This window comes from Balearica regulorum, chromosome 12 (genome assembly GCF_011004875.1).
Source record: "Balearica regulorum gibbericeps isolate bBalReg1 chromosome 12, bBalReg1.pri, whole genome shotgun sequence".
NCBI classification, from domain to species: Eukaryota; Metazoa; Chordata; class Aves; order Gruiformes; family Gruidae; genus Balearica; species Balearica regulorum.
In genome coordinates, this window is record NC_046195.1 from 14,680,181 (window position 1) to 14,752,269 (window position 72,089).

The window sequence follows — 72,089 nt, forward strand, 5'->3', positions numbered from 1 at the left end:
CCACAGGCTTCTTTTGTGCCAACTCCCTGAAAATAAACCACTTCTTACATTCATGGGTAGGAGTGCTCAGTGAGTACAGAATTTGGGCTGTCTGTACTGTGGGGTGCATCATTATCCTGCCACCCACACCGCGGATACCAGGTTGTGGAGGGAAATAACCATCCACCCCCTACTCGGGTAATTGCTCTCCCTACAAGAAGCAGAAGTCTAGCTCCTTCCCCCACGGGCAGCAGATGGTCCAGCTGCCCCAGAGAGCTGGAGGACACGTGCTGGGCAAGCTGCAGTCTGGTGCAGGCTCTGCCCTCCCAGAACAGGGAGGCAGACCGACATGTCAAGAGTACATCTCTGGTTGCTCCTGAGGCAGCCCAACGGGCTCCTCTCTCTTCTTATCCAGCCAGCAGCCATTTCTCCATGGTAATGACAGAAAGCTGATGATGGCATTGATGCTATAAAACAGTGTCATACTTCTTGGCCAGGCAAAGCACATGAAATTAGCCAAATACATGAACTGCCCACGCAGAATACAGAACGGGGCAGTTGCAGCAAGCGAGGTGCAAGCAGACTAAGGGGATGGTATAGGACTTCTAATAACCAAAGCAGGAGCTTGTAAATGCAAAGAGAAACAAAAGATAAAAATCAGCAAGTAAGCAAATCACTGTCAACAGTGTTTCCTAAGGATGGCTTTAACCATCCCAGGAAGTTAAGGCAACATCAGAAGAGGATATGCACGAACACAAAGATCTGAATTTCTGTTCCCCTCAAGTGCCCTATTGCTGGCTTTAGGACTGACAGTACATACACTCAGAAGCTGCAGCTGATCCAGCATGTAATGCCACAGCTGCTGACTTGTACAGGCTGGGAAAGCATATTCTGTCCTGTCCTGTTCAGCACACATTTCCTGGCACAGGCAATTCATATCCTGACTCTGTGCCCTAGAGCAGCAGCACAAGTAGCAAAAGTGGAAGATTTTATTTATTTTTTAGAATTAAAATTTTCTTGCCTATTTCATGGAATCAAAGGGCTGGAAAGGAACTCAGCAATTTACTTTCTCTACTCCCTTCCCCTGTGAAAGCTCAACCATGGCTATGTCACTCAATAAATATTTATCCAGCCTCTGCTTGAAGACCTCCAGCTGTGGAGTCCCAAAGACCGCCCCAGGAAACCCTCATCCTTGCCATTAAAAGGTTTTTCCTCCTATTTAGTCTGAATCTTCCTTGCTGAAGTTTAAGCCATTACTCTATCCTGGAGAGAAAAAAAGATTATTCTCTTCCTCTTCACAGCAACCTTTGTAAGTCTCTCATGTTAAGTAGGAGATCAGGGAGACGCTGCACAGGCTGAGGCCCTGAAGCTGTTTCTGCCCATTTTGGCAGTTCTCCTCACTGAAGGTAATTAAGTGTAAAGAGGTACTTTCTCCCAGTGCAACAGGCATGTTGCTAACATGTACGTAGGCTTTGTGCCATCTGAACAGATGCATATGCATGTAGACAAGAAAAGGCCATGTTTGAGCATCAGGCGTGAAAATGCAGTTGAAATTCAGACAGAAACAGTCAGGCTATTTCTAATAATAGCCAGAGATAAATAAAAACCAGAGATAAGCAGAAATTAAATGTGGCTACAACATCTTATCAAAACCGTGATAGTTCCTTCCCCCCCCCGCATTATTCATCCTTTTGAAATCAGAGTTCAGTAAGTCGTTACCAGCACCCAGAAACCAGAGCTGGAGATGCGGCATGGAGTGGCACCAGTATTCCTGCAGCAGGTGGGAAGTGCCCACCTCCAGGCCCACCAGGCAGTGACAAAGCCCCCAAAACCTGAATCACCAGCTGACAGTAACTTCTTCCAGAGAATCAAAGCAGACATGCCGTGCCTAGAGCTATTTACTCCATTTGCTGTAAGCTCACAAACCACAGCCAGCCTGTAACCCACACTGGTGCAACGCTTTGCTCTTCAACTGACATGCATCAGTGCCCACATCTCTGGCTGACTTCTTCAGGAAGAGGAAATGATATCCCACTATTATCAGGTCCCTCCATCCTTTCTTGCTCCCAGAAGCAACTGTCCAGCCAAATGCCAAGAGCTGCATGGAGCTAACAAGAACCACAGGGGCAGCAGGTGGTTCCAGCTGAGTTCATCACATCTTTGCCCAAAATAATCTGCTGGCCAGTTTTGAGGATGAGAATCTTATCTGGCTGTGAATCAGTGTAAGCAGGGGACATCAGGTGTGGAGTCAGGCAGAGAGGCTGTCATGGATTATTTATTGTTCTTACTGGATGGACAACTTTCCTAAGTTAATAACCTTGTAGTCAGTGTTTTTTTGTGGTGCTTCAAGAGCAACAAAGCACATCTGGTCTCACTTCTTAGGCCGGCAAGTATTGGATTGCTAGGGAGATAGCATTCGTGATGCTAAGAGGACTTTTTATCTTATTTTGCAGTATACACCAACATAATCAAGAGGCAGCACTGGGGAAAGAGTCCCACGTAGTTTGTCTCTGCCAGAGATTTCCATATTATGAAGCTCTGAGGACGCTCCTCTCCGCAGGCCTTTGCAGGAAGGCAATTGCTGTCTTAGGCTACAAGAGCTGCAGGTTCCTGTCAGACCAGGACTACAGAGGGCAGAGAGCAATTCTGATGAAAACATTTTTACGTGCTGTCACACACATGGCTTTTCTTTGTGTCAACCCAGCTTCCTGAGGTGGTTGCCCACCTTTCAGTGTTTTCCTTGGGAGTCTCTTTACAGAGTGGATCTTTAGCCTGAATCACTCCTGAAAATAATTCTTATTCCTAAACTGCAGGAGGAGAGAAAGGAGATTGCAAGCTTTAAAATCACTCCCAAGGGTCACAGCCAAAGTATTAAGGCTTCCCAGAGTATGGTTTGTTGGTTGGATGGAGTGCCCAGCAATTATCTACTATGTTGGATAAGCTGTTCGTATCACGTATCATTTCTGTGCATTAAGCTGATCTATGTTGACATAAGTGGGATATTGGGGAGTACATACCGGGACTCCTGATACTTTACACAATGCAGACATGGATAATTGAAAAATATGTTCCCTTCCACAAAGCACTGCAGGCCACCTCATCATCCTTCTCTTTCTGTTCCTCCTTTATGGGTAAATTGAAAGCGAATGCACTGCTTGCCTCCCGCTGCTCTTCCCTCGGTCTCTCTTTTGTGCTACTGGTGGCAGAGCTAAATGTTGATGGATAATCAAACGGGAGGTGCGCGTTACGCTTCTGCTCAGGCCACGTCACAGTGGTGGGAGGCAGGTGGTCAAACCTGTCCTCAGAATAAAACCCAGACAATGACCACTAGGAATCGCATCTTGTTCCTAAAGGCAAGATCTGGATCCAGCTTCCCTTCTTTCTGCCTTCTAAATGCTTGGAGGGTTGCATTCGCATCAAACAGTTCTCATTGCACACAACCACTTAAGAAAGCAATCCCAAAAATCCCAGGCCAATGGTCAGGGATGCAGGATGAGAACGAAGACTCCTGTGGGGTAGTCACTCCACTGGACCAGCCTCACACCCCCACTCATTCCAGTCTGCTCAGTGACCAGAGCAACTATGCTGAAACAGAGGGAGAGACACGCAGAAATTAACTGCTCAGCACCAAGCTGCTCCCACCCAGGCTCGGGGAGAACCAGGGGAGATGCTGCGTTGCTTGGCAGCGGGATTTCCCAGGGATGCTGTGAAGCTGGTACCATTTATGTGCCATAATCTACAGCATCAGCCCAGCCTTGGCTCTGCCCGGCCCCTATCGATCTGCGGTCTGGGCTCGAGGGAGCTGCAGCTTTCTTCCAAGATGGTTCTGTGCTGCGTATTTTGACTGGAAGGTATGATTAAGTCTGAATGTCAAAATGTACTGAGGGGTTGAGGAATAAACTCAAGGGAGATGAATGTAGTGAGACATGCTATTATTTAAAAATACCCTGGATGATTTATGCACCTTCTGCAGCCCTCATGCACCCCCTCACTAATGCTTATGCATTTATGGACTTTAGTTTGCAGCTGGCAGCGAGGTGTTTCTGCCTTGAGGAGGAGATAAAGATTCCTGACACTGAACTGAGGCTCATAACCCTCTATAAACCCAGCACTGCACGCTCCTGGCCTTCTTCCACGCTTCAAGAACGAGGAGGTACCCAGCAAAATGATCAGGCCACAGGTTTACAATAAAGGGGAGAAATATTTTCCCCCTCCATGCATAACTGAGTGTGTCTCTGTCTTGGGATTACAGAGACTGAAAGGATACATAAATCCTTGGAACGATTAGACAAACTTATGGAAGACAGGACCAAGCCGTGGCTATTAAATGGGATGATCGAGATGCGATTTCTGCTTAGGAAGTCACCAAATTCTGATTGCTCTAAACTACAGCAAAAAGAGGAAGAGGAGCTGGATGCTTAAGGAAGGACTGCTCTGGATGCTCCCCCAGTTCATACTCTTGTTTAAGCATCTGTTAATTGCCATTGCCAAAGGCAGAAACTGGGGATGGAGGGATGACTGGTCTGATTCAGAACGGCTATATTTATGTTCCTACCCCAGCCTGGTCATCTCCCCTCAGGCACCCACATCACGAGCCAGTCCTGACTGACTCAGCCAAAATGTGTGGCTTGAACAGCAGTGAAGTCACCCAGCATCAGTGTCAGGGCATGCATCACTACCAGAGAAAGACTGTTCGGCAGCAGTGAGCATTAACTTTGCGAGGAAAATAAATTATAGAATTCATTTTGGGGGGTTATAAAACCAGTTCATTCTGTAGATATAAACATTATAAAATAAAACATAAAATAAATCATTAAAAATGGGAACACAGCAGGAGAAGAAAGGAAGTAAGGAGAAAGGAGAGGAGAGGTAATGAATCTGGAAGGACAGATAAGCAGCTGGAAGATGAAAGAGGAAAATAAAATTAGAAAACAGACCTGCAGTGGAAGGAGAGTGTCACAGAAATACACATTTGAGAGGCAAGTTCATTTGGTGACTAAAGTCAGTGGATTTAATGTTGCCTGCAGATTTTTCAGCTTCAACTTTCAAGGAAGTAAACTTCTGAGTGATTACAATGTCATCTAACCTTCCAGAGTTATCACCAAGTGCCTAACATTTATATATACACACACTATATAATTTTACTTATGTGTACACACATATGCATATACTCTTTTTAATGCACACACATTATACATAATTTTACTTATGTATACACACACACATTTTTTTTTTAATACATGCACACATATATATAATTTTCTAGGACTCCAGAAGGGGGGGGGGGGGGGAGCTTTTTGCGAAAGTGTCAATGTTTGCTGTTGTCAAAGAGGGAGAGCTACATACATCTCATCTGCTGTTATTTCCTAGCTGTGCCAGAGGTGTGTCGCCAACAAGATGTTACCCAACAAAGCTTGGGAATATGACAACTTTGAGTGAAAGCTTTGCGAAAACAGAGACCAAAAGATTTGTAAATGAATCTGAAATGAGACAAGTATGTCAAAAAAAAACATCCAACAGCACCACAGATTTTAAAATTCAATGCTATGTCACCAGTGATGGCAGTTTCTTGAAAGGTGCAATCGCGTGGGGAAGGTGCCACAGCCCCAGTTCCCTGCACGCAGCTTCTGCCTGCAGCTGGGCTGGGGCTCCGCGTAGAGAGAGGAAATTCTTGTGCATGCACACACGCACACTCTGCAAGTGCACAAGCCATTACTCTATAGCAGCAAGGCTTTCTCTGACCTTTAGATATTGCATATCAGAAAACGGCACCTCATTATGCAGCTGCAAGAAGTTGGAGTAAATAGGTTTTTTCCGCTGTAAAAACCAGAACAAAAATAAAACCCCCCAAACAAATAAACAAACAAGTCCAAACCTGTCCTACAGCCAAGATGCATTTGAGTTCTCTCCTTGGTTCAAATCCTTCAGTGTGGACTAATACAGCTCAGTAAATAAAAACATGCCCCTACTTCCTAATTCACTCCAAAGTAGAGATGATTAAAAGTAACCATTTATCACGGTCCCCTCTGCACAGGGCCAACCGCTCTGAGCTGCAAGGAGAAGGTGTAGTATTGCTTAGCAAGGAAATTCCAACAAGGACATGGCACACTTTCTTAGGACCAAATCCAATTAAAACATTTCCATTTTCATCTCCTGACCACCCAAAGTAAAGCACAGCACATCTAGCTCCAGAGCACTTCAAAGCACTGTTTAATTGTATGAATATTTTAAATGTAACACAAGAGAGAGAGATCCTCTGCTTCTCTCAATTAGCACAGCTTCACAAAGTCAGAGCGATGCACACCAGTGAGGAGTCTGGCCCCAAATGGGGTTTAAAAAAAACCTAAAACACAATAGCACAGTATTGAAATTCAGCTTTTGCAGAACATTTCTAGTGTTGCTCCTCCAAGTGATGCTCTGCATAATGCACAAATGCACAAAGGTTTGATTTTAGCTATCATCCCTGTCTGGCAGGGCTAACCTTGCTTGTACCTGGTGGGGATGCAGCCTAAACACCCGAGTCCTGCAGAGCTGAGAGCTCCTGCTGCCGAGTATCCACATGTCCTGCCTTAGATTCCCTGAATGTACAGGAATCTGGATCCCCAGTGACATGAGATTAACCATTTCTGAAAGTCTTAATTCTCCAGGCTTTAGCAGAAAAGATAATTTAAATACCGCTCAAAATGTGATATTGAGTACTCGGTGTTGGAAGGCAGCCTCACGTCGTGTATCGCTGAGGCTCTGTGCAGTGGTTTGGTACAGTGGCTCTTGGAGTGGTCTCACTTAAGGAAATAAAACAAAATATACACTGAGAGCAGCCTCCTGCTACTGAGCCCAGCATTCAGAGCATTTTGAATCTGAAAGGGCCAAGGAGATTATGAAACGAATACTCATGTTTCCTTTTACGTGGAAAACTGCAGAATTTCAGGATCTCAACAGGAAAAGATACACTTTACAGGAACACATTCAGTAGAGTTTAACAGATTTACATTATCACAAGAGATATATTTTGGATGGCTAAAACCCCCACAGACAGAGTCCAATTCTCCAGGTTTTTTCAAATCATTTCGGTGGAAGCCCCTTAAATTTTTACAGAGCCCTGGAAATTCCCTCTCTGGTGGATCCTCCGAGGTTTTGTCATTACAGCAATTCCTGGAAGAGCGCTCTGCTGTTAGAGGAAGAGGGAAACAAAGCGAGCGCTGCATTCCCAAAGAGCCAAGATACACACAGAGCAAATTCACAGGGGCTGCAACAAGCAACCTGAAACTGTAAAAGCCGATGGCACCGTATTACTGCGTTGCTCTTTAGAGAACTTTGCAAAGTGTCATGCTTGTTCCGGTGATACTGAAAGCGATTAGCACAGTATGATTAAACTTCCCCCTAGGACTTTTTTTTTTTTTTTTTTTAAAATAAAAGATTGGAAGTTGGAATTATCCTCTTCTGTAATGACTTTTGGATTATACTGTCTGAACTGTATGGTTTTACTTGGTATAAAAATATTAACCCATGAGAGAAGCCACAGAAATTGGTAGTGTTATCAAGACTTCAGAACCTATTAACTCCCCTTCATCACTTTTTTTTTATTCTTATAGGTCTTTAAAGCAATAAATAAATCTTAATTTCATGTGTTTCTTAATCTCAAGATATTTAAAGCACTGTCCAGTGCAACTGGCCTCACCTCAGCAAGCTCCAGCGCCCTCAAGTCCCAGAAAATGTTGCTGAATTAATCAGAGAATGGAAGGAAGAGAAGCTCATATTTTAAACAAGAAAACCCACCACAATAAAAAACCCACACAACCACCTCAATGCTGAATAACAGCTTTCTCAAGATGAAAATCATGACCCTTGGACTGGCCACTTCACCACATGTGAAAGAGCTGCACAGGGGGGTCTGGAGCCCCCACACCACGCCATGGAAGGGGGCTCTGGGGTCGGGCTTGGCAGCTCCCAGCGAAGAGGGTGTTCTGCCCAAAACCCTCACAGCTAAGGGAGGAGAAGGGTTTCTAGGACAAATCCTTCTCCAGCATCAGGCTGGCAGCCTCTGAAGATCTGCAGGAGCCCACAGGGCACTCGGCTCCCACCTAAGAGGGTTTCTACCCACGCAGCCTCGCTGCCTTCTGAAAGAGCTACTCGGCAGCCACAGCTACCCGTCTCGCTGCTATAGGGCTTTACACATTCATCTTTCTAATAGTTTCACATGTCACTGACAGAGTGGCCTATTTAGCTTCAAGGCCTTTGGAGAATTAGTGTGCACCAGACCCACGGCGATAAACAGACTCTCTGAAAGTTAATATATGCAGTTTCACACCCGTTAAGTGCGGGGAAAATTGATCTGATGTCAGATGGAAGAAGTTTTTCCACAGACCCTTTTTGGGCAAATAGCTAGAAGGAAGGCATCTCCCATTTCAGATCTGGTGGATCAGCCTTACGACCCAGAGCAAAGCTGGGACCTGCAGACCCAGGTTGTACCAAGGGATTTGCTCAGTCCGCTCTGTCCCAGAGCGGGATCCTACACAGAAGACCTCCTTTCAGAGTGTTATCTTACATCCTAAAATAATTTTTCTCCAGACAAGAAAAATGAGTAAGTAGATACATAGTACATGGTTGCACTTCTCCAGATGCATTTCCATGGCCAGGAAGGAGATGTAATACTGGCCTTCTGCAACACTTCCCCATGGGCTGAGGTACCAGATGTTTCGCAACAGCCACCTGTGACTTCTCTGCCATCTCCTGCCAGCCTTAGCCTCACCGCTGAATCCTTGTGCACGTCTCCATAAACAAAGAGATGGGGGAAAAAGGTTTGTTCTTCTCTGTGGTCACCCTTTGCATGTGCTAGTACAGCATGTAAAACAACAGTAACCCAAACCTCCACAATTAATTCTTCTGTCTGCTAAGGGATGGGACGCTGTGAGCAAAGCTCGCTGTGCTGATGTGCGGGAAGCTGCCCTGACTCAGCCCAGGGAGGCAGGGATGTTGCTGGAACATCCCTGCCGTGATGCGGAAAAAAGGAGGAGGGGGGAAAAAAAAAAAAGTATGAGAAGAGCCAGAACAGAGTGTGAGACTTGGGGCTGAACGTACTTGACTTTAATGGCTTAATGACTCACAGGGTTTGGCTGTGCTGGGGCAGACTGCAGGATTTCTAAATCCTCGCCTCCCCAGCACTGCTCCGTGCCCCGGAATGAGACTGCAGCAGGCCAGAGCACAGCAACTGCATCCCGCTGATAGACCTACTGTGCGTGTATGTCTTTCCATCTCAGACAAATTTCCTATGTATTATCTTTCCAGGATATATACGTTTACTTATTATTTTTTTTTTAGTATCCTGATCACAACATTATTTACTGTCCAATTAAATTTCTGCCAAATTTCAGAACCAAGTAGACTTTAAAAAAAAGTTTAAAAGTTTCCCGTGTCTAACTCTTCTCCGCATCTTTGATATTATGATCTGATCCGCTTACTTTTCCATTGAGTTTTAAGACACAAAACCTGGGGGACAGGATCCAATATTTGCTACTCAAGAAAGGGAGAAGTTCGTGTATCTTGCTGGATAAATGCTGTCTCTGGGTTTGAAAACAAGTGATGTATTCCCTAAATATTTGTGTAAAGGTCTACCAGTGTGAAAATATTCTTTAGACATCACACTTCCATAATATTGTTTCTAAGAATTCAACTTCTCTTTACTGTTATTCATCAAATCTCCTACTTTCTCCTCTCTTGACTTGCACTGCACAAATGCCTCTCCTAGGAGGCAATTATAAATGTTTTTTTAATATCCTTAAATGTTACAAACAAAACAGTTGTCAGATCTTTTACAAAAATCTAAGGGGTTGCTGTTTTTCTTGGAGTGCCTTTGCTTATAATAAATCAGATTAACAAGACTAACTAAGCGCAGTTTAACTCTTCCCACTGTGACTCGAGACTTTCTCGAACTACATGCGCTGCATTTTTCAAGCTGTGCCAGCTCTTTTTACCCATTAACCGAAAATGAATTAGGGGAGAAGTTCTCCGTAACATACTTTATTTTTCAAATCAGTGTCAGGGATGAGCACGGTATATGGAAGTCACCTCAATGCACACCCCTTCCCTTCTTATACAAAAGGGGTCAAGAGCCCACAGTGTGTGTGAGTGGGGGGGGGAGTTTGGGAGCCACTCTCAATAAACACACTTTTGATAGCAAATTCCTTACATACCCTATGTTTTGCTCCTGCATTAGCTGCAGGCTGCTAGCATCCCGGTAACGATGCAGAAACATCCCTCTCCAGCGTTTCCTATGGGCTCGTCTGGGCAGGTCTCTGGCAGGCTGGGGACCCCTCTCAGGGGAATCCCTCCTCAATCATCCTCAGCCCACTGCTGTGCGTAAGGGGAGCTGCAGCTCCTGCACCAAGGATCCCAGGTTGTGCACAGCAACCTTATCGGCCCAGCAATTAAGGCTAAATTTGGCCAGCCCTTAGCCAAGAAAGCATATTCACCACTTGCACACAGTGCCCGGGGTATTTAACATTCCTTGACCACTGCATAGCTCAATTAACTTGTACCACTGACTACCTGAGTTTATAAAAATTGTAAATAAATCAATATACAGCTATCACTTCTCATCCGTGAAAATGAGCAGCAACATCACTGCATTTAATGTCCTGAGATGGAAAAGAACAGAGAAACAGATCTCAGAAAACATGCCATAGACACATTACCATCATAATAGCCTGGAGAGTGGCCAGTGGAAATAAAGAGTTAACAGAAAGACTCTCATTGACTTGAAAGGGGCTAAGATTTCACGCTGCCAGTTTCAGAGCATGGAGCTCACAAGAGGAGCAACATACCTGCAAGAACACCTCTCCAGAGAAGCACTAGCTTTTTATACACGTAAAAACGTGCATTCATAAGGAGGAAGATGTACCAAACTTAGAGCTACTGTTTTCCAAACAAGCCATCTTATTGAGATCCGTAATGGATTTGCGTCCCCATGTATTCTCTCAAAAAGCATGACAGTGTCAGCAGGGGAGTGACTGGGAGGAGAATGCACAGTCTGTATCTTAAATCAGAAGGATCTCAGAAAATGAGGTGGCCAAGGAACAGCACAAGAGAAATGGGGCATATGATGAAAACACATAAATCTGACCTCCAGCAACCTTGAATGTCACGATTTCTAGACCCCCTCTAAGAGGCCTGGACCTCTGGTTTCCACTTCTTTTTCGTAGGTAATTCTAATTCATGAAGTGCATTGAAAATTTCAGCCAAACTCATACCACCACACACAGCCTCAAATATTCATAGGGCTTTTCCACTATGAATCTCTGTGCTGACTGGTGTGTCCACAGGCAGCTCAGCCACCTTGGGCCACTCTGGCTCTGGAGGTCATCTCATGGAGATGCTCAGGTGATGCAGAAGTCAGAAAGTTCCTATGCAGAAAATCTCTCCCATTCTATTAACCCCTCTGACATGCAGAATAGTCATTTTAAGACTGGGCAATCCAAATAGCAGACACAGTTATACCAGATCCAGACCCAAGTGGAACTCACCTCGACCTTCACAAGTTCACGGCCCTGTGACATCTCCTGTGCTCAGGTGGGAGATGCTGCAGACCCCCAGGGCACTGCATCAGCTCAGTGAAACACACTTTTCCAAAATAAAACTCAGTGGCTTATCTAAAACTTTCAGAGAAACTTGCACTAGCTGCAAAGTCTGTTCCTTCAAGCACAGAAACCCAGTGAAAAGTTAACTAGAAAATTCTCACTGTACTACATAAGCTTCCAAGGCCTTTCCTGTGTTGTGTGTCTCTCACCTAGGCTATTTCCTACTAATAGTTTAATAACAGTTCAGCCACCAGTGCCGTAACTAGTGCCATGCTTCCATAGACGCTCCGAGCTGAGTCTGGCCATGAGGAAGCTCACTGAGAACAGGAGTTAGACCAGCTGTTCATTTGACCTATAGTGCTTTGTGGGTTTTTTTAAATATGCAATTGCAAATCTTATCTTTTCTGCACATATGGCTCCTCTACAGAAAATGCTCTTTCCACTAAGGGGACCTCCAGGGGCGTAGCATTAGCTGCAAGCAAGTGATGCAAATACCAAAATGCTTTATCACCATAACAGAGTCCAAAGGCAAAAGCAATATTTGACCCAGAGATATTTTTCAATTTATTTAAAAAGACAAACAAACAAACCCCAAACAAACAGATTACTAAAGGCTTCTGTAGGTACATCCAAATAACAAACAGTACAATTTAAATTGCCACTGCTTACTGACAAACTACAGCCAATGAGGCACAGTCCTCAAACTCAATCGCAAGTTGTGGCAATTTACCATATTTTCACATTTTCCCTTTACCATGCGTATTCAGATAACCTGCACCCATGAAGTAGGGCAGGCAGAAATCAAAGACAGGGGAGAAGTGAGGCAGGTTTGCCTGGGACAGAGAAAGGATGCCACAGAAGAGTGGAGGCAGGAAGCTTTTGGGGGATAAACGTCCTGTTGTGTTACTTGCACATATCAGTGTAGAAAAACAACTGTTCAAGGAAAGGTAAGTTTTATACAGGAACACAAAGCTACTCATATAGCTTTTCCTCTGGAGAGTAAATTATTGCACTGCTAGGGTAAAAATGGATCAAGCTTAGTGCAAGCTAAGGAACTTCACAGAGCAGTTTGGAGCAGGAAGCAGCTACTGCAGCGACGTGGACTGCCGAAAGCCAGAGGCAAACACAGGGGCAGGGGATGCACTAGCTGGATCATGTCAAAAGTACCGTGAGATATTTAACAGTTTCCTCTGGACAGCCATACAAGATGACACTTCAACACTTCTCATGAGAATTTTTTTATTGGGTTTTGGGCTGCAATGTGAATTCCCAGTAGGTGTTTCATGATAAGCTTCTGAGTTCATATATATGATGATTTGATTGAACCCAGAAACTCAGCCGAAACTGCTGAGCTTCATCCAATTATGAGGTAAACCAACGTAAAATCCAAACAGTGTCTGGGCAGCTGAGTCAAAGGTCAGAATTTGTAAAAGAGAGCAAACCCAAGGGAGTTTCCTGCGGTTTCAGGTCTCTTTGTTTCTGACACTGCAGAGATAAGTTTTGATCTATTCTTATAAATCCACAACTTTTAAAAAAAAAAAAAAAAAGTCCTTAACATCCCTGAGTACTTTAGCACTTTTCGGTAGCTGCTATTACCCATCTAGTTTTGCAGAAGACACTGCTGGGTCTTTTTGGAGTCTGCATCCAGTTGGGTTTATGTGAACTTGGCCTCACACTGGGTGAAGTCTGCCAGCTCAGTGGTCATCACGAGCACTGCTGCCTTGTCATTTTTGGCTGCTTTTGTCCCAGCTGGAATATAGGACTTTCACTGCGTGCAGTTATTGAGAATTAACCATGTATTGATCGCACCATTTAGACACCCAGGATTAACCAAAGAAAGGCAAGTTATCCATTCACAGGTTAGCAAACATACCGCAAGCCTTTATGGAGTGAAACTTTTTTCTTCTACTGCACATACTCATTATTTTCCCTCTCAATTTACATTTTTTTTCCCCCACATCTGAAACATAACACTGATCTTGCCAAGTCTCACTTTCTAGGACTAACCTTGCTTATCAGACACCCTTTCCTGAGCGCTGGGATTATTACTGCTCACTTCCCAGGTGCTCTCCTTTCATTGCAGCTGTCATTACGTGCATGGGAGAAGTCCATAAACCTCAGAAAGAATTGTCTTATGCTGAGGGCTCCATGTGGCTCAGGATGCTGCCTAAGCAAATCTGTTCTCTTCAGTACATCTATATTTATTTTTCTAAACCACCGAGGAGACTCCAACAAAATGCAAAACCCTCACAAGTGATTTTCTAAGTCAAGCAAGCTGTCAGCTTTGCTGTTAACATCAGTTTTGACGATCTCAGGTACAGGCTGAGCTTTTACTCTGCTTTTAGATTATTTCTGAAATCCATGAGCAGCCTGCCAGTGAGTGAGCTTGACTTTGATAGCTAGTAAGCTTGGGTCATCTTACTGGCAAGTTTTCACTTGGGTATCATTTCTAGGATGCAACGTCACTATCATATGAGAAATGAAACTTCTTCAATTATTACTGTTATTGGCTGACTTGGTACCATCAGAGAAACAACTGAGAGTGCAAGCTACCTCTCCTTTTCACTACTGGGGAGAGCAACAGGAAGATTCATGCTCTTGTCAGCTTTTTTACAATCTGCAGAAACAACACCAAGCCATTTGCTGAGACATACGTTGCAGAAATCCCATTGCTCACAGTAACAACTGCACCATCACTGAGGCTATGGGTTTTTTTTTTTATAATTAGCCCTAGCAGGTCACAGGAACCCTGAGAAAGTTACAGCGAGCAGGTGGAGAGTTGTTCATGCAAACCGCTTTAGTAATTTTTTTTTTTTTTCCATTTTTGTATCCTGGTGCCATAGTGAAAGTTGTGGGAAGGCACAGAAAACTAGCACAGAACTGAAATCAGAGCCAGCTGGAAGCTGCGAATACCAGACTAGGTTAGAGTTAGGGCAGGTCCATAGGCAGGAGGTGAAAGGGTCTGCATATAGACACACCAAAAATCCAGAACTGTTCCCAGGTGTTGCTAAATGCATTGAGCAAATTCTAAGTAATATGTTTCTGCTCTCTCAAAATTTACAGGGTTAAAATATTACCACTTTTCATGTGAGCTAATCTCTTATTGGAGATCAGTTAAAAAAATGAGGGTGTGGAGCTATGTTGTTGGTGTGTAAGCTGTCAGGCCTTATCAAGATTGATGCTGAAGGTGAACTTCAACCAAATGGGACAGAGAAGAGCCAAACAGGTAGAAAACATGGGGGAGATGGGGCCAGGTCAAGCTGGGAACACAGAGCACTTTAGCGCGTACGCAGCCAAAAAAAAGATGTGTTCCTGCAAGAATGTGGTTGTTCATGTTAGTGTTATTTTAATTTTTTTGATGGCTATTTGTGCATCTTCAGAGGCAAACAAGCCACAATTTTGCATACTGCATAGCTGAATTTTGAGCAAGTCACATACAAGTGTGAGAACTATTCAACTTCATTTTTTCTGTAAATGCTCCCAGAAAGCTTGCTCTCCCTTCTACCCACATGCTCCAGCTACCAGACAGATCCATAAATGATACATGAGATAAATGCTTCTGGGAGTGTTTATGTGATTTGGGTTGCTCTGGTACTTCTGAAAACATTGCTCATCAGGAATCCAGTGTCTGCATAGGACCCTTTAAAACAATCCTTGATTATTTTGTTCCTCTCCTACTCTTTCTGTTTCATAGTGTTTTTCAACATGTTCTACATTTTGACTGTGATCATCTGGGTACACTGAGAAATCCTTTAAATGCTTTGATGGATTTCAGAAATTCACATGTTCTTTCTTTTTACAACCCGCTATTTATCCCAACTGTTGGAGTTACCTCTAAAATCTGCACAAATACAGATAATTATCACTCCATTCTTGGAAAGCACACTAACCCAAGCTTCCTCTTGTAGTTACCAGAGGACAGTAAAGTCCTCAGGATCTGTAAGGAGCACTTGGAGGCAGCACCAGGGCGGTGATGTTAAGAGAAAGCCACAAGCCACATGGCAGCTGGAGAATTATCAGTACTCCATCAATTTTACTCAATAGTACTGATTTACACAAAATGGAAAAAAAAAAAAAAAAAAGGTAGCTTTACAATCTAAGACACAGGGTACTTGATTTAGCTGGAAGAAAAACCTACGGTGCTTCCACCCTGCCATTATAGCTATGGGAAAACATCTGAGCTGTATTTTGGCATCTTGTCTTGATTCTTCCTGCTGAGAAGGACACCAAAGGCAAGAACCTCAGCAGAAAGGTCACATCTTCCCTTGGACACACCACATATCAAAAACACCAATGCTTCTGAACTGACCTCGCCGTTGTGCTGGCCCCCACTGCACTGATGGGAGCATTCCTGCAAATCACCAAACACTTCTTTCTTTCTCCTGTACTTACAAACTCCACTGCACTTCCACGATACTGCAAAAACTGAAAACAAGCCAGCCACCTCATTTCCACCAAGTTTGGTCCTAATGGGAAAAGTTTCTACTCAGCTCCCTGACCAGACAACTGTCTCATTCCTGGAGGGGCAACAAGAAAGCTGCAACCCCCAAACAAGTCTACGCAAACAGGAACAAGGGATCTGCTCACATCTTTCCAGACAAGAAGAGAAAAAAAAACCCTAAATCCCTGGCTAGAGCAGGGCCTTACCTTGCAGCCACAGCAGGAAGGATCCCCAGGAGCACTGCTGCTATCCACCTCCCTCCCACCTTGCAGGGGCAAGCAGGCTCAGCTGCTGCACATCAGCACATCACAGAGGGCATAGCTTGGGGCTACCTGCTGGGAGAGGGGCCCTGCATGTGTTTTCACTTATAAAACAGCATTTTGATCAGGATGCCCTGCCCAAACCAGTGCTCTGCTCCAGCCCAGACCAGCTGGTGACTCCCTGTCCTTAAATCTCTTCCAACCTCAACTTTCCCAATGCCTTGCTTGTGCCTTTCTTGTTATACACCTTCCTGTTGGACCCTCCCCTCTCTTTTAGGTCCTCCTATTCCACCACTCTCCCTCCCTCATCCTGGGCAAATTAACAGAAAAGCACAGCTGACCCCATTAAGGTAGTAGAAAGCATTTTGAAGTTCATATCTTAAATAAAAATGCTATTAAATGAGTAATTTCTTGCTTAAACTCCTTGTGGGAGCAGGAGGTGAGAACATTGTTGATGCTGCCTCGCTCTCAAAAGAAGAAAATTCTGGTCTGTATATGTATGTCTGGTCAGACATGTGTGCATCAGGGAGAAAATATCAACCAAATAAATAATGATGCTAATATTTTTATTAGCATTTTAAAACTTGTAAAAGCTGTGTATATCTTCAGGGAATACTTAAAGCAAGATCTTACAGTGTGGTACATCTGGAGACCAGCTGTAATACACCATGATGCTGCGAGGTGCCAAAGGAAAAAAGCAACAGCTCCGAGCTGGGAGTCCGGAGCGTATCATCGGCTCTGCAGAGCCTGCAACACCTCGGTAGCAGCAGGGAGCAGATGTAGGCAAGGGCCTGCAGTCTGGATATTATTTATATTTTGCAGACTGAAGGTTATTCCCTCTGTGCCCTCTGCTCCCCAGGTCCCATGGGGAGAGGCAGGGAGGTGTCCTCTGCAGCAGTGATGCTGTCCTGTTCCCATGAGAAAGATGTGGCTGTTCCTCTTCTGGGTTACAAATCATGTAGGCACTATTTGTTTGTCTAAGGTTTTCCAGGAAACCTCAAGGAAGTACTAAAACTGAATCTAAAGCCAAATGATTGATTTCAACCCTGAACTGAAAGTGCTGAGCAAAGCACAAAGCCAGCAGGACCCCATCTTCAACTGCTGAAGAGGGTGGTGGGTGATTTCCTGACTCTCCTGATGTTATCGGTAAAAAGTCCCTGGTGACTCCAGGATTTCACTTTCCAAGCTTTGCAGGGAGTTTCACGCTAACTAGCCGGGCTGTTGGTCCTGGTGCCGTGCCACACAGCAACTTCTGGTTGAGGGAAAAGCCCATACCCTTCATCTGAGCCGCTCTGCAGCGCTGCTCTGCAAGAGGGGCATGCAGGCAGGACACCAGCTTCTTTCTGGCTTTGTGCAGGACTTGGGATAATGAGATACCTCTCAGAAGAGCAAAATGTAATGCATTTAGCAAAAAACAACAGCAAATGTGTACACGGGTAAGCAATAGCTCTTAAAGTGCCTAAGTGTTAACAGAGGGCAGCAAATTAGATATAAGCAAAGCCAATGTGAGAAACAAAGCTGTTTTCAATTACGCAAACAGTCCTGTCCCACCTGAAGAGCACTGTGGTGGCTTGACCTTGGCTGGAGGCCAGGTGTCCATTCCCCTCCTCAGCAGGACAGCGGGGGAGAAAATAAGATGGAAAAAACCCCTCGTGGGTCAAGATAAAGGCAGTTTAATAAAGCAAAAGCCTGCAGAAGCAAAGGAAAAACAGAAGATTTATTGTCTACTTCCCATCAGCAGGTGATGTCCAGCCACTTCCCAGGAAGCAGGGCTTCAGTATGCGTAGTGGTTGCTCCAGAACACAAACATTGCAAAAACAATCACACACACACACCCCCTTTGTCCTCCTTTCTCTTAGCTTTTATTGCTGAACAGACATCATATGGTATGGAATATGCCTTCGGTTAGTTTGGGTCAGCTGTCCTGGCTGTGCGCCCTCCCAAGATCTTGCCTATTGGTGGTGGTGGTGGTGGTGGGGAATGTTGGAGGAACAACTGCTGCTCAGCAGCAGCCAAAACCCTGGTGTGTTATCAACACCTTGTTCGCTACCAATACTCAGCACAGCACTGTGAGGGCTGCTATGGGGAAAATTAACTCCATCTCAGCCAGACCCAATACAAGCACAGAGGGAGACGCTTCTCCCCTGGGAGACACAAGTATAAACCCTCTGGGAATATGGAGATAATCCAGAAGAGACTCATTAGAAAAGCAGCAAGAGAAATCAGCAGCTCCCCTATCTGAGGGAAAGAATTGTTGCAAAGTAAGAAAAATAAAGTTGAATACACACATGGCAGAAGACTGAGGGAAACAGTATGTAGAAAATATCCCCTTCTCCACTTTCTCTTTTCTGGTTGCTTGATAGCATTGGCTGAAAAACAAACTTGAGGGCTTTGGGCAAAGCTCTTTGGGGTCTTTGGGTTCAATGAGAACTTTGACCTTTAGTGAAAACTGGTGTGTTACTGAAGAGGAGTCCTAAGGAATTCAGGAAGCTTTTAACCACAAATAGTGAAGGGCAGGACTCTCATGTGCTTCCTAGGTGGGAGAGGAGGACCCTGAGGAAGCTGTGCAGGGGAGGACAGGTGATCCCCATCACACCAGATTTCCCTCCCCGGGGAGGGGATTGAGGTGGTTATGAACAGCCACGTAGAAATGAAGTAGCGGGGGAAGGAGAAAAGAGTGTGGACAAACAGATCTAGCATGGCAAAGAGGACCACAAACTCCCCAAAATCACAGCCCCCACAGCCTCACACAACCATGTGGCAGTTTGCAGTGTTAGCACAGGGGCAGTCCTGCTGCCCGTAACTACCACATCCCTTGCATTTATAACCCTTTTCTAGGTGAGTTGGATTCACCTGCTGTGGACAGCAATGAAACTGTCAAAAGCCATTTCCAGCAGCTACCGACTGCACCGAGTGCTCGTTAGCGCTCTGCAAGCGCAAGTGGTCTGTGCAGCGCCCTTTGACGAAGGCGGCTGTAAGCAGCAAGCAAAGCAAAGATAAAAATTATCAGTGGAGGGAATTAGTGGAAGTTTCTCCGTCTTCTAGCATGACAAAAGCAAGCACCTTCCGCGATTAAGAAACACATTTCCTGATTGTAATCACACGAGTCAGAAGTTCATAAGCTTTTATTAACTGCTCAGACAGGAAATCTGAAGTACGCGATTAGCAAAAGCTACAAAGTCAAATAGGAAATGTCCTATCTTTCCAACAACGCGTAAGCACATAAAGCTAAATCAACTGTTTGGTGATTTTGGAAGTACAATGGGTTGAAACATATTTCAAAGGAATTAACATGCATCATAATGTGTTAGGGCAATGAATTGTATGGCTAGAGAGCAAAGAGTGAGGGTTTAGCTCAAAGGGAACCAATGTCTCAGTTACTCCTGCTGTGCTCCACAAATCCTCTTATTTAAACACAGGGCTAGTTAAGATTACTATTTGTAATTTCTGTTCCTAGCTACTTGGGTCGGGGCACTTTTCCCTTCACAGTGCAGCCTGTGAATCGCGCTGCATATTAGAACACCTGTAAAGAGCAAAAAGTAGTTATTCAGTGATTTAGTCATGACCATTTGAGAAAAAAAGTTTGGTCTCTTGTCTCTCCTCCCTTTTAACCTCCAGATGTGGGCGGAAGGAAGATTCATTTGGGAAATGCAACAGCTCTTTGTGTTATGAACTGTTTGAAATAAACCTTACCTGCCTTTGGATATGTTTGCAGTTTAAAATGGCTCTGTATTTACACTAAATGAAATATTTACCAAAATGATTATGAACATTTTTCATTTGCATAAGTCAATGAATTATATCTTTAACACTGTTTAAAGGATTGGTGCATTTTTGCAATGAAAAATAATGTTTTGGCAATATTAATTTTTCACATAGTTAAAAAATTGGCTATTTTTGGCAGAACAATTAGTATCACAGCTATTCAAAGTGGTTCTGACTTTCTCATTATCGATAAATACTAGAGTTTCAGATTTTAAGACCTTTGGCAATTATTAATAAACTCCAGCATTCAGCTCTGCATCATTAAATCTCAGTCCCCCCCTTCTGATGCAGTGGGGAAAACAAATCCCTGAGAGAAACCTGTTGCTGTCAAGAGAGACAGAAGAGGAGAGGAGAAAGGGGAGGAGGACAAAGAAATTTAGAAACCGGAAGATCTGCATCAAAGCCAACCTCTCAACTAAGTATAATTTGCTGTACGTCTGAAGCCAGTGGAGCATCATCACGTCCCAGCAGCTGAGGGTTTGCCCACACTGCTGTGCTTATGGCTATGCAGCAAAACATTGGCTTCCCCACTCTACGCATAGTATTTCTTCTCTGGCAGCTACTCCATCTGTTGTGATGTTACAGCATCTGAATTTGCTGGTGTACTGCCAGAAAGGATGTTTTCTTCTCTATTTGGAGGAACAGTCATCTTCCAGCTGATCCTTGATTTACTGAGGGTTAGGAAGCCACGCTGAGGAGCCCTGCAAAGACAGAAACCCCCTGGGAGAGAGTTTTGCCAGCCTTTGAATAGGTGGTTCAAACTCCCAGGTGGTTCAAAATCCAGCTTCGGGCAGCAGCTTTTGCCCCCAAACCTTCCGTTCTTGTGCTCCTTTGAATGTGAGCCTCACAGGGAGACCCTGTATATTTACACTGTCCAAGTGTTGTCCTTTGCTGTGGGAATTTATGGTGGTAATAGCACCACAAGTGCTTTTTCCCCAGCACTGTTTATTACACATTATTGTCGGACTCCCTGCCTTAGCCTTCTAAAGGGAAGAGGTGCTTTACAGTACAACAGCAGCGTGGTGGCATTAGGGATGCTGGAATAATCTTTCTAATTGATCTTGGAAGGGGTGGGCAGTGATTTCCTTTCAGTGATTTTCATTAACTGGGCTCTTTGTTATTGCTTGGGTGTGGGTTATGAATACAACAGTTTTCACATGAGTCTACCTTCAGTTCAAACACAGTTCAAACACAATATAATCCGCTTCAATAAAGAGGTGGAAGAATGCAGTTTTCAGTAGCATTTTTATTAAGCACTGGCAAACCCTTATGCATGTTAATGCTTGATAAAAATACAGCTGACCCAGATGCAAAACACTGTGGTGAGTTAAGGCGTATGACAGGTGAAGCAAAATATATCCAGTACTGCATGACACCCACCATCCCTGTAAATTCAGTTCACAAGCACAGGGAAACAGGAGGGGAGCCTGTACTCCTCAACGTGTTAAATTTTGACCATCCACTTTTTAAAAATGGTTGTTTCACCCCAGGAAGGCTATCTAAAACAACCCACAGAATAACTGGATTAGACATTTGCAAGTGGATTGCATCTTGTACTGTTGTTGAAGTTATTCTGTGGGAACACATTGATAATGGCTCATTTATTTCATATTCACATTTACAAACCCAGCCAGAAGAATGGAAAATTAGATGCTCTTATAGCTTATATATGCTAAAAACCACAATTGTGACTTGGCAGTATACAAGTTCTTGCTATTTGACACACCAGTTTTCTTTATTCACTCTTGCTTATACATGTCACCTATACAAAAATGAGCTTAGGAAAACACTCGGTTAAGTGACCAAACAGTTGTAGGTGTGTCCTTGACCACGAGCAGCGGAGAACACTAGCAATCACCTATCTCATATGACAGTCCTGTGATCACTTTAAATCGATGTAAGCTGGCTCTGCCACCAAAACAGCCATTCCTGCCCTGCCCTATCCTGTCCTATCACTTCATTTCAGCTCAAGCATCTCTACAGCTGCATAGCAAAGCAGAGCAAGGGATCTGATCCAGATTCAAACTAACCTGATGAAAACCTACAATTGTGGCTTATGGTGATGGTGGCCCTAAGGCATCGAGAAAGGCGTTATCCTATCTTGAAACAAAATTTTACAGGATCTTCCCAAATTTACGGTAGTGAAGCATTCTCCATGCCTGTGAGAATAAGATATTTCTATTTAAGCAGTAAATACTACTACTTCTGCAAAACCACCTCTAGTTCCCAATTGTCGTTGTTATAAATTTCATATCACTGTGCTCATTTCGGAGTGCTGGGACAAATCTGATTTGGTGTGAATGAGTGCAGCTCCCCAGGTTCACACTGCTGGTGCTGGTTTCACTGGGGATGTGTAATCACACGGCAGCTGGCACACAAACGTGAGACTCTGCCCATCATCCACGGCACTCACTTGCAACTGCAGCCACCCTGTGATAAAATCCATGGATTTCAGGAGGTTACACCAATAAATGCCCTTCAGCCCTGGAGCTGAATGACAATACAAGTAGCCTGAGTTGCAAGAACAAACAGAATTGTTGAGCAGTTCAAAGATGCTCTTTCATACAATTATTTTTGCTACATTACCTCATTGCCATTTTTCTTCTCCATTGGACTGTGCTGTTACAACCCTCTAATATAGGGTCATTTCAGGTCTGCATGGTGTAGCGTTGGAAGAGGAAGGAGGGATATTTTTATGTCTACTGTAGGAAGACATGAGTAAGCAGAGATGTTTAAAGTGAGGCTAAAGAATGGTACAAGGAGGAAACATGAAAATAAGAATGTATTCCCACACATCTCCCCTCCTTGCACTTACCACCAGTAATAGCAAATCCAGATCAGGTAGGAAGAGCTGAGAGCTAGGATGGACTTGAGTCTAACTCCACCACACGTAACTCGCTTTGCCGGACATGGCTGCTTTTGACTGCTGCAGCCAGCGATGCTGCCACCCTCCCAGAAGGGTTACATCAAACAAGAACCTTCTGCAGAAGATGGTTGAGTACCATGTTATTCATCCTATTGTACTGAAATGAAGCTAACATTTGCCATTTGACTTCAGCCTGTAGAAGAGAGTCATTGAATGAGACAATCACTAGCACCCCTAACAGTCACTAGCAATTAGTTACACAGGTTGGGACGTTATTCTGCCTCTAATCCATACCTTTGTGAACACAACTAATTTTTATACCCTCGGTGGTAGATCTGTTAAAGTCACTACTCCCTACACCCACTTTCTCACCCATTTGCTCCTTCTCTCTCCACCCTCGACTGATTACTCCCGCAGTGCCGACCGCACTGCGAGAGCTGCCCTATGCTACACTAGATGGATGGGTCAAACAACCAAGCTCGGTAAAAACTCTTTGGGATTATTTGTGTGTGTGTGTGTGTTAGTCCTAACATATTCTAATCTGTAGAAATCTGAAGGCAGCCACAGACACCCACCAGCATCACTGAGGGAGCGGGGATGTCTGGTAGGGCAGGCCTGACTTACATCAGCTCTCCAGTTGAGGCTAATGTGGACCTGTGCCCTGATTTAATCCAAACTCCCTCTCCTGCACAGCGAGTCCATAGGAAAATCACTGCCAGGTCAACATCTATCCTAACGCTACTACAAATTACACACTCTGCTCACGATACAGCAGTGTTGAGAGAGCGCATGTTTTGTTTGGGGCAGTAAACGAGCCAGTGCACATCGTTTCTTGCTTCTGTGTCAAGTTTTCACTATGCTGCTTGATCAGTACTGCTTTATATTGCTGCAAGCAGGGAATGTGGGTTGTGCTAGTGCTTTTGCTGCATTCCTGCTGCAGGGATATTGTGCTGGTAATACGCAAAACGCTGTTCCCCACAATGACAGCAAGAAACAGGGATTTTAATGCTTGATGGTATTTTCCCAATGCCACTGAGAGAATGTGCAAGAGCAAAAGCAGCTCTGTTCAATTTGTGTTATTTAGGAACTACTTGAAACACTGCTAAAGGACTAGGCAATGTAATTAGGCATAAGGTCAGAAGAGCTCCCAATACAATAAATAAATTCGTTTTGAAAACGTCTTTTCCTGTTCATTAGGAAAAGCAAGTGTTAAGCAAGTGATCTGTCTCTTCAGTGCAATTTCAACACAACATATGTCATGACTTGTCTTACGAAATGAATTACAGGGCTTTCTGATAAGGCTTCATTTTACTAATAGTAAAGTGGCTCCATACACCCAATAGGGCTTTGTTAAGATGGAAGCATATTGTAGCACTAATGAAGCATGAGTTCAGCCTAATTAACAGGATGGCAACAGCAATCATACTGCCTTTTCATTCACTTTTATACATTCTGTCAGAGTAACAACGTTGCGTTCGACACTGCTGGAACCCTCTGGCTTTGCTCCCTATTTCCACGCCTGCTAATCCCGCTTCTTTGTTCAAACGGGCCCGGATCCAGCCTAAAGGCTAAGCCCGTATAATCATAGATAATAAGGCAGGGCCCCTGAGCAACAGCACCGCTCATCCACCCACCTGCCAGCTCCCACTCCTCATATTTAACTTCAAGCACAAGAGCCGATCCCTTGCAATCAGCAGGGCCACTCACAAATTCCCAGTTAAGCACATACTAAAGTGCTTTACTGGATTAGGGCCATGGTTTCTATTGTAAGAGGAAGAGTCACAGGCAGAATTTATTTGCCTGAATAACCTATTTTACCCGTGTTGGAAAACAATAGCATTTTCATTACCCACTTCACAGCTCACCTGAATGAATGGGAAAGTCCTCTTGCCTCCAGCTGCTCTTTCATTTGGGCTTCTAAGCTCAGCCTTTGCAGGGCAGTCCAGGGAAAACCATACTGGTGAGTTATTTGTGTCTGATGTGGGCATGATGGAGGAGATGTCCAGACAGAAACTAAGTTTGTTTCATTAATTTCAACGTGTTCCGTGCAATCTCCCATTTGAAGTGCTGAAAATAAGCCTGCAGATGGGGAGCCGCAGATCCTCTTCCTTGGCCCGGCTCCAGCTAGGGTAATTACATGCTGTCTGGCTGAATCCCCTCATATGGCTTCAAATGGAAAAGTCATTCTCCACTTTTCCTCCTGAAATACTGCAATGTAGCGCGGCAGTTGCAGAACGGCAACTGAGCAGTACCTGCGGTTCAGCAGTGGTTGGAATCATCTCTGATGGATCATCTCTAAAGAACGGCTGAATTCCTTCAGTAACCACCACAGCTCCCCCAGAGAAGACTGTCCTGCTTCAGGGTATGGCTCCTGGCCCATAAAAGCTTCCAGATGGCTCAAAATGTAAGTGTGCAGACAGGGCTGGTGGGAGGGTTAGCGCACAGATACACATTATACCATACAATTTTGGGGAAAGTTCATCTTCAATTCTGAAATAATGAAACCTGACTGCAGAAGGTCACCTTTCCACTTCCGTATAGTCAGTGACTAGCACAACGATGTTCTCTGGTGTGGCCCTGCTGTCAGTCACTTGGCACATCCTCTACACGGCAACCGCTCCAAAACCGTTCAAGATACACACATGACTCAAGCCTGGAGATTGGCCATCTCCTGCCATCAGAATGAATTCATATCTCCTTGGTTAAAGTAAATCATACACTACATTTTGACACAGAGCAACTTTGTAAGCAACATGAAAAGAGATGAAGGAAGCTGTGATCAAAGTCTCTGGTAAGACTACAGTCATTGAGGGCATCTAACAAGTTGCCAGATTTTGTTTGTGTTCTAAAATGTTCTTCAGAAGCTGCGTTTTTGTTTGATCACACATTTAAGTACAATGGATCATTGCAGCAGAACTTATTCTTGAAGAATTTTATTCACTTCTACCACTTACAAACTATGGCAAACTGATAGGAGTAAAAAAGATAACCCAGTATTATTGGGGGAAACTTGAATAAAACAAAATTCAGACAGGAAGGCTGGACAGCTTCATAGACCAATAACATATCAGGAAATCTCTCTCTTGATTAATGTATTTCAAGTCTCACAGCGACTACGATTTTTGACTACAAGGAGGCTAGGTCAAGAGAAGACAAGAGGTGGGACACTTTGGTGACATCTGTCAAGTCCTGTCCTTTACTGGAGTGGCTCTTGCTTCAGCATTGACATGTTGCTCCAGAACACAAAAATTGGAGCCTCTTGCTGCTTTGCGGTGTTTCCAAATACAGATTTTATCAGCACCATTTCTGAGATAGAGTTGATTCCTGTAGCCTTGGCACTTTATATGCTTCAAGAGTCTTGGCAATATCACCTCAGCTTCCTGCAAATATCAACATCATAAACTCATCTCTTCCCATTGGTCTCAGCAGACAAGCCAAACACTGAATAAAACTTGGCACTAGATTACCCTCTTATTCCTAAAGATTTGTAGAGGAATTCTTCCAGATTAGAGATACATGATGATAAAATAATACATGTAATGCTGTCCTTTACTTGCCCTAAACATAGCTCTTCAGTCCCCAGGATGTTCCTTCCTTTCCATGATTACAGTTCACCTAAAAAAGATACAGATCATTTGTACATAGTGAAAAATAATTCTTTTGCACTACTTTATCATAGAATAAGATGAAAATCTCATTCTCTGGTGATTTTTTTCATTACTTTGATGTACAGCAGAAATGCCTGCAGTGAAAGTAAGATGAACACCTCCAAAAAATACTACTCACTTAAAGGGTCAAAACCACGTGAAGAACCATTGCTTTCCAAGTGTTTCAGTTCATAGTAATCTTCCTGGAAAGGAGCATGACAAGCTTTTGCTGAGTATGGCATGAAAGGAGAGCTCAGGAACGCTCAGGACATTTTCAGTAGTGGGTCCTGATACAACATACATCTTTATTTGCAGGTATCTTCTCCCACTTCTGGCTGATAAAGGAGTATGAGGGGAGATCCTGAGAACAGAAAAAACCCTATGTGGAAACAGAATATCCCGATACATTAGAATGAAGCCTTTTACAAATGGATGTCAAACCATTTTTGTTGGTCTGAGAAAAATATTCAGGATAGGAAGTCTCATTAGAATTTAGAAACTTTGAGACAAAATGTGTGCAAGCTCAAGACACAGACACGTAGTTACAATATGATTTTATTATCCCAAGGAACATAGCACCATCAGCAACAAATATGCTGCTTGTCTATATTTATATTCCAAACAGTGATGTTTCCTGTAAATCATTGGTTCTACATTTGCCTGGGTTTTCTTCTTCCTTTTCTGAAATAAATCATATCCATTAACACATAATGGCATGGGACATGTTCCCATGCATAGGCAAAAGTGTTCCTTCCAAATCTTTCTAGATACCCCAACTCCCTGGACATTTGCAGTGACATCCTCACAGCATCATTATCAACTCAAATGCAAAGTAACTGTTTCTCTCAACAAACGCTGCCTGTGCAGATGGAGCTAGCAGGTAAGCACATGGCTGTGTAAGGAAATAGTAGGATTACTGGGAGCTGGACCTGAGGACAGTCTCCTCCACCTGAATGCTAGTCCCCATGACATTGAGTGCAGGTGCCCCACAGGGTGTTTTGGGTGAAATACTGTCCCTTCAGAAGTTTGGGGAAGTTGGACTTCAATGGCACCAGGATTTCACCCTTGGCCAGGGAGGTTTAAAAGGCATTGTTTTTCCTGTTTTACATATTTCTTCTGGGGGAAAAAAAAAACCAAAAACATACACACCAAAACACCAGTTGCTCTGTCTATATATATACTTATCTGGAAAAAGATACAGGGAAAAAATAAGTAATACTGAAAATACTATTAGAAAAATACTGGTAAGAGCAGTGGGAAAGGTTCATCAATTAATATTTTAATAAAAAGACCTCCTGCTCTAGACACATGTTTACAGCTCAGCACATGTTAAAATACTCTGCAATTCACCAATCCTTCTTTAGTCCAAAGTAACCAAGCTGGGACAGGTAACCCCAGGCTCCCCATGCTCAGGAGCATTCCTCCACCCAAGCAAGTCTTCTGCTGAACTCTTCTCCTGCCTTACACTGACTCAGCTCCACCAGAGCAGGTGGACCACCAAGAGCAGCAGATGGACAGCCTTCTTCAAAACTGTTGGTTGCTATCTCAGCTATTTCACTTCGAAACCAGATTTCAAGCAGGAAGCAGCCAGGGCAGGCAGAAATGGGGGACAGGTACTGCAAGGACAAAACCCTGCTGCAGTGGGTGGGATGGAGCAATCTGACCCACCCCATCTCTCACCAGCAGCATGACTGTGAGCTTCTGCAAGGAAAATAACAGGGGGAAAGGCATTCAAGCTCTTTTAAAAAAAGATATTCCATTTTTCTGAATTTAACAGCCCTCTCTCTTTGGTTTTTGCTCTCCTCCGTTTCAGACAGCTGATCAAGGGGTTTTCCCCTTCACCCACAGCTGGAAATGAGAAACCAACAAGAAAACCCTTGTTGCCAGCAAACGGCTCAAAGACTTCTCCAGCTGGGAACCAGCCAGGGCAGGGGGATTACAGTAACCAGCATCAACATATTTGCATATTCAAAGATTGTAATTGAGGAATAAGCAGTAATGCCACTATGCTAATCCCCGGGTCATGAGTGGCCGAAGCCAGAGCTCCACATACGGCATCCTTACTGAAACAAACCCATGCCAAGGATGAGGCAGTGCAGGGGCGAGCAAAAACCAGGGAGCAGGAATCACTGAACGGGAGGAAAAGGCATCATAATTCATCAGTAACTAACTGTGCTCAGCCCTGAACTCCAGCGGTTTGAACACCTCCTTCCCACTTCACTACTAGATATATTTTAGTTCACAGTGCTTTTGTGGGTCCATGGTGAGTTAGATAGCAAAATTACTGCCTGCAACTAAACAAAAGCCATAGAAGTATATCAATAAAACAACATCCTTTCATGTGCTAGCAATGAGCTAAGCAGCTATTATCATGGTTCCTTTCTTATTTTTTTCTTAACCCTTTTCAACCTCCTCATCAGCAGAATTGAATTCAAGGAGGCATATTTCATCTGGCGGATAATTCTTCATCAACTCGGCTAGTGAACTCATGCTTCAAGGTCAACAAAGGTTACGGAGAAATGAGGAGTTCAATTGGCGCATTTAAAAGCAATCAGTAATTACAGCAACATTTTTTGCTTAAAATACCTGAAACACAGCCATGCTTTCAGAGGGATTCTGTTCAAGTCTGTCTGAGAGTATTTTCCACAATATATGGCTGACTCTGCACCAGCAACTCAGTTCACCTAGATTCATGAATAACTATCCCTCACTTCCTACTGTAAATTCTAAACATATGGGAGAGAATTTATAGTGAATTAGGGTTGTACATTATCGCCGTGATTAGCTGCATTTGTTACCCAGCAGATGTCTGGGTAGTAAAAATCCCCCATGAGTACAGTATCCTGGAGTTTCCCAGTTCCTTGATAACTGGTCCAAGAATTTCTCATTCCTGCTGTGCTCTGATCCTGGTGGCCCAGAGCAGATGCTCGTGGTCTGCCCATCTCTTGCAGCACTAATCCTGCTCTCCCCATGCTGCAGTCCCAGCAGAGCATCATGCTTCCTCTGCTTTTCTCTCTCCTCTTCTTTTCTCTCTTCTCTTATCCTCCCCAAAAAGCTTTCCTGGTGACATTTGTCATTCTCACAATACCAAAACACTTTGACAAGCTGAGCTAAATACCTCCCAGGTGTTGTATCACTGATTACCACCAGAGTTACAAATTCAATGACTGATCTGGCTGTAACTATTTATGATATTGGTAATGTCATTATAATCATCAAGACAATGCTTGTAAGATGTCTCAGCCCATGTCTGGCCCCTCTTTTCCTGGGCACTTCACAACCACAGGGCTCTGTTCCAAGAAGAATCCTGAAGAGAGACATGGTGAATAACTGGCACAAAACTAAAGCCCACAGAGATCAAGCAACTGGTCCCAAAACATGGAAGACAGACGGTACTGCCTTGAGAGCTTTCACATGAGATTATCTTTCTCCCCGCACGGGTTTCTTCTCCATCCCAGGGATGCCTCACTTTTGTCAGCTCATGTCTTCCAGCAAAGAGAAAACAAATGTCACTGCCCCCACGAAGGCTCTTCCTCCTAGAAGCTAAGATAGCGAAGATGCTCCGATACAATTTGGTCATTTAGTGAACTCTTATTGTTCACTCACTTCCAATCAGCACGGGGTATAACTCGCAGGGTAACACTAACATCCAGTTCAGCCTCTCCAGACCAGAGTCAGGATTAAGAGGCACATTTTTAATCCATTGCATTTAGAGACATCTGAACTAAACTAAATGCCATGCAAAGGAGCTGAAACTCAACTGAACCAGGTCACAAGGCCAAGAATTTCAAGACTTTAACTGAATAAACAAAAATGTATAAAAATACATACCAATGTGTTGTGCATGTACCCTTTTTAACAGTTACTTGGCAAACTCTTCAAGACAGGGCTGTTTCAAGGAATTAAGTGCCATAAGGTGAGCAAAGCATGAGCCCTGCTTTATTGAACACCCATTAGCCATACTAGAAACTGCACCATAACATTAATTTTGCAGCTACAAGACGTTGGCCTTGAACAGAATTAATGCATGTGCACACATTTGCTGCACAGTCATAAATTTTAGTAATGCAATTTTACGAGCCTCTTAAAAGGTAACCATTGGAAAAAAAAAAAAAATTAGTAACAGGAAAGGCATGGTAAAGTTCAACAGCAATATTTCATTACCAAGACAAGGAAAAAAGACAAATGTGTCAGTCTCCTTGGTTCTTCGTTCTTCCTTCTCCCCCCACCATTACTTGGGGAAAAACACAGAGCACAACACAGATATGTTTTATTGCAGTAAGTGTGTCATCCCGGCAGGACGGCAGATCAGGAGGATTTTTCAATACAAGCAGAGATTCCTCTGTCACTGAAGCACGAGTTTACAGCAAAGCTTTTCAATGGGGACCAGACTCCCCATCGCTTCCAAGGCCAGGCAGAATAATAAGCATTTCCATAATCTCTCTCCCAGGTAGGGCTGGTTTACCACACATCATTCCCTCTTTTCCCCACTTCCAGGAGGGACACCCACCGTTGTGGACACGGGCTGGAGCCACCACGTGCTGGGGGACAATGTGCAGACAGCACAAGAGGCTCCAAATAAGCACAGAAAAGAGAGCAATTTTGTTGTGAATAGCAGGATTTGACATTTTTCTTAAAGCACCAGCAATCAGAACTGCATGTTCTTACCTGAGGAGTTCACCCATTTATTTTCATCTTTAATAAATGAAATCAGTTTTCAACTCTCTGGTTGCAGAGACTGGCCTGGAAATGTGACTTCCACAAAGCCCAACATGAAAGCAAATGGGAGTCACCTTCATAACCTTGCCATCTCCAAGGTGGTCTTGTGATGTTTTGGGGATGGGTGAGAGGACCACAGGGGACTTTTAGCTGAGGACAAAACATCGATGTCTGGCAGAAAATTCCCTCTATCCACTGAGGAAATCTGGTTAATTTTGAGAATAGGCAAGACCTGAGCCTGCACTGTATGCCCAGAGACCTCCTTAGTGCCTCAGAGGAATATCCCAAAATCCACAGATTTGGGATGTGGGAGAGCAGAGAGAAGCAGGATTGGGGATAGGTAAGAAGCTGCCACAGAACTCCTTAACTTCTAAAAGCCTCCAGCCTCAGCAGCAACTGTGTCTTCAGACACCTTTCTCTCCACCATTTGGTTGGACTTGATGATCTTAAAGGTCTTTTCCAACCTAAACGATTCTATGACTCTATTTTTCCTCATCCCTAAACTGCATTAAGTCTCACAGCTTCCCTCGTCCAACAGAGAACTTTGCACCTCTCCTCATCACACCCACTGCTGGTCCACCAGGACCAGCAATGCCCAGTGGTACCACACACAGTTGCTTTCTTGTGCTGGGCTCATCCAGGACCATTAACTAGTCTTCCTTGAAAATCTCAGTCTATTGCTCTTGGGAAGGATTTGATGTACTGTTGCTTTTGGAAGAATTTCGTGGCTCTCCTACACGTAGTTTGTGCTATATTACAGAAAATAAATAAAAAACAAATGGAACTTACTTATGGAAGGAGCTTGGCTGCTGGCAGCCCACTTCCTTTTTTGGAGATTTTTTTCCAGTTTCTAAGTGGACTGTGAAGATCAGCGTAACAACCTGCAAGAGATCGAGCGGTCCATCATCCCAGAAGTCATCCGAAGTGACCAAGCTTGCTGGAGAACTAATAGCAGAACAGCACTTTATAAGATATAATGCTCTTTCCTAAAAAGATAACAAAGAAAAAAATAAGATGAAAGAAAGTACCTCATCTTTATAATTACTTCCACAGGCACCTGCCTTTTCCCAACATGCACACCAACACAACTGACCTTTTCTTTCAATAGGACCACACTGCTACGGGCAGGCTACGGGCTACTTTCTCTTCTTCCATGTGCAGATTAAATGGAATGGAGTCACAGGAGCACCTCAGAGGGCAGAATATGGCCCCGAGATCCAATATTTTGCTTGTGACTCTTTTGTGCATCAGGCAGAGCCATTCATCAAAGCTATATCTGAAATAAAGAATTTATTCAACCAGTGCAATTAACTGCTATGAGCAATACATTCAAAGAAGCACAGAGAGCATGGGGCTACATCTTAGTTGCTGATACAGCATTGCATGTAGGAGCTTTCTTCTACCTTAAGACTCAGTGAGTCTACCCAGCTGCTACTGTAGAAACCTGGCAGTTGCCCCATTTTCCAGCACAGCGATGACCCAGATGAGGTCTACATATCCTATGTATCCAGCTTCTTGGCTGAGGAATGCTGTGCCAGGATTTTTTGGCACAAGTGTGGTCACACTTAGCATTTTTATGGAAGTTTCTGCACCTGGATTCATGCCGTAAAATAAAAATCCAGAGGGCACTTCTACTTTTAAGCTTCTGGACTCCATGGGTACAACAAAAAACCTGAAACTGATGCAAATCCATGCTACCATCTCCAAAAATGAAACCAGTGCTAAATTGTGAATCACAGTCCCTCTCAAGGGGACCTGTGATGGTTTGCAGCCTGACTGACGACACGTGAACACCTGAGGGTCAAGCTGGTGTCCCGGACCCACAGGGAGCACTTGGCAGTCCCCATCCTGACCAGGATTGCTGAAGCAATGCATTAAAGGTGCTTATGCAGTAGAGATGAGGAAATCAAGATCTTACATTACTACATTTTCATGTCATTGTTCATTATTTATATATGCCCTCTTTTCTGCGGCTCCCCTTTGCAACCTCTGATCCTGGATTACCGTCAGTGGAGGGCTCAGGTCTATCTTTGTTTCAACACCTGGAATTTGAAGACAAGGTGGTTTTGCAATTAACAAGTCAAAAGCAGCAAATTAAATTCATATAGAGATCCTAAGCAAACTGATTACCTGCTGATAGGTGATTATAAATAGTTATCTATAGTACTGACTTAAAAGGGACAGTGGTTGCATAAACATGTAAGTGAAATAGATACCAAAATATTAGTCATGACCTTGTTAAAAGAGTTGATCTGGCAAAAATGAGTCATGAAATAACCTATAAAATGAAATATTATGATTAGTGTCAAGAGCTAATCTCCCAGAAGCCCACACAATGTGATGCAAAGGAGCTTTTAAAAGAAACCCAACAAACTCATTTTTCATTATCTTCTGCCATCTTATTATTTCACAAGTGAGAAATCCATTAGCAATTCTGCCAAGAACTAGATAGGCTGCTTAGTTATTTAACACTGAGACACTCACATCCCATGGCTATCTTGATGTCCCTGGAAAAAAAAAAAAAAGAGGAAAAGCAATGGAGTAATAAATTATTATAACTGTTTCATTAAAACTTAGGACACTGTAATTTTCAAGTTTATTTGTTATTATATTTAAATGAACCAAAAGGCAACATTGTACAGTAACTTTATAAAATAAAATGATTACATAGTACATTAACCAAAGCCCCATTAAAAAAAAAATCCTAAAAAGTCATTTGGGGACAGATCCTGCTCTTGCTCTTCTGCACATATGATTTATTGAGCTGATTTCAAGCAGCACTCTTGTTTTAGGAAAAGCAAATGGGATTTGCCCCCAAAATGGAGTATCTTTTTTATAATTCTTGCAGTTTCATTTTATCATGTGTGATATATCAAGTTTATAAGGCATAAATACGAAAAACAGTTCAATATGCTCATTATTTTAATTATGTACTACAATCTAGGTCACTTTTTTCAATCACACCAAGGATTACACTGTACCTATAGCTTTAATTTTTTTATTTTATTTTTTTTATACAAAAGTCTATCATATAGTATACAGTATATACTAGTTGATTACTGGTTCACGAGGTTGATCACAATATTCTTGCAGGTTAATATTCTCAGGATTTCACCTAGCTTGCATACTCTGTGCAGAACCGCAGGGCCCCTCCTTCCCTCCTCCGGCGGCAGCATCCCACCGCTCCATCTCCTTACCTATGTTAAGCGAAGAGCTCAGTGCCAGATGTAAAACCCGCTGGGAACGGCTAGGGATGCACATCCCAGTGGTGCCGAGGAGCTGCCAGAGGCAGCCGGGGAGCGGAGGAGACGGCGAGGCAGCGGCTCCCGGAGGTATTTGTGGAGCGGGGAGGCAGGGAGCCGGGCTCTGCTTTCTCCGCTCCCCTCGGGCTCCTGGCACCATGGAGATGCTCCCAGAGGTTGCGGGAGCCAAACCAAGCCCTGAGAGGGAGATCTGTGATGAACCATGGTCTGGCGTGTAGGGAAACCACTGCCTCGATGGAGGTGGGTGCCACTGCCTGCTTGTGCAAAGTAAGGATGGGCAAAAGCACCTCGATAAACTAAGAGCAGCATGGATGCTTGGGATGCTGAGTGCTTGGGTTGGGCCAGCTCCATGTCACCCATGGCTCCACAACCTGCCAAATCCTTCCCAGAATTTTGGGTCTCTCTAATGCAAAGCTTCATCTGGTCCCAGCTGGACGAGTCTTGCACAGACAATAAAAATCCCTGCACAGACAAAACAGGGGTCCTCACATCTCCTCTAATGCATCAGTGCCAGCACAGCCCCAGCCCGCCCCTGTAATCAATAACATCTCCTGCACCCTTCTCACATCTCCACTCAGCTATTCAGGTATTTTCTAAAATCAGATTACTGAAATGCAGCGGAGGAAGTGCTGCTGATTTCGGGTTGGGGGCCAGCAGGGTCAGACTACTCGTGCTAGTGGAGAGGGGGTTGGTGAAGGCGGGGGGTCTGCCCAGTGTCCGTCCCACACTCATCCTGCCCCTCTGAGGGACTCGTCACCGCCGGCGTGGGCAGACGGGGGACTGACGCTGTGCCACCACGGGCCACACTGCTCTTCCCGACAGCGCCTTGTGCTTGCTATCACCAGGCCAAGGAGGGGTGTAAAAAGGCTTTCTGACGTTACCTGGAACCAGGAATAGGTTTTTTTACATATACAATCAACCTAAATTGTGCATAAGGTAAACCGCAGAGCAATGCCCTCCAGAGCGTATTCACATGTCTAATATTAGATATCTTGCTGGCGGCTCCGAATCGTCCCCGGAGGTTTCTCTACCTGTCTATATTTACTACGTACAGATCCTGAGCTCCTAAACTCAGGTGCTCTGAATCACACCATAACTGAAGGCAGCCTAAAATAGACAGTGTGAATTGCTCCCTCCCTGCTGTGACTCCATCCTGCAGCATCTGGGAGGAAAGAGAAATAATCTTGGTATTAGGAATGGACCAAAGCTGCAGAATTTCAGTCAGGATTCAGGCCAGGCAAGTGCAGATTTTGGTCTAGGGGCTTATCCTTGTTCTGTATTTGCTGATGGGACACCCGACCCTGTGCTTACACTTGTTTTACTGATGGATCAACGGTCCCAGGGATCACCTATCCCTAAATAAAATAGAGCACACGAGCAGCACATATACAGCTCTCCAGCTGCAGGAAAGAACTGTCACACATCTAAAGTCACAACAAAGCCTTCGCCTCCCACGCACCCTTTCCTTGCTACTTTTTTTAAACCAGCCAGAAACAAACAGCGAGTGTGGCACATCCCAGAGAGCTGGAGGAACGAGCATCCGATGCTTTCCTAGCTGCTGTGTCATCGTGTAGGGAGGCTGCTTCTGAAGAAACCAAATTACCCTACATAAAGAGCATTCACTAAAAGAATCTCCTTTCCCTTAGAGGACCAGCAAGATCACATTATTTCCTGAAAATATTTTTTTTAATATTTTTTTTTTCATCTATACTTGACAGAAGAGTAATACTGTCTGGGTATTTGCTTTCACTAACCATGGCATGTAATTTCTGTCATAACTTGAGTATTCCTTTGAACCTGCTATTTGCATTTGGGATAACTCATCGAATGGACATCTCCCATGGGATACAGACTGCTTGCTGTCCGGTAGAGTCAACCATCATTCTTAAATACATTAGCAAGAGGGAAGCAAAAAGATCTCCCCGTGCGAATGCATTGCATTAACAGCAAGTTTCCACTAGTGTTGAAAAACTGTGCCCTTAATATAAGTGCTCAGTAACCACCAGCCCTGCTGTTTGAGGAGCACTCTGAGCTATATAGAAGGCTTGCGGGAAAAGAACCTCCATTAGTACCCATTATGCTGTGATTTATGTTATGGGCTTAAAATAGCAAAATTAAACAGTTCTATTTAATCTACAGTCTAAAAAAAGGCACAAAGACTTTGTGAAGAAAAAAACCCAAATGTTCAGATTACATTTCCAAGAACTTTAACAGAGGGTTGCTTTGATTTGCCAGCTTTGCTTGCTGGCAGGAGTGAAATTGAGATAATTTCACTGTCTGCGGAGGTAAAGAATACCCTTTTGGCAAGGCAAGTTTGCCAGCTCTATGCAAATGTTATTCAACAGAAGCAACTAAAACCTCTTGTGATTGCTTTAAAACATAATCTTTTTGGTCTGCAGCACATTGCACTTATCTAAGCACTCAGTAATGACAGAGTGGGTCTTAGGGCAAGACCAAATACAAAGAGCCCTTTTTAATCTGAACATAGGAATGAACTCCGTTCATGGCTACACAGTCTGCTTTCAATCAAATGATCATGAAATACATAAATACTATTAAATAAATACAATACATTCAGAGTTTTCTACATTGTAGAGAGCTTTAAGACTTTCCTAGCTCCTCGATGTAATGCATATAGAACATTCCTTTCTATACAATGCTACCTCCATGTACCCATACCTCCGTTAAATGCAACACAGCTCAGACAACCTTCCTCTTTTGCCTGGATTCTCATCAGTCTCTGATTCTGTAAAACATTATATTGTTTCTTTAGGAAAAAAAAAATTGCACTTTTAAAAATGCATAAAAATTGAACCAAGTTCCCATTAACTCTGCCACACAGTCTGTTATTTAAAATTATACTTTAAAAAAAAAAAAAAAATGTTTCTCTGGTTGTTTTGTGTTTTGCCTACATTTACAGCATTCTCCATCAGGATACCCTCAGAACATTCTTCCTTAGCAAATTCCTTACAGTTTTGCCATCAGACGTTTGAAACACAGCATGAGCTATCTGAGATACACACGGCTGGGAGTCACGCGTCTGTCCGCAGGTTCAGGATTTCATTGTACAAATGGGAACTACAATGACCAGAATAACCGTACAAGCTGCCGCTGCTATCAGGGCAGCTATCTTGCAAACCTTTGCTCTTCTGAACTCAGCTTCTTTGCGTTTTAATAAGGAATCATAGCCAGGAGTATAAATGTCTTCCATCCAGTATTCTAAGTTGTTTGGGTTTAAAGATTCTTGAGTCTAAAAATTAAAAGGAAACAGTTGTTAATTGTCTGGGATCTGTCATTAATAACATAAATAAAGCAAGCAGATGTGCCTGAAGGCCTCCCAACTGCATCTGGGTCTGCTGTCAGGATAAAGTGGGTTATTGCCGCTTCTCACATCCCTTCAACTCCTGGTCCCAGTTCCATAAGGCTGACAAAAGTTGCAACAGAATACTGCAAAAAATAAACTCCTGCAACAGTATAATTCTGCTGTAAAATCCCTCACGTACCTCTGATTTGCCAGAAACTTTGTCATCTTGGATGGCATTTAAATAAAATCTCTTTAATCTGCTAGACAGCAGAGATGTCAGCAACTACTGGTCTGTTACTGCTTTTTAAATTATTAAAGCCCAGCTGATGGGAAGGGTTCTTCACATATACTCCTCATGCACTACATTTTCTAAAGCTAACCCTAACTTGCTTGCAGGGTGCGATTGCCCAGCCCCATCCAGCACCCCATCCCTCTGGATGGGCAATTTGCAGACCCCTTCTGGAACGGCAATGCCTGGGGACACCAGCCCTTCGTTTCAGCATGGGAATACACAAGCGCAGGCAGCGGGTGCTGAACACCCCGTGGAGGGGCTGATAGTGGCTTTCCACAAAATCACCCAGGACAAGGTGACCCTCAGCTTCTAGCTCTCCCTCCAGCTTCTTCTTTTGAAAATCACCTGGGTGCATGATGCTGTCTCAGTTTTAGAGGCGAGAAAGGGAACTGGACACCTGGCATACCATTTGATACTGCACGTTACTCTGGACCGTCTCCACAGATGAGACCATTTAACCCCAGTGGCACAATCCATATTTCCACAGGAAGCAATACTCTGCTCATTGCCAAAGTCTGAGTCTCCCTGGGCTGGAAGTGATTTTCAGAGTATGCTTAAGAAATGGAAGACACTGCCCTCCCATTCCACACAGCTAAACAAACAAACAAAAAAAACCCAACCCCCCAAAAAACAACAAAAAAGGCAACCTGGGGAACTCTATCAGTGTCTCCATCTGAATGTTTTATTTCCCTCTTTTTTATATTTTAGTTTTTTCTTCTTTAGAATTTGTGAGCTCTTCAGGCTTTGCATTTCCACCTTGCTTGTATTTTTCCCTTCATCATTCCTGTTAGGGAAAATTGGGAGGAAATGGGGAAAACCCAAATATTATATGTGCATTATATTGCACTTACCAGCAGAAAGGAACAAAGCAGAAAGAACATTTTGAAAAATGACAGCTTTTCCTCAAAGCTGTCTCCTGTGTCTGGGGCTCCAAAAGGCCATTTCTTTACAAAATGAAAAAGAGTCCACATAAAAATGTTCCAGTGAGAATACCCTAACACAGACCATATCTGGGCTTGTAACGGACCTGATCCAAAGCTCGTTGGACTCCGCACAAAGAAACTCCAGCTGACTTGAGAGGGATTTGGGTAAGCCTTTAATTGGCTAATTCAGATTTTGTGGGCACGAGCTACTGGCTGAAACCTTGCTTTGCCCAAAAGCAGCGTTTGCTTTATGTACAGAACAACTACAAGAAGTGATTTTATAGCTACCCCAGAAATAAACAATTAAAATTGATCAAGAGTTTCATGATCATTTAAGGGAGATCTCTATGATAGCACTAGTATGCCAAAACAGAGACCATCAGCTGAGTCTGAGATTGTACCGTTCGGGCTCTGAATGACCTATTCCAGCCTTCCGGAAAAAATGAGCAACCTCATCTCTAAAGGCATCAGAAAATAGCCTGACAAAGTTTTGTCCCAGTGGATCATCATACAGAGAGCGAAGCGATGAGATCTCACACAGACCCCACACCTGGGACAAACTTTAGCCTGACTCTAGTTTTGCAGTTTCTTTTTTTTTGAAGGAAAACCCAGCAGACTTGTCAAGTGCCAGGAGAAATTTTAAATAAACAAAGGTAGAAAAACTCCAAAGATAGTCAATGCTACGCTTCAAGGAAATTACAGTTTTGGACCTCTCTGCCTTGGTATTGACCTTTTAACTACTTCAGAAGGAAGATGCATTATTAAAAAGGCCCATTACTGTTAATCAGCTTCCTTTCTCATTTCATTGCCAGACGTAGGAATGTTCATTAAAGCATAATGTATTTACTTTCAGTTCTAATAAACTTAATCACTGGGAAAAAAACCCACTCATCAGTCTGTGTCTATTTTTTAAGTTTGTCAGTAAGCTCTATTATAACGTCTAGACATGGGCTTTGCAGAGTAGATGCAATTCTGACAGTCCTTTTGGAGGGAGAGAATCAAACCAGTAAAGTTTTATCACCTTTATCCTAAAGATAAATGATGGCAATAAGCCGATTTCTCTGGTTTGCTCACAGTCACGCAGAGCTGCTTACAGGGAACGGAACGGCCCTATGAGGAGCAGATGGAGAACACTTCTCCCAGGGGAGCTTTGCCTCCAAATATCACCTCCCTTGTTGCCTCCGCGCAGCAGGTAGGGGATGCTTCGCGACTGCCTGCTGCAGAGGAACTTCTTTCAGCCTATCCCTACTCTAGCATACAGTCTGCAATGCCAGGGTGAGGAATTTAGTAAGCCCTCTAAAGCTATTAAAACCTAAAAAAGCAGCAGGTAGCTGATGCAAGATGTAGCCTAGTCCCTGTGCTACCTGGCTTCTCTCTGAGTGCCCTTTAGCCACAGCAAGGAGCAGGGGCTGGTGAGGACAGGGAAGTTTGCATGCACCGAGCCAGGAGGTAAGCTTGTTATGCACAAATTCCTGCACAAACACTCGTGGGAGCTGCACTACAGCAACAGTGTGAGTGATGGTTTTAATTCCAAACCAGCTGACATGGGGTCATGAGGCATGGCAGTTCTCCTTGGGCTAACCAAGTCTTTCTCATAGTACCTTGATGGTCTCCTAGGGCTTAGTCTGATGGGTTTGGAGCTGGGTTAGGTACCTCAGCAGTGAGCCATCAAGAGCTGATGTGGAACTGCAAGTCTCAGGCTCTTGCATGCCACCTTCCCTGGCAAACAAGCTTTGGAGACAAGCAGACTCCCTGCTTGAGTATGGCTGCACCCCACAGACCGGCGATCACAGAGCTGTGTTAGTGTGGTGGTGGTCAGTGTACCCCAACTGCTGCCAAGCCCGTAGCTAGCTGAGGCAGCTTCCTCTGCTCTGGGGTGTGCACACACATGCAAGGAGCCCAAAATGCCTGAGGTCAGCACCAGTCTCCCTGCTGGCTCTGCATCCTGCTGTAGAAATGCATATAAATGATACACAGTGATCTGTACATCAGCGTGGATTTCATTATGTGATGCATTTTGTGTTTCATGACCAAATACTGCAACATTTGTTTGGTCTTTACACATTTTGGATGTTATTCTTCATGCTTCCTCTTTAATCCTGTGTTCAGATATCTTCCTTCCTAGAAGACGTCTTGCGTTTATCAGGCTAGACAGGGCATCCAACGTGGTCACTCAGTCCTGGGTATGGGCAGCCCATGATATATCAGGATTGTGATTTCAAATACAGCACAGTTTGGGAAAATTTAAATAAAAAATTTGGATTTGTCTGCCAGTAACTTGCTCTGCTCTGCTTGTTGCAGAAGAGCCTGCACACTTCCAAGCTGAACTAAAATGCAAACAAGTTTCATGTCCCTAGCAAAATGGAAAAAGCCCTAACATTTAAATTCTCTGTGAACAATTCAGATAGAACACAGGTGAAAGAAAAAGCAGCAATGCCAGCTCCTGTATCACTCTGCCTTGCTTCAGTTAGGGACTGGTTCATTTCTGCACCCCTTTACCCCTAAACTCATCTTCAGAGCTACTAACACCGCAATGGCTTAGCAGACATGACTCCATTGCAGAATAAGCTGGGGATACCAACCAGTCAAGGATCACCATTCAGCAATCAAACATCTAAATTTTTCTTTGTCCCTGGCCAGGATGGATAGGGATCAGCAAGATTAGAGGCTCAACACCGCATAGCTCCTTCCTGAGCTATCCAAATCCCTTCTTAAACGCATATTCTGGCAATACCCATTCGTAATCAAGCCATTCAAATTAAACAAACAGGACTCACTTGTAGATCCAGTGCTGCAATCTTGCCTTTATCCCCCGAATTCCTCGTGTATTCCTCTATGGTCCAAGACGGCTGGGCGCGTTTCACTTCAGCCAGCTCGGTCAACCTCATGTCTGTGTACAGCGGGTTGCTTTTCATGTGTGACTTGAGTGATGCAGGGTAGGGATGAGGACTAAAGACTTGTTCAATCAAGAAAGCATCTTTTGGTTGTTTAGGGAGTCTATGTGGCTGTGGGATTTCATATTGCCTGTCTGCCTGCAGTAGGGTTCAAAAGAATTTGAGAGAAGAAACAAGACTATGAGGGGGTTAAACACAAAGGACAGAGATATTCCTTTCAGAATCACCATGATAAAAAAAGTACCAGATAGGACAAAGGTTTTGGATGGCCTTAATCCATTTCCCCACCTTCTCCTCACAACCAGACCAAAGAGATATTTTACAGACACAACTCCATGTTCACAATAACATGAACACAAAGCTGATGCAGCAGAGGAAATTTAGGTTTTGTACTGTTTACAGATTATAAAACTATTCTGAAAATTACCCCGACATCCAGAAAAGCCTAGCTGATCTGGAAAAGCTGACACACCCATGCAGACTTCTAGATTTCTGTTTCCAGATCAAATCTTAACAGGAAAACGTCTAGAGGGAAGCCCCTAGGTAGCACCCCCTTGACACCGCACCATCCACGGTAGCAATCCAGTGTCAGCCACGGTCTACTGCAGAAGTGAGGAAGGGACTTTGAAAGTCAGCATTTCATCCTGGTCAGATCAATGCACAGAAAAGCCAAGGTTTGGGTTTACTAAGGGTAACTTTCTTCCCCTTCTATAACCTACTAATAACCCATGGTTAATGGTTTTTTGTTCACCCAACTACACTTATTTCCATCAAATCTCTTTCTCTCTTTTCTCAATCCTTCTCTGCCCTCACTCCCCATCATAAGGAGGTGCAGCATGCCCATCACGTGGTCCTGATTGACGACGGAGCCGAAGGACACCCACCCTCTCCACTGTCCATAAAACAGACACAACTGCTCACACCATGCGCAGTTTCAACTGAGCAGCAACCAGAGCCCAGCGCAAGGACAGCCACAAGAGCTGTGCAATCCGTGAAGACAGCAGCGGGCTGTTGGGAGGGATGGGCAGAGTTTTTATAAGTGACCAAAACAAGACCACAGCTATGCTGCATTTCCTCAATGGGAGGTTTAAGAGTCATGTAAATGGCTGTGAAAGCCAGATATAGAGAACATAACTACAGTTTGCATCCCACAGGACACGTACAAGGATTCTTTTCTTGAGGGATTTGAATCCATGAATCTTTTTTGTTGCCTTTTAAATATGTACATACTTCTCTCATAAAAGCCATCACAATGCAATTTCAAAATATCCCTTCTAAAACATCCACTAGAGAATTTCAATTTTCCTCACACCCTTTTCACCAAGTTAATTACCCAGCTTCCTTATGTCGCCGCTGATGATGAAGAATACCATCATCTTCCAAAGATCTCACCCACGTGACTCCCCCTCCCTTTTCAAACAAGCAAAGTGCTTCTAAGGAACAACTTGACCATATTGCAGCTGCCAAGCAAGAATGTATAGGTACAAAATCACTCAATTATGATAACAATAAAGACAGGCATAATATGGCATGGCAAAGTATTGTCATACTCTGAGGCTTGTGATGACTGTGGAAGACATTCATAACTAGATTATTTTTAAGTGCTTATTATGCGAGTTAAAGTGGAAATTACCTCTTTAGATTTCCTGTGCCAGTCCTTATTCTCTCCTCCATCTCTCTCTTTCATCTCCTCTTCCGTAATGCCAACTTGGTTGGTGTAAGTAATAGCTCTCCAGTCTCGGGGAGAGTTTGAAATACTTGCTATTTTGGATTCAGTTGCACTATTTTCCTCTGTTAATGATCTTGATGACCTCCTAGTAAATAAACTTTTTTTTAAGGCTTTTACTCGAAGACTCTCGCTATTACTTCCACTGGCGTCTGAACAGCACCATTCTGGATTATTCTCTAGTTTGCCTCCATGAGGAGTATTGTGGCACTGAAATATCTGCGGGGAGTTACTCTCATCTGATGCAGCATCACTTGTCAAAGAATTGAGATCTATTTGTACGCTGACCTTCTCTGGCTGCTGAATTTTTTGATCCAACTTGCTCAATTTTCCCAGGACTTGGGAGATTTCTTCTCGAACGCCAGACAGAGATTCCAGTTTCTTCTCTATTTCGCCAATCCTCAAAACTAATTTGCAGACGCTCGTTTTCAGTTCATCATCTGTATTACTGACGTCTGCCCGGACCACTTTATCCAATTTGTTACAGGCACTCCCGTTGGAGATTTTAGTCAAATTGTGCTCAGGTGAGCTCTCACAGTCTGATTTATGCACCTGAGACAAGGAACCAGTACTGTTGTAGCATGAAGACTGCATCACTCCCGTCGACCCGCTGATACTCATGTCATCCAAAAACCGGAAAATGTCACTGATGTCATCGCTCACAATTTCAGAGTCATCATCCGACTGCTTAAGAGAGTGTCGCTCTCCGTACTTGGCTTGGCCCGCCGCACACAAATCCTTGCATTTCTTGTGGTCCAGAACTTGCTGCTCTGTTTGTGTCCCAACACTCGTGGTCCTGTCAATGCTTAAAATCTGAACAGAAGAACAATTAATGCTTTTATCTTTAAACTTTTTGACTGGCTCATGCTTCTCCACGTCTAGAATGGAAGGAATTTCCTTGGGTTTATGCCCATTTGGTTTCACAGCATAGTTTGCCTGCATAATTGGTTGCTGATCTTTTGTGTTTAGGTAGGACTGATGCCTGTCAGCTGAAGGAAAGTTTGGAGATGGGTTGTTTGAACTCTGGTATCGCGGCTTCTCTTCAGACTGCTTCCTATTAAAAAATGATCGTTCAAAGTCAGGTACCTCCTCAGTATTTAAACTCCAGCTTTTAGCTGGCCATGCAGTTTGCTTGGTTGGCTTTCCAGTCCACTTTTTGGTGTCCTGGGGCCCGAGAATAGTAGTTGGGCCAAAATACGTTGAAGCTTGAAGATCATCTAAACTTTCGTGCTTCACTCGTCTTTTGTCTGGTATAGGAGAATAAACTGGATTCAAGTACTGGCTGCTGTATGGCATTTCAAAGCTGTGGTTGAAGAAAGCCTGCTTAGAGCTTTCTTTCCTGTTCTGAGGCTCTCTGTGTCCATCTTCTGTTTTTTTGTTGGATGGTATTAAGTTGGGAGATATTGTAATCAGATTATGAAAATCTTCTTTGAATATATTTCTTTTCTGGACACACGACTGCATCACAAATGGCTCGTCATTTGAAATGAAGGTTTCTTTTATGCCTGCACTTATAGGCAAGGAGTCCTGGTCTGAAATAGATTCATTTTCAATGTTCATGGGGAAGTACGTACTCTGCATCTCGCATGGTGGAGACGTGGCGATGGAGTAGGACGCCAGCGCCTGTAGCCTGTCCAGAGAGGCAGCCCGGCCCTTCATCTCCTTATTAACACCAAGCAAAAAGTTGGGTTCTGACGAGGGGACAAACTGTTGACAGTCTTTGCAGTCCATCTTTCTGCATTTTGAAGACCTTCTCACTGGAAAGCCCCGGTTAAACTCCTGGTCATTCAGCTCGCAGTTGGGCACGCAGTCTGCCATATTGCAGATTTCCGTGTCAGATCTACAGGACTCGAACGACTCTTTCTTCTTCACTTTCTGCCTTGCAACTGGAAGTTTCTCCTTGGCCACTCCCCCATTCATTTGTATGAGGTTGAATATTGTTACTATATCTGCTGCAACCATGATTTTCTTTGATTGCTGATTGTTTACAGTGCATCTCATTTTGTCTTTGAACAAAGTCGCTGGGAAATTAGGATCCAGGCAAGCGGTGTAAAACAGCACACTTCTGAGCTTGGCCAACTGGGATAAATCAAACCTTGCACACAGGGACTTGCAGAGGTCCTGGTAAGAAACTGTATTTTGCTTCGTATCCAGCTCCTCCAAGATCTTCACTAGGAAAAGTGAGGATTCCTGGTTGGACTCCATGGCTTAAGTGTATTTTTTTTTTGTTTAGCCTGGAAACTGCTTTCCACTTCTACAGCAACACACAACAGCAAACAAAAAAGACTGTAAGTCATCCAGAGATAATATTCAGAACCTTGTAATTCAGCCACAGATGGGACCTGACTCCCCAGCCATGCAGGCAAGGGCTTGCTTGTGTAACCCATTCTCATGTTTTTGAACTCCAGGCTGTAATCCTAGCATTGATGAAATCAATACTGAAATGGAATCAGGATTTCATCCAAGGAGACTCATTTATGTCAGTGTCTACTAAAGGGAGCAAGTGAATAAACAGCAGAAGCTTTGGAGGGGCTGAACTAATGGCAGATATACAATCCCAGCCTGATTGCTACAGGGCTTTCACAGAATTTCTTACCAACTTGTGAGAGGTTGAAAGTACAGACATGTCAAATTGTTTGGCAATAATTCTAGCCCTAGCCTAACCAGAGATGATCTACCACACCATGACAAGCCCAGCTGTTTTCATATCTGACTGCAAATGGCTCTCAGGAAGATTTTGTGAGAATAAACTTCTGACATGTTTTTAGAAGTTATGTGAGCACATAATTACCATCTTGCTTATTTATTTATTATTTTCTCCTCTACTTTGAATTATCTCCTCTGGATACCATGACACTTTTTCCAGAAATACCTTTTCCTGAGTTTACGATTCAGGAACAGAAAAGCTGCCCAGTCCCATGTAAAAAGTCTCTGTGAGCCCCATTTCAGCTACAAAGTGCAAGATTTAGAAAAGAGCAGAGAGAGATAAACAAAACACACAAAAAAATATCCCACTAAATCTTGAAATCATTCCAGCAGATGCAAGAGGGCTGGCTGCCAATCAGGGTGAATTTGAAGACTGTGAAATATCAAGGACAGAAAACATCCTCTTCAGCGATGTGCTCCCAGAGATACTGGGGGAGTGCAGCTCCATTCACCAGCCCAAAATGACAGGGCAGAGGTAGAGAGCGAAGGCTGCACAGTTATGTGGATAACAAGACTAGCTCAAGCAAGCACAGCTAACACTAGCAAACATCTTGGGAAGGATATAAACCCCTGCGCTTTCAGAGTTGAAACCAACCTCTAGCTATTATGGATTAGGAAAGGATGTTGATGGGGGGCAGATTATTTTTCATCTGCCTACTGTGAGTATCCTTGTCAGTGTCTCTGCTGCTGGCTACTAGGAGAGAGCACAGGATGATGCAGTCTGCCAATTCCTATGTTTGGTCACTTTATCTTTGTTATTCTTACTGATAGGAATGACAAAAATATTTTGCCTTCCCCAAAAAGCTATGTTATCTTACCCATTCACTCCCACCCTTAGATTACCCCTGGAACTAGCCTCTCCACCTGCATCAAGCACAGAATATTCACCCAAATGGCAAAGCACAAAAATCGGGCTTGCAAGGTTTATTATTACTCATTTAAAAAGTCACCTCCCAGCCAAAAATCTCAGGACTCCTGAGCACCACTCCAGGAATACAGGGCTCCTGTTCCCTTTCTTGTAGCCTTTCATCTTGCCCTGACATTACACACTGGCGATCGTTCTCAGCACCAGAAGCCAACACACATCGGCTTTCATAGCAAACACCACAGTAACATCTTCCAGAGGGAAAAAAGAAAACCACCAGGTTGCCCATAAGAATATGAAAAAAGTCTTCATACCAACTTGGCTGTTTATTTAAGTAGCATCTTTCTGCTGCGTATGATCAGAAGCTGAGCAGCAGCAACGTGAATGTATTTCTGTGATTGTAAATACTACTCTCAGAAACCAATGGCTACAGGGATTTTCCAACACCTCCGCTGCACGCATGTTTGCTTTTAAAGCTCGTGTATTATGCATAGAAGCATAACTCTTCTGCTAACTGACAAAAGAGCAAAAATGTTACATTGCTCAGTGCTTGGCTGCAGAAAGTAAGGCTAAAAGCTGGAGGAGGATGCTTGTATTCCCTTTCTCTTTATCAACAGTGTATGCTCGGAGGCACAGCCCTTTTAACAGCCAGCTTTTGTATCTCACTGACATGTCATCATTAGAAAATTAAGCTCCCAAGCTAGGTCCAAACTGCTCTGTCTGCCACCAAAGCCACCAAGCACTCTCAGAGTAAACTTCACATGCGGGGCTCAGAGACTTTCCCAGCTGCCAGGGGACTGGCATTGCAAGTCAATTTTCTGCATGTTATAAATCTACCATTTGGGGCAAGAGTGGAAATCTGTCTTTTTGTCACCTCCAGGCTGAATACCAGCAAAAGCAACTATCTCCTCCCATTTATAACTTCACAGCTTCTTGCAAAACCCTCACCTGGCTATGCATTGTCACAATCTGACATACACTCTATTCTGTCTGCACGGACCTCCCAGCACCCCACCTTCTCCTCACTCACACTCCTGCTGAAATACAAAAGTAGCCAGTTTGCAATACCATATTTCTTAAAACTGTCAATCCATTTTGTTCCCTACCTTTCTGTCTTTATTCTGTGAGGATATCCTAGGTACAGCTTCTTGACATTTTTTGTTTTGTAGCAAGCCATTCTTAGCATGCCCCTCTCATCAGAGGTTTTAACTTCAATTCAGGTTTCTAAATTCTATGAATCTAGTAAAACTTAGGTGCAGCCTGATTTTCAAAAGGTGCTGAATGCTGACAAGTTTGGTAAGTTCAGTGGAAACCCTGCATACCCCCAAACTTCACATTATTTAGCACCAAGAAGGAGCCTTGGTTTGGGAACGCCAACCCATACCCAAGCAGTAAGGCACCGGCACTGACACACGGATCCCAAGCAAAGGAGCTCTGCTAGACCTGGTTTAGCTCAGCCTGGGACCCTGTGCTCCCAGAGCCAAGCCCGAGAGATGGCGGTCAGCTGTAAAGCAGTGAGGGGATGGGGAGGTGACAGAGGCTTTAAGATGAGGGCGACCGGGAGAAAGCTGAGCCTGCTGAGGTGGGAATTCGGCCAATTCGCTCAGTTGAGGCTCAGCTATGGGAGGTGGGAATTGCAAAGGCAGGTTGCAATATCAGATGTAGACCTTGAAGAAAACCAAGCTAGCTAGGAGTTGGAATAATTTCCTCTTCACCCCTTGGCTATTCAAAAACAGCTTTCTGGTGCGAAAGGTACCTTTGGTCTTCAGCCTGGACACAGAAATGGGTGCTCCTTTGTGCCAGAGCATCAGAAACATTGCTAGTGGAGCATGCAACAGATTCAGGCTGTGAAGAATAGGATGTATTACCCCATAAGGACAATATAAAAGGGCCTTGAAATCTTGTTTCCTGGGTCAGGGATGTAAAAAAACGGTGCCAAGTTTTTCAGTGGCACATTAAGCTCCCCTGTCTGTTGTCAAACCTCCTAACAGCCTGCGACAGAGACAGGTGCCTCTTGGCAAGTAACCCCGGGAGCTGCCACATCCAGGTGCCAACCACTTGGCCATGCACCATCTCAGCTGTTATGTCCACATTCATTCGTTATCTCTCAAAGCAGGACCAGAATAAACCTGGACGTGGCACATAAATGCAAAGCTCCAAAATAAGCACAGGAAGACCTTTTAGAGAGGGTACGGGGTCATGAATCAGTCAAAAGCAGAAAAGTGAATGAAAGCGCCCACAGCAAGAGCAGCAGCATGGGGCCTCCTCGGATGGCCTCAATTCCACCAACATCCTCGTACCTTACCTTCAATACCAGCAGCCACACGCACCCTCCAAACCACCCCAAAACTGACTTTGGTCTCCAGAGACATGGAGCTAACCAGACACAGGGACAGGATCTAGCTTATTTATCTTCAGCAAGACAGTCTCCGACCAAAGGAGCCACTTAACATTTTGTCTTTAATGATTTTTGTTATATTGACACCGAGAGGTTCGCTTTGACTCAGCTTCCTAAGATTCGACATTCACTGCTCTCACAGCACAATTATATCCCAGCATGGACTTGTACAGCATCATATTGCACGGCCAGTCGATGGGGTCTGACTCTCCTTGCACACAGATGAGCTCCAACCTTACCACAAATCAATGTCTTCTTGCCCAGCACCAAGAGCAATGAACTGAGCTCTCTTCTTACCATTAACCCACTATCTCAGCCTCTGGAGGAGAAGACCAAGAATATTACGATTGCAACCTCCATCCCTAGTGGTGCTTTCTGCTGCACAAAGGGAATATACTGTTCTATTTTCTGGTGTCTTTAGGAATCAATCCTCCGTACAACCTCTCCCCTGTGGTCCTCCACACTAGGGGAAGCCGTGTACTCTTTCGTGCAGCTTGCTTCACCGCAGAAACGCCAGAATGCACTTTCTCTCCTCACCACTTCCCAAATCAGTGCCAGGGTGGGGAGGTCCCCCTCACCTCCTAACTACCCTATAAATTCACCATCCACAGGAATTAATGAAATAAGTAAACTGCTCTCCAGTTGCCCTGCCCGCTTTCTCCTGTGGCACCTTCAGCCCAAACCCTGCCCTACTGCATGGGCTAAGGGCAGCGTACATCAGGGCAGGTAAATCCCAGCACGAGATTCAAGAGAAAGTCCCACCACTAGACTTCCCTGAGCAGCTGCAGGGTGGCAAGACGCCTTGCATGAGCCTGAATCGTGGCCACTGGCAGACAGACGTTATCTTCCTCTATTATTTCCTCCTTCATTTCCTTCCCTGCTCTTTGTGCCTCTGACATTTGCTCTCCCCATTTCCCAATATCCACAGCAGGTGCAGCTAATACACGGATGCGGTTGCTGGAGTCATCATTTCCCCTCTCCCTTTGATTTGCCAGCCGAGAGGGAAACAGCATCCTTGTTTTGCTTCCCCCCACGGTGACTAACGGGCCACCCTATAATACCATTACGGCGACGACAGACAGAGCAAGTGATCCTTGCATAAATTCCCCCAGAAAGAGCCAGCTACTTCAGCGCAGAAGAACATTAATATACAGCCTGTAATACGCTGTTTTACTATTAACTTGAGCTCATAAATCTTTCAGCCTGTCTTGCCAGCGCCAGATACTATAAAACAAGGCAGGCAACTCACGCCTTGCATGAAACATGTAACCTATTGAGATGGAATTCAGTTCTTGTTTTCTCCCATACTCACAAATCCATTTCTCTGTCAAAACATTAAGAAATTTCTGACAAACGAATGGACATCTCGAGCCCCATCTGGCTTCCACCATGCACACAGGAGCCGGCACTTGGGGAAACAATGCTGGTTTCCGCACACCTTCTTCCTCCTCCTCCTCCCCCTGCCTTCTGCTGCTCATTAAAAAGAAAACTAAAAAGCGCACTTTGGAGCCCTGCCCGCGCAACGGCAATCGCTTCTCTCCAGCTTTCATTGAAGAGGAAAACCCTCCCGAACAGCCCGACTCCTCCGGACCGTTCCCTCAGCTGTCCGGGAGCAGGGTGAGCAGGTAGGAGATGTGTGCTGGCTCCCTGCCTCGCTGGTGTGATTTTTATTCACTCCTCCAGAGCCGAAGGGGACAAACGCCTGCAGCCTGGGAGCTCACAGGGCTTGTGCACCCGCACTTGCCAGCGGCTCGCTGCTGTTCTGCACAGGAACACCCTCTGCACGCTTTGCACCCTCCCAGGCATCCCACCGCTAACCTCATCTGCGGTTCACCGGGGGGTTCGGTGGGAACTAGCACTGGAAGAAGTTGCTATTTTCTGGCTCTTATCTTGTGTGAACAAGCCTTGGAAAACCACGCTTTATAAACCCAGCTCCTTAACAGAGGGAGGCTCTGCACAACACTTCAGCCCCCCACCAGAATTCAGCAGTTTTTAAAGGCTCCCAGTGCATAAATTAATGGGGAACTTGTGGATAAAGGCAGCATACCCTCACAGCCGTGTCAGGGCTCAAGTCAAACAAGGTTTGCCATTGATTTTTCTTGCACAATAATATTAGGCAGATTATTCGCATTGTTCAGTTATGCAATCCAGGTTAAGGTGTCTATATGATCTGGAAAAGTGCAAACAATCATTCTAAAACTGTGCAATAAATTACTTGAATTATTACTGCATCATATGCTCTTGGTTATTCTTTGCCAACTATTGGCCCATACAAACACACATAAATACTGTCCTCTCGATACAATATTAGAGCACATCCAAGCCACATTTTTCCCGAAAATTTTTGCATAAGGAGACACCATTGCAAACACTGACAGATAGACACAAAAAGGTCTAATCGAGTTAAATGTGAGCAATTTATTCCATCTGTGGGCAACCTGGATTTTTGCATGGCAAACCTGTAACAACCCCACTGCCACCCCGGACCTGACTCCGCACAGACCAGCTTCCTCACCCTGATAGGTCCGGCTTCCCTGGTCCCCATCCCTGGTGCTCCCCATACCTCCAGGCTCCCCACTTGGGGTTTGGGGGCCCCTGGGCCCAGGCCGGGGTTCACCCCTTGCCCCCCTCCAGCTGCCCACAGGCAGATCCAGCTGTGCAGGACTGAAGTGGAGCTGCCCAAGTCACAGATGGAGTTTCGAGATTTTTGAGTCTTCCCTTTCCCAGGGAGCCTGACAAAGAGGTGGGACTACAGGGGCTGGGGGGGGGGTCTCTTACCTTCACTTACCCCACCTGCCCCCAACACGGCGGGGGGAGCCGGTGCTGAAGCCCTCTCCCCGGCACCCCCGGTCCCCAGGGCATCCCTGGGGGATGGAGAGCGGAGGGCGCTTGTCCTCGGCGCCCCTTTCTGCCACCCCCCCCCCCCCCCTTTGCACATCCGTGCCCCCCTCCCCGCACCTGGGGCTCACCTGGGGGCTCCGCCTGCCTCTTGCCCGGAGAGCGCGGCCGTCACGGCTGGTTCTGCCGCTGCAGCAGCCGCTTCCCAGCGAGGAGGAGGAGGAGGAGGAGGAGGAGGAGGAAGAAGACTCCGAGCCTGAACCCCCAGCAGGATGCCATAGCGCCGGGCTGCGCTGACAAAGGCGGCAGCAGGTTGGCATGGGAGGAGGGAGGGAAGGGAGGAGAGGAGGGAGGGGGCTGCACAGGCCGAGCCTCCCTGCGCCGCCCCCCCGCGCCCGCAGCCGCGGGAGGGGGCTGCCCCGGCCGGCCCCAGGCGCTGCGGCAGCGGGCGGCCGGTGGGGCTCGCCAGCCCGCAGGGACGGTACGCCGCGGGGAGGCGGGGGATCCGCGCTTCGGCTTTTTTAAATTATTATTGTTAGTGTTATTATTATTATTAGTGCGAGTCCCGGCCGCTCTCGCAGCCGCCAGAGCCGCGGGGGGGGGGGCCCGGGCCGGGGTCCCGGCGGCAACGACCCCGGGAGCTCCCCCCCCGGCCCAAGGCGCTGCTTGGGGTGGGGAGCAGCGCCTGGCTCCAGCCACACTGGCAGTCCCGGTATTTCGCTCCCCTGCACCCCAAATCCGGGCAGAGGGTGACAGCGGGGCTGCAACCTGGTGCAAAGGCAGGCAGGGGAGGGGGACACCCAGCGTGAAACGGAGCCCCTTTGCTCCTGGGGACATTGCACCCCAGCACCCACCCCTGCACGCCCACCACCCTCGGGGTGCAAAGGCCATTGATGCACAGGCCTTGCGCCGCACAGCTGCCCGCAGTACCTGACCTCCCATTAGGCCAGCAGTACCCTACCTCCCCTTAGGCAAGTGGGTCGTGCTCCTTGCAGGGATGGGGTCCGGTGGTGCGGGACGCCGGCGCGAGGTCCTGCATGGGCTGCGCAGCATGGGAGTCCCCAACTCGGGTGCACTGCGATGCACGTGCAGCACCGAGGCACGCTCGCTGCTAGTCCGGGCAGGCAAGAGCTTACCTTAGGTCAGAGCATTGCTTCTTTCCTTGCTGCTAGTTGACTTGCCATGCGATCCAGAAAATATTGCAGAGAGTTTTTAATAGAGGTGTTGCTGGGTGAATAAAGCAGTAAGATATCAAAGGCTTGACTTTTCGTCTCATTAGTACTGTTTGGGAAGTGGACTATCAGCTTTTCTTTCCTAGATGAACCAGTTCAAAGGGTTGTATGCACAAACACGTCATGGGCATCAGACTGCTATGGACAAACTGGTGTAAAACTCTGTGTTGTACTTACTGCGACAACCTTGGGAAGAGACCTCCCTGCTTGCCTGGGAGAAACAAGGGCTCGGGAGAGGGTTTTTATCTGAAACCCACTGATGTGCAAGTCCTTCCACTGACTTTAAAGAATATTGTGTGTGATTCAGTGTATATATAATATCTGTAAAGACACTTAAAGCACATAGCAGCTAATACAAGAGGACGAGATAAACATACATCTTTGAAGAAAAAGGTGTTTATACATTTATTCTTACCACTACCTAACAGCACCGAAAGACACAGTGTCCTTGGGCCCCATTTTCCATGGTTTTTTTTTCAGATTGCTTTACACTATAAGTAGCCATTTACTTGCAAATTGCATGGCTGGATGGTTTCAGCCCTACACCACTTCCTATGGAGTATGCCTTCAGGTCATCAGAATGGGCAGAAAAACTCTCTGTACCCTTCAGATTTGCAAACACCAGAGAATAAGTAGGAAACATTTCTTACCACTAGTCCACGTCTAGCTGATCTTACTTGATTTCGTCCAGGTTCTGATAGGTTTCCAGAGTTGGGTCCCATAGCAAAAACTGGTCCAGCTAGAAATTAGGGAGCATCATAAAGATAATAATGAGACCAATAATGTGTTCTCTGATTATGAAAGAGGATGTCTGATCAATGATCCCCTGATTGACAGGAAGTCCCCAACCACATAAACCTGAACTCCTGGGAGGAAACGGGACCATGCAGCTGAAACGGTCGTGTATCAGCCAGTGCTCCCTTGGCACACAGTCCTGGTGTGTGTTCACTGGCCTGAGTTGTAGCTGTGATATGGAACTGCCTCCTGTAAAAAGCCTGGTGAGGATCTGCAGTGATTTAAAAGCTCAAGGCTTCAGTGGAAGGGATGCTCTTCAACATACGTCCTTGCTCCTCCATCACATGCAGTGTAATTGGCACATAACATTGTTCCTACCACCCCCAATCTCTCAAATAGAGAGCAACTGGGAGCAGCAATGCCCCAAAGCCAGGCTGCAGCCAGGAGAAAGTTTGGTCACTTTGCCATTTGCTTTCCTTGCTTCCCCTTCAGCACGCAGAAATTACATTTAATTGATGGCAAGGGTTTCATTAGCTTTTTGTGGGCTGTGACTAGTAGCATATAATTAGGAATCACCTGCAAAAATTGGTTTGAAACAGTTAAACACGGTGCAGATTCATGAACACAAGACGTTGATTTTACAAAAAGACACTGGGTGATGAAGCCAGGATGAAGGTGGGGGGTCCTGGGTCCTCCTCAAGAGAGGAGGGGGGTCTTGGGGCTTGGGAAAACCCCTCCCAGCAACTCAGGGTGCTGCAGGTCTGCAGTGACCCCCCACCCCTTCCCTCACTTTCCCATCTGGACTCCAGTTCTCTCTGGCCCCGCAGACCAGGTTTGATAGCAGAGTCAGTGGGAATTTCATCTGAGGGGAGAGCACCAGATCAGCTCTCCCTGTCCCCGTTCCCCATCTAATTTTAGCACCACCATCTCCTGTTTCCCCTCCCCACCTTTCACTGATGTCTCTGCTTTGTTCTCCACTCTCCTCTTCCCTTTCATCTCCTCTTTCCTTCAGTCGCTGGCACATTTACCTCATCTGGCTCCCCCATAGCCTTCACCTTCTCCCCAGGCCTCCCATCTCCTCTGCCCTCCCCTTCAGCAACTCCTTCCAAATTCAGCTGGAGATGTCCCCTCAAGCCAGGGCTGCACACATCCACCTTCCCCACCTCGGCTGGCAGCACAGCGCTCCAGAGCCAGTGCCCAGCTCCTCGCAGGGGCTGCAATCTCTTCCCTCTGTAGCATAGCCCTAATATAAAGATATTTCGGCCCAATTTGCTTGCCTGGGCCAGAGCATATTCCTCATTCATACATGGTGCTAATCCCAGCTACAGAAAAATGAACGCATTGCCACTGCCTTGTCCTCTCTCACAGCAGCAATGGTGCTTTGTGCACGGGAATAACTCCCCAGGGCTGGAAACACTGAAGCTGATGGATGCTGAAGGAGAAGCTTGTGTCAAGGATGAGGTCTAGGAAAGAAAATCTGACTTTCATCTCTGTGACGCTCGATAGCTATTCCTCTGAAACTTTCTGGCTCCGTCTCCACGCTGGGGAGGCAGGTTTTTCCCACTAATGTCTTGGCCACACCCTTTTGCAAAATTTTCTTTCAGTTGCAACCCCTCTAGAGCAATGTGCATCCAACGAACCGTAGAAACTGCAGCAAGCCTGGGCTCAGGGCTCTGGCTTTGCCTTATCTGATGTGAAGTGGCAGTAGCACTGCACAGCTGTTACCTGCTCTGCCTTGCAAAGACTTAGACGAGTGATTAACTTAAACCAAACTGCTTGTCCCATTGACAGCAAAGGGACTGGCCCAAGGGCTCATTTTAAAGCACCAAGACATCTTTATGCAGCAAGTCTTTTCTTCACCTTCCTTACTGCAACCTCTGGGTAAATTTGTGCCATTAGAAAAACGAGAGCTCAACATACCAAAAACCCTTCAGCTAACTTGGTGTTCTATCTGCTTTGAGGAACCCCTAAATCATTTCCTGATGAATCTCTTTTACTGACCAGTAAAAGAAAACAAATTTCATTTTAATTAGGACATGACCATACCTAGTACCTTCTTCAGCACAGACAGTTCTTAAACAGCTAGCAGCAGTCAAATTATATTTAAATGTAGAAAAAACAGTCCTTCAGCAATATAGCTTATAGTACAGAGACCAGTTTGCATTTGCTAGTGTGCCAAGAGCAAGTCTTCAATCTCTTCAGGGTTTGTTTAGAGAAAGAGAAAATCCAAAGCCCAAAGCACAGCCCTATGCTGGGAGTACAAGTGGTTACACTCCGGTCAGACAAGACTCTCTGACCCTGTTGTGCTCCCTGGAGTCCTTAACCGGGGTTTGGGAGAGCAAGGCAACCTTGGGGGGAACCACCAGACAACCCAGGGCACTGCTTTCTTTACCTGTCGCAGTCTGGGTGAAATATTTGTTCTCCTAGGCTAAAGACAAGACCAAAACTTTCTGCATCATTAAATAGCACTTAGCAATATGTAGCCTGCAGATTGCTATTTTTATCAAGTACTCCATTATTTGCACTTCCTCTGAAATCTCAGTAGTGTATCAATATTGCCTAAGTTGGCTTCTGCGGCCAGCGTGCAGGCTATGCCTGGAAAGATGCATCTTTGTGTTGGCAGTGGTTATCAGTGAGTGATTGATAATTGGCAAACTTCTTGTTCAGCTAAACAGGTTTTGGCGCAGGATCACTTGAAATATAACAACAACCAAAAAAAAATCAGTTCGTTGAACAGCATCCACCCATACCAGATGTGCTGACTGGAGAATAAGCCAAATTCTTCAAAGCAATACACTTGACAGCAGTCCTAGGCAGAAGTGATTTTTTTTTTTTCCAGATATATTTACAAACAGAGAAAAGTAACTGTGGAGTAGGATGGATAACATAAAATATTTTTGTGAATATTGGTATAAATGTTTTAATGAGTTTCCCTCCACTATGTTGAATTTCTTTCCAGTGGGCGTGGGAACAACTGGCTTTTGCTGACAGAAATGTCTATGAGAAATAAACCCCCATATTGCATGTTCAAGCATTTGTAAAATGAACTTTTAAGACCATGTACAAAACCACTGATGATTGAAATGGTCGCAGGCTAAGCCATCTAAGAGAAGAAACTTTATATTTAAGCTTGTTTAACCAACTGAAGCAGACCCAGAACAATTCAAGTATTTATATTCATGATCAATCTTTTTATAAATGAGCCTTCATTTGGGCTTTTCAGTTAGGGTCTTTTCGAGTGCATTGTTAACCACAAGCAAAAGGGTTAACTTTTGCGATTCAGTCACTTCTCAGGTAGTAGCACAGACAAGCTCCCTTCCTGGACTGAACATGCACAAAAGCACATGTGCAACTGATTTTAGGTCACAAGTGGGGGAAAAAAATTAATCAGGGGCTGCTTTTCAATTGTAGACCCTAGGAGGGAGCGAGCATCTTGCAAAGTGCTGGAAAGCTGCGCAGATGGAGTCAGCGCGGCTCACGTTTATCTGCGCTCAGCCATTGCTCTGGCTGCTTAGGCACCGGTTCCTCTTGATCTGACAGGTGAAGGCAGCAGCAAGCGTGACAGGTAACCCACCTGTCTACTTTGCAAGATTTCTTTGACCATAGCTCAACAACAGGCTGTGTACGATCTCGGGTCAGGGCTGGAGACATATTTGTTCCATGTGAGCTCTTGGGAAGGTGTTAACTTCCATACTGAGTTCCAGAGAGGAAAAGGTATTTCCAAGCTGTGCAAAGTACGTGCTGATTTCTTGCACGTTCAGGTGAATTTTCTATGCAATCTGTCCCTCTGTTGGTTGCTGGCTCATCTCCAAGTCTTGCCCATCAAGGTTTTCTAAAGGAAAATCAAAGTAACCTTCCCATGAGAGTTAAAACCTGAAGGAAGATATCTCACCTCCAGTGATGCTCCGAGATGGAGGGTGGCACAGCCCTGCCTCCCTGCTGTTTTTAGCCCTTGCACCGTTTCCACGACCGTGACCTGACCAAACGCCCACTGAAGCCAGAGAGACTTTCCAATCCTATCGATGGATGTCAGAGTGCACTTGCTGGCACTTAGGTAATATGTTAAACTGTCTTCAAGTTTCTTGTGGTCACCAAGGAATTCACAAATGCCTTAGCTTTTACTGCCCTGAGTAATTATTTATTGGGATGGCCTTTTTATAGAATCCCCTTAAAATGTCCATCCAGATTTTAAGGCCAGCAGAAACTATTAGCTCATCAGTCTGCGGAATAACGTAGCCCATAGCATTTTACTCAATAACCGCTGTGTTTAGCTCAGCAGTTAGCATTTGATTAAAAATTATCTTCCAGAAAAGCCTGCAGTCTCCACTGAAGACATCAAGGAATGAAGAAACTATCATTGCCTTCAGTGGTTTGTCTAGTGCTTGATAGGTTTAAAAGTGAAACATATTTACTGCAAAATATCCCCACGCCTTTGAGCACCAACATCTGAAGCCCCCATCCATGCTCAGCATCCTCTCAGGTTCGTGTCCCCCACAGCATCAACACGGTGTGCCTTGCAGAGAAATGCCTGGCACTGTCCTGCAGGATGGAGCCATTCATCCTAATTCCAGCCTTGCAGTCTGGAAAAAATGAAGGAAGAGTCTTTGCAAATCACTGATGAGTGAAAGGACAAGTTCTAATTTCTGCCAGGTGGGCCCAGGGAAAGCAACCATTGCTGTGATGGGGGGTTTTAATTCTGACTCTTTTTCCAGCAGATTTAAAGTTGCACCTTTTTGCCTTTTGCTCTCGATATCGCTTTCTTGCTTGTTCTAATCTCTAGTCTCCCATCTCCTCTGTCAGTTTTGCCCCAGGAAACAGTATCTCATTGTGGAATCAGTCCTAGGTCTAGCTTGTTCATGTCTGATGGTGGGCAGGAATGTACCTCCACTTAACCTTGGGCTTCATTGGCCCTGCTTTTATTTATATCTGTTTCCTGCATCTTCACCGTGGGAATAAGGATCACATATCAACCAGATGCTCCAAGGCTGTCACGGATTAAGCAATATGTTCTGGCTGAGCCCATGCAAAGTGGAGAGTCAAAAGGGAAGGCAACTGCTGTGTGAGGGCCAAGGTCAGCTTCCCTTCTCCTGACCTCCCACGTACCAAGCGTGTTTATGGAAGCACTAAAGGAGCGCTCTCACCTGTTTTGTCCCAAATCTCTAAATTGTTCACTGCTCCTAGTATGTTTTTCTTTGAGCTGTGTTTGTCTGCCTTTAAATCCTTTGAAGGGATATATGTTGTTGTGCTCCAAAAGTGGAGAGTAGGTCGTAACATTGCTATGGACAAGTCATTGCTTGCTGGCTTCTTCAAGCCACCTTGTACCTTGATCTGGTGCAAAATGCCCTGGCTGCAATCCAAAGATCCAGACAGCAGCACGCATCAGGTTTTGTCTTCAGGCTTGGCTGGGGTTAAATCACTCACTTCATTTGAAATTGTCAGCAAAAAGCCTATCGATCTCAGCAGCCCTGGGAGTTCTCCAGTCACTGGTAAGGCTGGAGCGGGTGGTGTGACACCATCTGACTGCCGTTAGAGAATAAGGGAGCAGTGTCTTCATGTATTCCCATTCTCTTGTATTCCTTCCCACTGTGTCACAGCCCTGTTATGGGTCACTGGATCATTCACATGAGGTATTGCATGATATAATAAGATGCATCATAAGAAAATGTCTTTATTATCCAGAAATTCATGCTTCACCATGCTGGGAAAAATAGCAGATGAAAGACAGATGACCCATATGGATCACAATAGCTTAAATTACGTTATGAAGACAGTGAACTGCTTGTGACGCATCCTGTATGAGGCTCTTTAACCACAACAAATAGATTGAAAACTTTCTAGCATTTAATCTTTTCTCCCATTGACTATGGGTAGGTCATAGAGAAAAAGAATCTCTCTTCTTTCTGTATCTCTATTGAATTTAATTAGGTTTGCAAGGTTCACTCCCTGGGTGAGTTATTCTAGGTCTTTACGCTTTCCCTGCAATGTCTGGGGATTATACACATGTTGAACCCTGGCTCTTCCATAATTGCTTTATCAATGGAGACCATATGGAATCACATTCTACATGGCATTTTTGACATCATTTGTTTAGCACATAGGAAAGATAAAATACTTAAAGGGATCACTCTTCTGCTGTGTACCAGGTAAGACACACGAGGTGTGTTGTATCTGACCTGCTCGTGTATATCAAAACCAGGAGGACTCAGGAAACTCTTGCCTAGAGGTACAGAGAGAAGTCCAAGGAGCAGCATCCCAGGGAAGGCGGAGCATCCCAGCGCATCCCTCGTGCCGAAAAGCTGCATCTGTTTGCAGCTGCACTGGAGCTGAGCAGGATTGCTCGGAGCAAGAAGATATCAAGAACAAGCCAAGCACGACTCCTGATGCTGGGAAGGACAGAGATGCAGTTACTGCCTCCCATCTCTCTGCATAAGGACGCAACAAGCGCAGTGCTCTCCCCTCTCTGGGCTGCCCTTGAAATGGTTTCTCCCATTGCCACCAGTCAACATTTGCATATAGCCCAGTCAGAACTTGCCCCTGAATTTGCGAGACAAATTTTTAAAATATCTTTGTTGCATTTAATGCTTATGCAGAGAGCCAGAAAAGATGGTATGGGAGACGTTATTCTTTTGGCACCAGTACTATAAAGTTCATCACCACCAAGCATTACCAAAGGTCAAGAGCTAAAATGCATCAGAAGCATAGATGAGTTTTGAGAGGTGTCCAAAGATAGAGAGGGAGAGATATACAAAAGCAGTGATGAGACAAGTGTAATTTCCGGTGGTTGCTCTGGTTTTGCTCTTTCATGGCTTATGCTGACTTCATTTTAGAGGCACTATGATGGCTTTTTTTCTTAGATGAAAATTAAGCCATGACAATGCATTTCTGCAGTCCTCCCTAAAATGCCTGCTGCTGGCCCTCCTGGTGACAAGATATTGCATCAGAGGGATCCTTTTGATCCAATCTGTTACAGCATTGTCCCTGCTCCTGTGCTCCAACAGGGCATGCCCGACTGCGTCGAAGGATAAGAAGGTAATTGATCCCACAGAGGAAAAGAAAGAGCCTGAGGCCAGAGACAGACACGCAAACTGGAAGAATGCAACGTTTATGCTTTTACCTAAATCAATGGTAACTACGAGAAGCTGCTGTAGCTGCAGGCTCTTAGGCTGTGGGTGAGTCTCAGATCCGGAGAGGGGGTTGGCGATTCTTGTGTGCAAGAAAGTACCTTCAAACTGTGCACGAAGGGGAGAGCGAGATGCAGAAAACCAAAGTCACCAGGAATTAGCTGCGCTTGCACATAGGCACAACAGGGAGTGGCAATCAATCTTCCTGCTCCGAGCACATGCCATTTTGGAGGTGTCAGTACGTAGGCTGAGACCTACCAGCTCATTTCACGTAACATAATGAAACAGATGTTTTTCAGGACAAGCTTTCCTGACCTAGGCTGGATTTGAAGAGGCAGATCAGACACCCATCAGTTCCCCGAGCACCTTTCTCCACCTGGAGATCATTTATTTCAGCTCCAGTGGCAAGTAGCAATATGTGAATTTATCATGGTCAGATAAACACTAATAAAATGTCCCAGCTTAGAGCAATAGTGATTTTCCTGTCAAACTCAAACTGAATAAAAGATAAACAGCAAAATTTCATTTTGTGCTCTAGAGCTGGAAGGACCAAGGTGTAGAAACGCAACAAGAACAAACAACATGAATTCTTTGCATATAGCTTCCTCTCTTCTAATTGCATTTCCCATCTAACTTCCCTTTCGGTATGGCTTGTGGAGGCAACAGCTATTGATCTACACTATTTTGATGAGGAGAGGTGCTGCAGAAACAGCAGAAATCTCATCAGGTCATTGTCAGCTAATCTGGCCACACAGTAAGGGAGCATACAATTAACACCAAGCACTAGCTGCTGGGCTCATCATTATCCAGCAGGTATAAGGTCCTCTGAGGACTTGAGTTCACAATTGGGTCCAGCTCATAATATAAAAGCCACACCTGAGTAATGTGTGCCTGCAGAGCTGATTTCACAGAGTACAGAAATACAAGCACAGGAGCTGCAAACATGTTTTCCATTGACTGGAGCATACAACGTCTTATTTATCACAAGTCAATTGATGGCTAAACTCACCCAGCAAACTCATAAAAGCATTAGTTTGTATTTGTTGTTCACATTCAGAGACATTATACATCAAAAAGGTCAATGCTTCCCAACTAATTCAATTATAACACCACCATCTATCATACTAGTTCAGTTAATACCACATTAGGTTGCAAGTTTTGGAGAATGATAAAAGTTAGAGTGTCCGTACAGGATATTCCACTTTAATGACAAACCTCTTTGTGATAACAGAGTTCATTGCAACCGTTTCTGCAACTGTTCTTTACCAAATGCTTAGTATAATATCTGAACTGCTAGCTTTTGCAGGTGGCAGGGTGGTTAAATGCATTGAGACAGCACTGTAGTCTGAAGCCACGTTACCTATACCGAGCTTGAAAAATGAGAGTCCCCAAGGATGTTTTATTTGCCTGCATTTGTTATTAAAGGCATGGTGACTGAGATTCAATTGGTGGTCTTTTTTGCAACAGATTTCAGCACAGAAAGAACCAGCACCCTTCCTGCATCGGTTTGGAAATCTGGAGGTAAGATAGCTACAAGGCAAGGATTTATTTAATAAATCTGTGCAATCAGAATAAGAAAATATGATATTCCAATATTTTTTTGGAAGTGTAGACAAGCAATCTGGACAACTATGGGCTCTTTAGTCTGATTTCACAAGCAAGCAAGGCTTTTTAATACATGTTGAAGGAAAGGGCTCTGGAAGTAATGGTGGCAGGAGAAAATGCACCAAGACAAATCACATCCAGCTACACGATTATCTTTCTCTGATAAAAATCCTCATTTTTAAAGTAGCACATATAATCTGTCTGGACTTCAGCAAAACAGCTGACATGGAAAATTAAGTCCATTGGAAGTTACTTGGATTAATTCATGGCTGCTAGCTAGTTTCCCACTCACCCTGTAGGAGAGATGCCAACATACTGTTTCAAAAGGATGAGTAGGCTGGGTGGAGGTTACTAGAGGAACTCCGCCAGGGCTGGGACCCACTTCAATTGCTATTTTCATTAATTACCCCTGGACAGAGCAGAAAGGCACGGATGCCTTCAGTGGCATTAGACAAAAAGTTGGGAAGTGTTCTTAGAGAAAACTTGCATATTTCACAGAAAAAGAGGCAGAGAGATGGGGCTTACACAAAGAAATTTCTGATTCTGTACTTCAGGATCAGGAAGAATATCTACGAGTGCCTGGAAGCTCATCAGTTGGGAGTAAGGGGAAAAGAGAAGTGTTAGTCTAGCATGGGATGTTTATGAGGGTTTGATGAGCTGTGGCCATAGAAAAGCAAAGGTAACGTGATGAGTAGCTCAGCACACAGGTACTGCAGAGTGGTGTTGACACGTTTACAGGGCACAGACCAGGATGAGCATCATTGGGAAGGACAAGGCACAACCTCACTGGGAATACCCTGCCCCGTGTGCTCTCCTGTACTCAGCAGTGTCTGACTGAGGGCAAGAAGAAACTGGGATGAGCCGGTGTTGTAAGAGGAGACTGTACAAGCTGCATCATTTAGCCTTGCGAAATGAAGCCTGAGAGGGGCTGTGATTATTTTCTATAAATACATCAAGGGGGTAAACACAAGGGAGAGAAAAGAGCTATTTAAGCTGAGGAAGAATATTGGCACAAGAACAAATAGATATAAATTGATGAAGAACAATTTTAGACTAAAAAAAATTCTTCAGAGAACTGAATTTTTGGAATAGCCACATAGACAGGGAAAATAAACTTTCTCTCTCTCCCCCCAGCCTTGCTCAGTTACTGAGCAGGTTTGTGTGACACATTTGGGTGGGGCAACAGCATGCTGCTCTCAAGTCATCCTCCCAGGTCTAGGCTCTCACACCAAGCAGACACAAGACCTGGAGGTCTCCAAGCCTCCATTCAACCCATACCCTCTGCAAAGTTTCCAAGAGTTTCATAGTTTCTTTTTCTAAGAGTTGAGGTTTTCACCAAGGCTGTGGTTTCCCGGTGGTGGGCCAGTGGCCAGGAGGACCACAGAGCATCCTGCCCTGTACGCTGGCATCAGTGTGGCCATGCAGAGAAGTGGCACAAATGCAACCAAAATCGCACATGCTGCAAATAGCGAGATACAGCTGATTTCTAGCCAGACCAGTCACCAGATGCCTGTTTGCTGTTCAGGCTGATGGAAAAGCAAGGCCAATGGCAGGGAAAATGCAGCACCTCCTTGGCAGACCCTGCAGCTGGACTGCTTTAAAGCGATCAAAGCTTCAGCCCTAGTAAGTAGGCAATGCATTTCTCCCTTGTTTCATCTCTCAGAGACTGGAAAGTCTAGATGCTGCGTGAAAGGAGTGCCGGGGGGGGGGCAAGAATCACAGTAACAAGGTTGACATCACCAGGTAAAGGTCCCAGCCCTCTCACCAGGTGTCCCCTGCAGAGCTCAGCAGGGCTTGGTGGATTAGTTACGCTGCCCATAGCCTTGCTGTGGGACCACAGCAGGGACACATGGCCGAGTGCTGCTTCTTGCTGGGATCCCCAGGGGGGACCAAAGGAGCCACCTCCACCTCCTCTGCCTACGTCCTGCTCTATCAAGGTTACCAAGAGACCTATTGACATCTGCACAGTCACCCAGGTCCCCTCCATCGCTGCAGGACCAACCTGCTGATTGCTGCCCTGTGCCTCTGCTGACAGCGGTGGGTGCCCAAAGGCAGCAGGACTTAGCAAGAAGGGTTCGTACAAAGGAGAACTCAGAATTGTGGGATGTTTAACATTAATGGGGAGCACAGGTCGTAATGCTGGACTCAATCCTTATGCTAGTGGTAGAGCAGGCTTTTAAATCATGCAAAAAAATCATTATCCATGCTTATACAGTAGCATTAAGAGACTCACAAAATACCATGCATAATCACAGTTAATGTACTATGTGTGTGAGAAACTGAGGCACAGAAAGTCAATGTCACAACTCATCAGTATTTTGATCATGCCTTCTCAGTTGAATTATCCTGATTTCGCCTTGCAAGAGGCCTAAAAATCATTGCTGTCAAGGTCAGAGAGGAGACCGACATCAACACCAGGAATGGTTTTTCCCAGCTTTGCGTGCCTTGCTCAAGTCACAGCCGTGACCTCCTTCCCCGTGGAGAGGCACAGCAGCCCAGGCAGTCATCTTTCAGCACAGCACCTTCACACTCGCTGTTTGGATGGTCTTTCTCCATCAGGCAATAGATTTTAGCATCTTCCCTGAGCAGTTTTTTCTCAGGGCAAATACATTTTCTCAAGTATTTTTATTTTATCACAGCAGAGCTGATCTGATGACACACAACTAATGTGGGACTTTGCTTTTACATTTTGCTGCAGTTTGCAATGAAATTAGATGGAGGACTCCTGAGATGTATGCATTTGAAGACCTTGCATATCACACTGGAAAGTGCCAACCGATCTAGCAATGAACAAATCAAATTCAGAAGCGGAGACTTAAGCGTATACTGGTATTTCAATGAGCAGGGCAACAGCACAGTAATTCTCGTTACTTTTGCTTTGAATCGTGTATGAGAACTCTCCTACAGACCCAAATAAGCTCATATATCCCTCAAGTGCTAATAGGAAATGCAGTCCTCTCCTCTGGATGTCAACTACCCATTTGTGTGTTGCTTCTTACTGTTCAGATCATATTGTGGGCTGATATTATCATTTTTGCCATTAAGTTTATTGTTTTTATTTATACCAGCTGGAGTCATTCTTTTTAACAAAGACTCTGTTCTTTATAAGTCTTATCACAAGGATAAATCAAGAGTAACAGATATTTTATGCTACTCTATGAATCTATAATTGGCATTTACTCTCTGATGGTTTATGCAGATGAGGATCTTTCTCAATACATTTCTACACATACAAAAAAACCCATACGCTTCTCTAGAAAACCCCATGAATTTTAAATTGAAACCTTCCAGATTTTCTGTGCATGAGGGCAGATTTTATTTGCACATTGAACAAACTCCTGGAAGAGAAACACATTCATTTTAATAGCTACTGCTGGATCTGAAAACACACTTTCTTCTACATAAAGAAAACCTTCAGGAAAAAAAATTAATAGAGTATTTGCTTAAAAGCTCTTCTGACTCTGGGAACTTTCTCTCTGAAACATGATGCACCCAATGCAGCTGGGCCCCTCTTACAGTCATTGCAGGGTTGCAGAGGCAGCCAGTGAAGGATGCTACATCACCTGGGGTACAGGGGGTCCCAGGACCTCAGGGCCCACGTACCCTCCCCATTTCCAAGCACCAATGCAGACACCCCAACTGGTGCAATGGCCCATAGGCAGCGCTGGTCACCAGCACTTGGGCAAAAAGGCAGCCTCACCACCCAAGCCCTCGCTTTTATTCTGGTGGACTGTAAGTCTTCTTAACATGGCAGTGCTTTAGGAGAAGAAAAAAGCATGAAGGATATTATTTTAATCTGAATCCATCGCAGAGAAAACAAGGTTTCATGAATGCAATACTGTTTGGTGGAATATTGTAGTATCTTCCTCTTCCCTTAGCATGATATAAAGGTTCTATTAAAAGGAAAAAAATCCGTTTCTTAACGAAAAAATTATGCCCTTTCAAAATGAATACATGTCAGTCCAAACTGATGGCTTAAATTAAATATTAAAGGTTTTAAAAAAATAATAAACTCCTTGAACCAGAGTTTGATTTATATAGTACTGTTCCTTCTGAGAGGATTTGTGGAAGCAAGAACTTGCTCTGTGTTGTTTTTTGTAAAAGAAAAAGAAAAAAATCAATTTTTATAAAGCAAGATTATTTTAGGAGTCAAGTTATCAGAAATGCCAGCTGTATCTGGGACATCTGTTTTTCTCTCCCCCATCCTTTCTCTCATGAGGCAGTGACTCCAGAAAAGACTGAAAAGGAGCCCAGAGCCTGCCCAAAACTAGGTTATCTATTACTGCTTTTCTCAACATGATTAAGCTTGTCTTTATTGCAATCTCACCCATTTTCAGTTAACCTGAGCAGCAGAAGCACAGCTCTCTTCCCCAGACCCACCTTTACTGCAGTCAGCAGCATCCCTGGTCCCATCAGGTGGTCCTTCACATTCTCCTCATTTGACTGCTCTCCTTGTGCTGGTGGGACACACCACCAGGCACACAGCATCTAAACACCCAAAATTCACCATTTTCCCCAGGGGAGTGGGGGTGTGTGGGTGTGCTTGCTGTCTATGGGAATGATGTTGGTAGCACTTGCTAGCATAGTCAAAACACTTAATTATTTCTCCAGCAAAACCTGGACTCCTGAATGGATAATTACAGAGTGATGTTAGGAGCCTTGCACCCCATTTGCAAAAACAACACAGGCACGGACAGTTCTTACTGGACTTCAGGATTCTTAATCTCCCAGGCTTTTCCGGAAGGGATATTCACAGCGTCTAGCACTGTTTAAAAAACACCCTCATCTTTTAGGAGCACATACCAGCTCACAGCCCAGGAGACAGCAAATATTAAAAGCCCCTTATTGCACAGCCAGTGTTTTACATCTTATGGTGGCCTGGCACCAAGTCTTCAGCTGCCCAAAGCAACCCAGATCCACCAGATCTGATGGACCAAATCCAGACCTAAACCAGGTGAGGCGTGACCCAGGAGCAGGTAGGAAAAGACGAGTGAGGGGAGGTGCTGCAGGGCTGCAAAAGGCAGCGGAAGGTGTGGGAGAGCTTAAGAGAGACACTTCACTCCATCACAGCAGGCCCAAGCTGCCCACAGTGGTGGAAGGGTTAATCAAAGCACAAACAACAGCTCCTGTGTGGCCCTGTCTCAAAAAGGCTGTCTTTCACGGGTAGAAAAAAAGAGAAAATAGCTGCTAAAGAGAGAGAAAAGGTGCCGTATGGAAGTGGTGTTAGAGAACTCCTCTGGGCTTGCAATAAGTCACTGGAGCAAGTTTGTTCTCAAACGTGTCTGAAATGCCTCCAAAGAGAAACATGTTATTTTGGAGAAGGATGTTTTTATATGGAGCACAAGAGATTCATTGCTAATAGAAAAGCACAGCAAAAGAAAATACTGAAAAACAACTGGAGACCGTATTAGTGGTTATCACACAGGTCAGCAATCAATGATAGAGTCTTGTTAATGCTGCCATGCATTAATTTAAAAACTCAAATGGACTAAGGAAACCCACGTAAGTGTAATCAAATTGGTTCATTCACCTGCCCCCAGACAATTTAGAGAAGAGTTTTTTCTCCTCCCATCCCACATTGTACAAGTGACATGTGACTTTGCATCAGGATTTCAAACATCTGGAAAAACCCAGAAAAACGTTCAGGTCAAGCTGGATTTGGCTCCGTGACTGCAAACAGCAAATGCAAATCCCGGTAAGTGATGCACACTCACAGCAGGACAGAGACAGAGCAAGGGAACTGCTGGGACCTTCAGTAAAGCAACTGGCACAAAACTTGGCCTGGCTTTGCAGTAAATGCTCCTGCTTTCTCTTAGCTCGGAAAGAGAGAGGCTGAAAAGCTGTCCTTGCATCGTACTGTTTTCTCCATGTTTATTTTCTCCCCAGAAAATGCTAAGATACTTGTCCAACTGCTGGTTTTCAGTACTGACTACACTGAAGGGACTGGAGCTATTTTACAGCTCTTTTGGAAGTTTCATTTTTCTGGAAAACAACCCCGAAAACCATGGATCTAGGTAACTTCAAGTTGAAGTTTACTTAGTTATCTGAAGTGCTGTTAGGCAAAACAAAGGGATTTTATTAAAGCAGAGATGTGCCTCTTGCCATGTATTACTATCTGCCTTCCTGAATGCTCACAGATGTGGACGCTTTGGAGATCCACAGGGATCCAGCCGGATCCACACTACACGACACTGGAAAAATAGCCCTTAAAAAAACCCCAAAACAACAAAACCAAAAACCCCCCACTCAGAAACCTTGAGTCTTCCTAGACAAACCAGCCCAAAGCTTCATCAAGCTCCATGTCACCTAATGAACCCAAAATCTTTAAATCTTACACAAAACCTATCAGCCTCAAGTCAGACTTCGAGAGACAAAGTCCACTGGCTTTTAAAGGTTAATTTCTAATCACATTGGAAGATCCTTTATGTATATGGCTCGGTTGGCTCCATTATTAATTTAGCAGGTTACAAAACTGTTGGTACATTCTCACCGTGCTCTGCACTGGGACATTAAGCTGTGGGAATTTTCCTCTCGACGTTGGCATTTCATTATCTGCTTCTGTTGATTATTCAAATTGCATTAGATGTCAAGGCTTGCTAGATTCAAAGACCTCACTAAGATGAAGGCAGTTATATCCATCACAGACAATGCCAAGGAAATGAGCACAAAAGCTACACCATCCCTCAGGATAACAAGTGAATGGTATGATATAAAATATATCCATGCCATGCTTTATTTAAAAGTCTCTTGAAATGTCATAATAGCTTAGATTTAATAGGGAGAAATGAGGAGGATGGGGAAATCCATGCAGTTTCAAGATCATGGTTTACAGCCAGAGCTCAGTGAATTGGCCCTAACATATATAATTCATGCCTCGCTCACCTCTGCAGTGCAGGCACCCTCCAAACGGGGAGGCATTTGTACAGCAGAGGAACAAACTAAGAAATTACACTTCCATCTCCTCCTCCAAGGAGAGAGCTTGGTGCAAGAGTAGGTCCAGTCCCCGACTGCCCCAACAGGTTGAAATATCTATGGACAAGTAACACCTGAACCTAAAGATAAAACTACCCCATGGGTGCTTCACCCCACACCCACCCAGTCTCCTGTGCCCAGGGACCCCACGAGCAGCACCTCCGTACCCCATCCCTCCTGCCTGCTGCACGTTCAGAGAGATTCTCCAAAGCAGAGAGATTTGATCCCACGCCCTCAGAGATGTTTGCTCTTCCACAAACAGTGGAAGAGCACCTGCACAGCCAGAAAATTGAATTTGCTTGTGTTTAATACAAAAAAGAAAAAAGAAAAAAGTGAAGATTGCCTAATTATTCTCTCAGCTAACCATTTTAACCTCGTTTTCTCCTACTAAGTGAATATCTTATGTGATTTCTGTGCTAAAAGCAGCTGAATGTCAGAGACATTGATCTTGGCCCCAGCCTTTGTTTTTATAGGGTTTGGATCTACTCTGTTTTGGCACCACATTATTGGTTTCTGTTAGTGTCAAAGTGCCACTTTCTGTTTTGTTTTTGCTTGCTCATGGAGTCCAGCCCTTTGGAGGACAAGTGCCAGCCTAAGTATTTGGGCCAGCTAGATTCCCACAGGAGGAGACACTCCCAAGTCGCTGGAGCATCCTCCCAGTACTTCCAGGGGACACAGAGGTACCAGCTGGAGGGGAAAGTGATTTCCATATGGATTCACTGCCCTGCTTCTGTACTGAAATGACTATGGATGTCACTGCCATTGGGTGCCTATCCACCAGCACAGTGCCACCAAACCATGCTGATGGTGAAGCAGCAGAAGTTACATCTCGACCCTCATGGCTTGTAACCACAATTTCAGTTTGAAACATGACAGCTCTGTCAAAAGATAGAGGGAAAAGCCTCTGCCCTGCACAAGCCTCAGGCTCATTAAATTTAAAGCCTAGCAATGATTTTTTTTTTTTTTTAAATAAGCTGCTTCTGCATTCAGAGCATCCTCATCCTTTTACTTCTGTTACCTTCTCCCAAAATACTGGACACTGTGTCCAGCTCCCTGCACACACTCTAGAAAACAAGTACAAAGCATTTTCCCCCCTTCTATAAGCATACACTGTATAAAGGCGCATTAATCAGAGAGCTCATATTCATTTATTCACACTGTTATAGACAATAAATATTCTTTGGTTTTGAAGGTTTCTTTAACAAATGAAGGTGAAGGTGCCAGAAGAGAAAAAGAAACAAGAAAAAGGAAATAAAAAAGCTACATCAAAATATTAAACATGGGAGAATATCAAACCAACGCACTCATGGATTTCTTGCCAAAATAACTTGGAAGACTTTCACAACTGAACCAGGACAGAATAGAAGGACCAAAAATACTAAATGAATATGCTGAACAATTAAAAACAATAAGAAAAGGTGAACAGAAATGCTGACTGAAGAAACTTAGCTGTGATCCCAAGACCATTCCCACTATCCATGAGAGTCCAGGTGCTTCTCAGGGGCTGGAGTTACCCTTCCCTTGGTGGGCAGCTCGAGGACAGGGGTCCTGTTTGGGTCACAGGCACTGACTGGCCAAATCCTCTTCTCTGTCCCCAGCGCCACGACAGGGCGAGCAGGCAGGGGAGGAGGCAGGAGTGAACTTAACTTTTTCTCTACTCCCCAGACTGTAGGACACTATGGGAAGGAAAAAAAGAGTCACCTACTCCCTGTTTCAGAGGGAGGGGGGTCTCCGTGAGCTCTGCATCTGGGCAGTGGATTCTCAGTGGGGGAACCATTGACCTCCCATCTGTTCCTTGATGCTGTGACACCAAATGGGGACATGTGCTGCTGCTTTCTGAGAAAGGTCAGTGAATGAAGATCAACCCAAAATGTGCAATAACTTGGAGGGAAGATAGTGCCGCAAGCCCAGAGAGCTCATCTGCAGTTCAGCAGATGTAAAGAGGATCACTGGTGCTTGCCCAAA

The 72,089-nt window shown here is 44.7% G+C and overlaps 1 protein-coding gene across 4 annotated transcripts; it reads right to left on the bottom strand.

Moving 5' to 3' along the window:
- Positions 1 to 12,170: 12,170 nt before the first annotated feature.
- Positions 12,171 to 52,772, bottom strand: MINAR1 (membrane integral NOTCH2 associated receptor 1). Of its 4 annotated transcripts, XR_012837436.1 has the most exons (10): positions 52,591 to 52,772; positions 43,560 to 45,896; positions 41,810 to 42,064; positions 37,193 to 37,763; positions 32,040 to 35,675; positions 26,671 to 26,892; positions 24,750 to 26,499; positions 22,834 to 23,077; positions 22,605 to 22,720; positions 12,171 to 22,177 (listed from the first exon to the last, which is right to left on the bottom strand). XR_012837436.1 is itself a non-coding variant. In XM_075764565.1 (4 exons), the coding sequence occupies exons 2-4, from the start codon at positions 45,855 to 45,857 to the stop codon at positions 37,566 to 37,568; spliced, it is 2,751 nt and encodes a 916-aa protein (XP_075620680.1). In that variant the 5' UTR covers positions 45,858 to 45,896; positions 52,591 to 52,772; the 3' UTR covers positions 36,622 to 37,565. The 4 variants fall into 4 exon arrangements, 3 of the variants coding, with proteins under 3 accessions (XP_075620680.1, XP_075620679.1, XP_075620681.1); XM_075764565.1 differs by lacking the exons at positions 12,171 to 22,177; positions 22,605 to 22,720; positions 22,834 to 23,077; ... (1 more) ...; positions 26,671 to 26,892; positions 32,040 to 35,675 and having other exon boundaries at positions 36,622 to 37,763; XM_075764564.1 differs by lacking the exons at positions 12,171 to 22,177; positions 22,605 to 22,720; positions 22,834 to 23,077; ... (1 more) ...; positions 26,671 to 26,892; positions 32,040 to 35,675 and having other exon boundaries at positions 36,622 to 37,763; positions 43,560 to 45,906.
- Between the last annotated feature and the right edge of the window lie 19,317 nt (positions 52,773 to 72,089).

Coding starts and splice junctions, on each gene's coding strand:
- MINAR1 (XM_075764565.1), bottom strand. CDS start 45,857: ATGGAGTCCAACCAGGAATCCTCACTTTTCCTAGTGAAGATCTTGGAG. Junction 42,065..43,559: donor GGCACAGGAAATCTAAAGAG/GTAATTTCCACT, acceptor ACCCTACTGCAG/GCAGACAGGCAATATGAAAT. Junction 37,764..41,809: donor TTGCAGCACTGGATCTACAA/GTGAGTCCTGTT, acceptor TTTAATTTTTAG/ACTCAAGAATCTTTAAACCC.